Here is a 72,089-nt window from a genome sequence, read left to right on the forward strand (position 1 = left end):
AGACAATCAAGACAGTGCATAAATCCACATGGCTACATCCATGTGGCTTCAGCCTTTTTTTTTTTTAATGGAATACAGTGTATACTTAATAAAAGCTAAACTTATCTCAATGCTTGTTTTAATTTTTTCTAGACATTTCACAGGTTTATGATTCCAATTGAACTCGAAAACTGGTTTAGTTAAAAATACCCCAATCCATTGGGCATATTTTAATTGGATTACATCGACTTTATGGATTAATTTAGGGAGTGCTGATGGCCATGTATTTGTCTTCTTTTATATCCCTTAGTAAAGTATCAGAGCTTTCTCCCCCTTTCTTACTAAGTTACTTGAATCAGATCTTTTCTCCCTTGATATCTTAAAATGATTAGTCTCTGAACATGTAGTCGATCTAATATAGACGCCCCTCCCTGTGACTCTTGATTGCCCATCCGCGTTTGCCCTGTGGGCTGGTTAGGTCTCCCTCATCTTTGTATTCCCAGTACCGGGCAGGGTGCCTTAGACGTTGCAGAGAGGCCACAAATGTCTACTGAGTGAAGAACTAGTTAAATGATAGAGGCATTTAAAGGCAGGACATCTGAGTTTTAGTACCAAGTACTCCATGAAGTGCCCTCTCCTTTCCCTTCTTTTTTTTTTTTAAACAAGTATATAGATTATTTCATTATTATTATGGGGAAATAGATGTATAGATTAAAGCAATTCCTGCCATCATTTATGTTTTCTCTTACAACAGTGATAAACATTGCCTGAGCAGTTACATGCTTGGCATTATGCTAAGAGTTTTGCCCATATTTAATCGCATTCCATTTTTCCCAAAGCCGATGATGGAGGTAGTATTGCTCACTTTTGTAAAAAATAGATTTTAGCTCTTAGAGAAGTTTTAGGTTCACAGCAAATGGAGCAGAAGGTACAGAGAGGTGCCATATACGCTTTACCCCCCCCCCCACTACCCCACATACGCACAGCCTCCCGCACTATCACTGTCCCCTACTAGAGCAGTACATCTGTTACAATGGATGAACCCACATTGACACATTATTATACACTTACATACCTTAACATTTTCATTACTAGCTTCGTGACTTTCAAGAACTGTATAATGTGTCTTGTCTTTCTAGTTATAAAAGGCAAATAATCGTTTGTTTCTGAGGATCTGCTTCTCTTAGTCCCAGAAACTCTAATCCTGCTATGGGCAAGGCTTGGTGTGAGGCTTTTCTAGAATTATCCTAGGAAGCTGGTGGAAGGGCGCCAGGTGGGAGTGGTTGTACTTGAATACTGGGAGGGTGACAGGCAACTGGGAATACCAGGCTCCCAAAATACATTCTTGAAATCAAATAGAAGAGTTGACTCCCATCAAAAGAGAAGAACAAACCAAAGACTGGCCTTTTCTTCCCCTAAAAGAACAAAATGAAGAAAAAAAAGAAAAAAGAAAAAATCATTAAATCGCTGAAGCAATGAGTGCTTTACTGAGAAAACACTGGTGATCATGTTACATTCAAAGGTGATATACTGACCAGAAATTGCATTTCTAGAAATTTGTCCTAAGGAATGAAGTAGAGTTGGGTATAAAGACATACAAATAATACAAACATCTGTAGCATGTTCACAATGTGCCAGCTATTCTGCTACGTAGTTAATGTACTTACTGAGATTGGTGATATAATCCTCATTTTACGAGGGAAACTGAGGCTCAGAGCAGGAGCTTGCCCCAAGACATGAATCTAGGAAGGAAGAGTCTAGATCAACGCAAAATCTGTCTGATGACCTTGCCCATGCCCAGTTTTTTCACAAAGAGCAGTCTTTTGGGGTCCACCTTTGTGTGTGTGTGTCTGTGTGTGTTTCAAAGTAATTTTGTGCCAAGTAACAATATCAGGGAAATCATGGTTTGAATGTCAGTTATATTTCCCCAAAACCAGTTTGAACACATTGCATCTACAATCTTCTCGGAGAGGCCAGCTCTTTGTTTTTTTTTTGTTTTTTTGTTTTTTTAAATATTAATTAATTAATTTATTTATTTTGGCTCTGTTGGGTCTTCATTTCTGTGCGAGGGCTTTCTCTAGTTGCGGCAAGCGGGGGCCACTCCTCATCGCGGTGCACGGGCCTCTCAACTATCGCGGCCTCTCTTGTTGCGGAGCCCAGGCTCCAGACGCGCAGGCTCAGTAGTTGTGGCTCACGGGCCTAGTTGCTCCGCGGCATGTGGGATCCTCCCAGACCAGGGCTCGAACCCGTGTCCCCTGCATTGGCAGGCAGACTCTCAACCACTGCGCCACCAGGGAAGCCCCAGCTCTTTGTTTTATGTATGGTCACCAGCACTTGCTTGAAAGGCTAACACGACAATGGCCTGAAGGCAGGACTGTGAGTGTAGAGTCCAACAGACTTCAAGGTCTGTCATGGATGGCGGGACTAGTGACCAAAGGGAATCTTGACCTGAAATACTTTACTGATGGCATTGGATTCCAGGCTGTGTCCTATTCCTACACTTCTGGCATCCAAGAGCAGTGTGTCTTCTAACTTACTCCTTATCAGTCACTTATAGGAAACATCGCTCATTAGACCAATGAAAAATTTTTTTAATGTCACTTATGTTAATTAACACACCCTCTGGTGTAGATATCAATAAGACTACTTTTTAAGTACCAGATAATCTACTCTAAAAATGTTCATCTTTTTTAGGACATTTCAAGTGCTATTTAACTGTCCCTAGGATGTGGATTCGGGATAATTTGCATTATGCCCTCACGTACAAGCCTACACACAGATGCACACACGCACACACACCCCAAAATGCTTATATTGATGCAACTTAACATAAGTTATCATGCAGACCACAGAACTGCCTCAGCAAATAGGAACTACCATGATTTTCATTCCAGTGTTACTTATAATAATAAAAAATTATTTAAATGTTGACTAAGAATGGCTTGGTTCAAAAAAAAAAATCCTGACACATTCTTGGATTTCTCAATGGCAGCACTTTGATATTTTGGGCTGTAGAATTCTTTATTGTGGGAGATTGTCTTGTGCTTTGTAGGACGTTTAGCAGCACCCCAGCTTCTAACTCACTAGATGCCAGTAGTACTTCATTTCTCCCAGTTGTGCCAATCAAAAATGACATTGCAAAATGTCCACTGGGGGCAAAACTGCACTTTTAAAAAAGTTTCTTTTTTTTAATTGAGGTATAATTAACATATAACATTGTATTCATTTCGGAGGTACGAAATGATTTGATATTTGTATATATTGCAAAATGATCACCACAGTAAGTCTAGTTACAGTTTCTTTCTTGTGATGAGAACTCTTGTATATGTATTTGTGTGTATATATGTATATACACACACACACACGCGCGCACACAATGCAATATTACTCAGTCATAAGAAAGAATGAAATTCTGCCATTTTCAACAACATGGATGGACCTAGACGATATCATGCTACTGATATAAGTCAGACAGAGAAATATAAAGTCTATGTTATCACTTATATGTGGAATTTAAAAAAATAAAACGAATGAATGTAACAAAACAGAAACAGACCCACAGATATAGAGGACAAACTAGTACTTATTAGTGGGGAGTGGGGAGAGGGGAGAGGAGAGGGACAAGAGAGGGGTAGGGCAGCGGTCCCCAACCTTTTTGGCACCAGGGACCAGTTTCGTGGAAGACAATTTTTCCACGGGCTGGGGTGGGAGGATGGTTCAGGTGGTCATGAGAGTGATGGGGAGCGATGGGGAGCGGCAGATGACGCTTCACTCACTCACCGCTCACCTCCTGCTGTGCGGCCCAGTTCCTAACAGGCTGCAGACCACTATTGGTCCGTGGCCTAGGGGTTGGGGACCCCTGGGGTAGGGGACTAGGATGCAAACTACTACACATAAAATAAACAAGCAACAAAGATATTATACAGCACAGGGAGATATAGACGTGATTTTGTAGTGACTTTAAATGGAGTATAATCTATAAAAATGTTGAATCACTACGTTGTACACCTGAAACTAATATAATATTGTACATCAACTGTACTTCAATTAAAAAAAGATCTACTCTCTTAGGAACTTTCAAATATACAATACAATATTATTACTATATTCACCATGCTGTACCTTGACTTCTTTTTTAATAACATTTTCTTCCTAATTATTTGATCACTGAAACCTGTAATGAAGAATCTTCCCCATTATTCTAGCTTAGATGAATATTTACTGCTTCAGCTTAAAGCCTTGAATCACTGAAATAAAACCTTGATGAACTCCTTCTAGAAAAATAAGGTAGCCAGATACCTTGAAACATTTTTTGTTACCTTAGAATTAACTAGAAAACTCAAAAATCCTTGTTGAAGATCTTTTGAAAATACATCAGCCAATTTCCCTCTCCTTGGTGAAGTACGTTAACAGGCAGAGCAGATAAAAACAGCTTTAGTATTCTTTGAAGATGGGGAGTCCTTGAGCCTGTGGAAACTTAGGTTTCTGATCGTGCATGATCAGGACACAATATGGACGTTTAGGAAAGTAAGACATTTCTGACCACTGGGAGATACTTTTACCTTGCTACTTGCCGGTTTGAGGATTATTCAAAGTGGCAAACAAAATCAAAATCCAAACAAGATCCATTATACATAGAATGGATAAACAACAAGGTCCTATTGTATAGCACATCTTGGAATAAACCATAATGGAAAATAATATGAAAAATAATATATATATGTATAACTGAATCACTTTGCTGTACACCAGAAACTAACACAACATTGTAAATCAACTATACTTCAATAAAAAAATAAATAAAAATTGGCAAACACAGTTGGTTTCTGATCATTAATTAAAGCATTTTCTGCATACTGCTTATTTATGTTACTTTCCTGGTTTGGTAGAGAGGAGCCTTCATGATTGGCCTCTGCTTACTCTTCTGGCCTTGACTTTTCTTCACAATTCTTCTAAGTTCCCGACCCTCGTTCAGTCTGCATTAGTTTTCCTCCCTCCTTGCATTTTCCTAGAACCCAGTGAACTGCCATCAGAGATTTCTCACAGTGCTATTGATGGAAACTCACCAACTTCATAAGCTGCCTCTTTCTGGAAGTAGATGGGGTTTTAATGATGAATAGGTATCACTATTGAGCAGTAAACATCACCCAAAGCTCACACTGTTTTTCATGCATTTTTTTGATAAAAAAATGACCATATGATATTTGACTCTAAGCTTCAAGTCAAGTTCCAACTTATGCAACATTCAGTTCTACTTTCCAGTCCCCATTCCAACAACACACTCACCAAGAAGGTATTTCTCAATAAAAAACATCAAACAAATACAGTTTTCACATGTATACTGGGTCCTTGTCCAATATTCTCTTCATCCAAGTCTTCTTCCTTTGGAGTCAGTCTATAAGAAAACAAAAGTTAGGTATACAATTTTAACCAAAGGTGCTTTAAAATAGACAACCACAGATGGAAGAGCTAGACTCAATACTAGCAATTTCATTATAATACATTTGAGCAACCTTAGAATCAATGAGGTGTTCTCAGGTTGGTTTCTGCCTCTAAAACAAACCTGTATCAGCTGCCAGGAAAGTTATGTGGGGTCTGCTATGTGAGAGGCTCAGACCGTCTTTGTCCATCACTTGTTCCCTTCTTTCCTATCCCCCACCCCTTCTTCCTGGCTAGGTGTGAGAAATCTGGAGCCACGCTGGTATGCGTGATGGGAATGGGAAGGTCATTTGGGGATTGAGGAAGGAGAATTAGCTCAGCATACCCAAGTGTACTGAAATGTATATTCTATAGAAATAAAAAAAAAAATCAAATAAAAATGCTCCTCAAGTGTGTGTGCTAGTCCTTTGTTGGAAATTATCTGCTAAAAGATGTTAGGTTAAAATTTAACAAAGTGAATAACTGTTCAATCTATATTCAACCAGCATGCATTTACTAATGCATTTTGCTAGTAAAACAGTTTAAGAATTCAAAAACTTAAGGCAAGTTACTTAACCCATCCTAAGCCTCAGTTTTCCTTTCACTAAAAGGAAAACTTTTGTTTTTTTGTTAAATTATGTTTCACTAAAAGGAACATAATTGCCTGCCTCATAAGGGTTATTGTGAGATTAAATGATATGTAATGCATGTGAAGAGTTTAGCACAGTGCCTGACACAGCAAAAGTTCAATACATGGTAATGATACTGCTGAAAAAGAAGAGAAGCAGCAGCAGGAGGGAGAGTTTGAGCCAGGATGGTGGTAAAAGATCATGGTGGTACCATTAAGAAAAACTGAAAACCCAGAAAGAGGACTTGGTTGATTTAGAATGAGGATGATAAAAGCATATGATAATGATGATCTGGCGTATGAAATGGTAAAAGTAAGTTTTTAAGGTTGCATGTTAGGTGCCCAACACTGCCCTATTAGCCTGGGGAGAGGTTGCAGTGTCTTTTTGTGGACAGCAGGGGGCTCCCAGGTACTGGAAAGCAGCGAGCAAGGCTCCTACTGTTTTCCCCACTTTGCTCAGTTAACTTTCTTATTGCTGGCAAAAGCGAGCTAGCCTCATTTGATGCCATGGTTTAAAAGTTGTGAGATATGGGAACATATGTATATGTATAACTGATTCACTCTGTTATAAAGCAGAAACTAACACACCATTGTAAAGCAATGATACTCCAATAAAGAGGTTAAAAAAAAAAGTTGTGTATTACAAAAAGTTGTGTATTCACCTCCATCTATCAGAACTTTTATGTTTACTTTTCCATTATACCTTCCAGTCCCTTCTCTTTTATGAAACTGCAACAGAAGCAACCCATAGGAATCTTTCCTTCTTAACTCAATATATTTGTGTAAATAGCCATTTTATTATTAATCACACTTGACTTTTAAAGTAAAATTTCATTATTTTCTGAATGTAAAAAGAAAGCATTGTCATTAAGAAAAACATACTGAATGAAAGAAAAATCATTAATTACCTCATTGTGCAAAATATTAATAATGCTCACTGATACCCTACAATCACTGTACTCAAAATTATGTGTTACTGCTTCAATGTGTCTTGGCATGTTTTCTTTCAGTACTTTTTCAATAGGAGGAAATAGTAATAGTAATAATAATAATAATTAAAGTTGGAATCAAGGCAAATAGATGACTTTGAATTTTTTTTAAAAAACAGTTTGTATTCCTAGAATCATAAATGTACAATTTTCTCTACTAGGTATTTGAAATCCACTCAAATCCCATGGAGATGGGGTACATGTCAGTCTTTAGCTTGACATTCATCCATCCTTCCCACAGCATTTATGGAACAGTGGGCTAGATCCCATAAATAAGACAAGGTGTTTGCATCAGAAACTCATGGACTAAAGGAGATAACAAAGAAATAAAGTCTAGCATAAAAAGCACTAAGAGTTGGAGTTATGGACACAGCAGTGGGAACACACAATGGAGAGAGGTTCTATTCCTGCCTAGGGAATTTGGGGAAGACTCACTAGAATTGCTGGCAGGGTAAGAAGGATATTCCATGCATAGGAACTGCACGTGTGAAGTCATGGAGCAGTGAAAGTGTCCGAGAAATATTCAGGAGCAGCAAATATTGTTTGTAGAAAAGTAACAAGGAAAAGAGAAGTGAAATCCAAGTGAGTAAAGAGCACATGTCTATAGATTTCTAATACACTTCTCCCTTCACTGCACTGATCTGCTTCCCACTATAGGGTAATAGAGCTTTGTGTCATTAAGTTACTAATTCTGCAATTTCTAGATGTGGTATTTCTACCAGTGTATTTTTTTAGTTAGTAATTATTTCCTTTCTTCTTCAAAGAATCTCATCTCAGAAGTCACTTTCCTTCCTCTAATTCTGATTTCTTGTTTTTTTTTTTTAAAGATTTTTCCGTAATTAAAAAAAGAGTTCTTTGAAAAGTGGGTATCTGTGTAATCTTTACCCTAAAATAGCAAACAAGCAGCATCCACTCCAGGTACTACTCACTTTTCATCATCTTGGTTCACACCTAGCACTTACTGTCCTAAGCAATGTGAGTGTACCTGTAGTCAAAGAAATTCATAATTCAACCAAGAAGGCAGGTATCTATGAAAACTTGTCTCCAATCATTAGAGTAATTTAAAAGCAAGAGAGATGTTGTTGTTATTGTTTTGTTTTATTAATGGAGTCGTTTCAGGCATGTACATTAATTTCCAGGATTAGTATTTTTTGGAAATTCCTTTGTTCTTCATTGAATGTGGATTTGAAAGGACGGAAGAAAATAAACAGTTAGTAGGGACAATCTAATGCAAAAAAGGCAAGAGTAACAAGAAAAACGTCCACACTAGCATCTGGCACTATTAACACACAGATAAATACTCCAAAATACTCCTTGAATGAATGAATGAATGTTGAATGAATAAATGTTGGTGCTCTGCCCCTCACTTCCACACACATTAAACTCAGTGTGTGTTGGCGCACGTGATTTTAGATGCTAGGCTGTTTCAATATTATATACAGACTAATATAGTCTTGATTGTCCACTTGATAGTCTTGGCGTTTTTTTAGAACAACAAACTGTAAGTTGAAGTACAACTCGTTTCTTCTTATCTTCATGTCCATCTAAAATATTTGGCTCTTTTCCTCTATTATATGCATCATCTTTTCTCAAGTGTTTTTCTATTCTGTGCCTGCCAGAGGCTATCAGCTGTTGTTGTAACTCTGTTAACTTTTCATTTGTGGAGAGATCTCATAAAAAGTAATATTGACGTGTAAATGAACTGTAAGCAACAATGCCTTTCATTTCTTCATTCAAGAGAAAGGAAGTAAAAGAATGTGCAATATAATTCTTTTAGAAATTCTTGTTCTCTTTCTGATCCACTTGATATAGGTCAGGTAGAAGTAGTCTCTTGGCAGAAGAAATGGCCCATTTCTGCCCAATGGAGAAAGCCCATGTGCTCCCAATAAACCTTACTTGGTTCTACTGATCTATGAACATTGCTATAAGTTGCACTTACATACCAGTTGGTTTTTCCTTACTAAAAACATAATGTTATATTCTTAACATTTAATGTTACAGGCATGCCTCAGAGATACTGTGAGTTCAGTTCCAGATCACCACAATAAAGTGAATGTCCCAACAAAGCTAGTCACATGGATTTGTTGGTTTCCCAGTGCATGTAAAAGTTATGTTTACACTGCACTGTAGTCTATTAAGTGTGCAATAGCATTATGTCTGAAAAAAACAGTGTACACACCTTAATTAAAAAATGCTAACTTTCATCTGAGCCTTCAGCGGGTTGTCATCTTTTTGCTGGTGGAGGGTCTTGCCTTGATGCTGATGGCTGCTGACTGATCAGGGTGGTGGTTGCTGAAGGCTGGGGGGGCTGTGATAGTTTCTTAATGCAAGATGCCAATGACGTCTGCCACATCAATTGACTCTTCCTTTCATGAATGATCTCTCTGTAGCATGCAATGCTGTTTGATAGCATTTTACCCACAGTAGAACTTCTTTCAAAATTGGAGTCAATCCTCTCAAACCCTGCCACTGCTTTATTAACTAAGTTTGTTATATTCTAAATCCTTTGTTGTCATTTCAACAGTCTTCACAGCACCCTTCTTCAACAGGAGTAAATTCCATCTCAAGAAACCACTTTTTTACTCGCCCATAAAAAGCAACTCTTCATTCATTAGAGTTTTATCATGAGATTGCAGCAATTCAGTCACATCTTCAGGCTCCACTCCTAATTCTAATTGTCCTGCTATTTCTACCACACCTTCAGGTACTTCTTTCACTGAAGTCTTGAACCCATCAAAGTTATCCATGAGGGATGGAATCAACTTCTTCCAAATTCCTGTTAAAGTTGATACTTTGACCACTTCCCATGAATCATGGATGATCTTAATGGCATCTAGAAAGGTGAATGCTTTCCAGAAGGTTTTCAATTTATTTTTCCTGGATCTATCTGAGGAATCACTATCTAAGTTAGCTACAGACTTATAAAATGTATTTCTTAAACAATAAGACTTGAAAGTCTCCTTGATCCTTGGGCTGCAGAATGAATGTTGAGTTAGCAGGCATGATGACAACACTAATATCATTGTACATCTCTTTCAGAGCCCTTGGATGACCGGGTGTATTGTCAATGAGTAGTAATATATTTTTTTAAATTTTTTATTTTATTTATTTAATTTTTTATACAGCATGTTCTTATTAGTCATCTATTTTATACACATCAGTGTACACATGTCAATCCCAATCTCCCAATTCGTTCCCCCCCCAACACCGATTCCCCCCTTGGCGTCCATACATTTGTTCTCTACATCTGTGTCTCTATTTCTGCCCTGCAAACCGGTTCATCTGTACCATTTTTCTAGGTTCCACATATATGTGTTAATATACGATATTTGATTTTCTCCCTCTGACTTACTTCACTCTGTATGACAGTCTCTAGGTCCATCCATGTCTCTACAAATGACCCCGTTTCGTTCCATTTTATGGCTGAGTAATATTCCATTGTATATATGTGTCACATCTTCTTTATCCATGTGTCTGCTGATGGGCATTTAGGTTGCTTCCATGACCTGGCTATTGTAAATAGAGCTGCAATGAACATTGGGGTGCATGTGTCTTTCTGAATTATGGTTTTCTCTGGGTATATGCCCAGTAGTGGGATTGCTGGGTCATATGGTAATTCTATTTTTAGTTTTTTAAGGAACCTCCATACTGTTCTCCATAGTGGCTGTATCAATATACATTCCCACCAACAGTGCAAGAGGGTTTCCTTTTCTCCACACCCTCTCCAGCATTTGTTGTTTGTAGATTTTCTGATGATGCCCATTCTAACTGGTGTGAGGTGATGCCCATTCTAACTGGTGTGAGGTGATGCCTCATTGTAGTTTTGATTTGCATTTCTCTAATAATTAGTGATGTTGAGCAGCTTTTCATATGTCTCTTGGCCATCTGTATGTCTTCTTTGGAGAAATGTCTATTTAGGTCTTCGGCACATTTTTGGATTGGGTTGTTTGTTTTGTTAATATTGAGCTGCATGAACTGTTTATGTATTTTGGAGATTAATCCTTTGTCCATTGATTCATTTGCAAATATTTTCTCCCATTCTAAGGGTTGTCTTTTCATTTTGTTTATAGTTTCCTTTGCTGTGCAAAAGCTTTTAAGTTTCATTAGGTCCCATTTGTTTAATTTTGTTTTTATTTCCATTATTCTGGGAGGCGGGTCAAAAAAGATCTTGCTGTGATTTATATCAAAGGGTGTTCTTCCTATGTTTTCCTCTAAGAGTTTTATAGTGTCCAGTCTTACATTTAGGTCTCTAATCCATTTTGAGTTTATTTTTGTGTATGGTGTTAGGGAGTGTTCTAATTTCATTCTTTTACATGTAGCTGTCCAGCTTTCCCAGCACCACTTATTGAAGAGACTGTCTTTTCTCCATTGTATATCCTTGTCTCCTTTGTCATAGATTAGTTGACCATAGGTGCGTGGGTTTATCTCTGGGCTTTTTATCCTGTTCCATTGATCTATGTTTCTGTTTTTGTGCCAGTACCATATTGTCTTGATTACTGTAGCTTTGTAGTATAGTCCGAAGTCAGGGAGTCTGATTCCTCCAGCTCTGTTTTTTTCCCTCCATATTGCTTTGGCTATTCGGGGTCCTTTGTGTCTCCATACAAATTTTAAGATTTTTTTGTTCAAGTCTGTAAAAAATGTCATTGGTAATTTGATAGAATAGTAATATTTTGAAAGATATCTTTTTCTTCTTTTCTGAGCAATAGGCCTCAGTAGTGGGCTTAAAATATTCAGTAAACCATGTTGTAAAGAGATGTGCTGTCATCCAGGCTTTGTGATTCTATTTGCAGAGTACAGCCAGAGTAGGAGCATAATTCCTTTTTTGCTTTTTTTATCGTTCTCTGTGCTATACAATAGGACCTTGTTTATCCATTCTCTGTATAATAGCTTACATCTGCTAACCCCAACCTCTCACTCCTTCCCTTCCCCAACTCCCTCTCCCTTGGCAACCACAAGTCTATTCTCTATGTCCATAAGTCTGTTTCTGTTTTGTAGATAGGGTGATCTGTGCCATATTTTAGATTCCACATATAAGTGATATCATATGATTTTTGTCTTTCTGTTTCTGACTTACTTCACTTAGTACGATAATCTCTAGTTGCAACCAGGTTGCTGCAAATGGCCTTATTTTGTTCTTTTTTATGGCTACATAGTATTCCATTGTATATATGTACCACTTCTTCTTTGTCCATTCATATGTTGATGGACATTTAGGTTGTTTCCATGTCTTGGCTATTGTGAATAGTGCTGCTGTGAACATAGGGATGCATGTAACATTTTGAATTAGAGTTTTGTCTGGATATATGCCCAGGAGTGGGATTTCTAGATCATATGGTAATTCTATTTTTAGTTTTCTGAGGAACCTCCATAATGGAAAAAAACAAGGTTGCTATTTCTACCACATCTGCAGGTATTTCCTCCACTGAAGTCTTGAACCCCTCAAAGTCATCCATGAAGGCTGGAATCAACTTCTTCCAAATTCCTATTAATGTTGATGTTTTGACCTCTTCCCACGGATCACAAATGTTCTTAATGGCCTCTAGAGTGGTGAATCCTTTCCAGAAGGTTTTCAATTTACTTTTCCTAGATCCATCAGAGGAATCACTATCTATGGTAGTGTTAGCTTTATGAAATGTAGCTCTTAAATAATAAGACTTGAAAGTCTAAATTACTCCTAGATCTATGGGCTGCAGAATGGATGTTGTATTAGCAGGCATGAAAACAACATTAATCTCATTGTTCATCTCCATCAGAGCTCTTGGGTGACCAGCTGCATTGTCAATGAGCAGTAATATTTTGAAAGCAATCTTTTTTTCTTTTTTTCTAAGCAGTAGTTCTCAAGAGTGGGCTTAAAACATCCAGTAAACCATGTTTACTGGATGTGCTGTCATCCAGGCTTTGTTGTTCCATTTATAGAGAGCACAGGCAGAATAGATTGAGCATAATTCTTAGAGGCCCTAGGGTTTTTGGAATGGTAAATGAACTCCGGCTTCAACTTAAAATCACCAGCTGCATTAGCCCCTAACACAGCCTGGAGCCAAGCATTGACTTCTCCTCTCTAATTACGAAAGTCTTAGATGTCATTTTCTTCCAATATAAGGCTGTTTAATTTACAATGAAAATGTGTTGTTTAGTGTAGCCACCTTCACTAATGATCTTCGCTAGATATTCTATATAACTTGTTGAAGCTTCTACATCAGCACTTGCTGCTTCATGTTGTACTTTTATGTTATGGAGATGGCTTCTTTCCTTATATCTGATGAGCCAACCTCTGCTAGCTTCAAACTTTTTTCTGCAGCTTCCTCACCTCTCTCAGCCTTCTTAGAATTGAAGAGAATTAGGTTCTTGCTCTGGATGAGGCTTTGGCTTAAGAGAACATTGTGGTTGTTTTGATCTTCTATCCAGACAACTAAAACTTTCTCCATGGAAGCAATAAGGCTGTTTTCCTTTCTTATCATTCTATGTTCACTAGAGTAGCACTTTTAATGTCCCTTCAAGAACCTTTCCTTTGAATTCATAACTGGGCTCACTGTTTGGTGCAAGAGGCCTAACTTTTGGTCTGTCTTGGCTTTTGACATGCCTTCCTCACTAAGCTTAACTATTTCTAGCTTTTGATTTAAAGTGAGAGATATGTGACTCTTCCTTTCACTTGAACATTCAGAGGCTACTGTAGGGTTATTAATTAGCATAATTTCAATATTGTGTCTCAAGGAATAGGGAGGCCGGAGGAGAGGGAGAGAGATGGGGGAACAGCCAGTCAACCAAGCAGTCAGAACACACGACAATTAATAAGTTTGCTGTCTTTCATGGGTGTGGTTTATGGCAATCTAAACAATTACAATAGTAACATCAAAGATCACTGATCACAGATCACCATAACAAATATACTGATAATAAAAAGCTTGAAATATTGTGAGAATAACCAAAATGTGACACAGAGACAAGAAGTGAGCAAATGCTGTTGGACAAATGGTGCTGATAGTCTTGTTTGATGCAGGGTTGCCACAAACCTTCAATTTGTAAAAAACGCAGTATCTGTAAAGCTCAATAAAGCACAATAAAATGAGGTATGCCTGCATTTAATTTTAATTTACTGTTATATTAATGATAAGGAATATATATTTTTTGGATAAAATCTTGTGTTTAGGATCTTTATAATTTGATTTTCTCAGTCAGGATGGATTCTATAAAGAGAAAAATAAAAAAATACAAGTTATGTTTCCCTCTCTATTAAGGGCTTTAAAAAGAGAATCTCAGATCTTGAGATTCCCCAAGTCCTTTTGATACATGGTAAAGGAATTTTGAGAATGTTTTTGTGGAGACAAACATACAGAGTATATTTGGTATTGCCTTAAAAAAAATCAACTCATATAAAATTTGCAGGTTCTGTGTTTGAATTAAACAATGGAGATATTACATGCTTGGCACTAATGAAATTGAAAGTTTCTAATTGCTTCTTGTATTTACCAAAAATTCAAAAGGGATGCATTTACATATATTTTCTACCAAGCCCACAGCATTTTGGCTGAGTCTTCCAAGTCAGGTAAATCTCTCCTATTGTTTACATTGGTGTCCATGCGAAACAGGAATGATTCAGTAGAAAAGCAGTCTAGCAGAATATAGCTGCCAAGTTTCTGGATCATACCTATTTAAAATATGTAAATTTAGGACCCATTCTAGAAACAAGAACAAAAAATATAGATTAATGAATAGTTTAAATATTTGTATTTTATGTCCATCTATATATAATACTTAATGAAGCTCCAAAGAGAAATGAAAATCAATGGAATGTCAAAAAAATGAATCAACACAAATGAAAAAAAAACACAACATATCAAAACTTATGGGATGTAGCAAGAGCAGTACTAAGAGGGAATTTAATAGCAACAAATCCCCACATTAAAAAAGAAGATAGACAAATAAACAACCTAAAATTATATCAATACCTCAAGGAACTAGAAAAAAAAAGCAAATTAAGCCCAAATTAAGCAGAAGGAAGGAAACATTAAAGATTAAAGCAAACAAAAAAAAAAAAAAAGAAAGAGAGAGAACAGGAAAAAAATAGAAAAAAATCAGCAAAACTGAGCTGGTTTTTTAAAAAGATAAAGTCAACAAACCTTTAGCTAGACTAAGGAAAAATGAGAGACGACTCAAATAAATAAGTCAGAAATGGAAGAAGAAACATTACAACAAATAACACAGAAATAAAAATATCATAAGTGACTATTATTAACAAATATATGCCAACAAATGACAACCTAGAAGAAATGGTTAAATTCCTAGAAACATACAATCTACCAAAACCGAATCAAGAAGAAATAGAAAGCCTGAACAGACCAACAACAAATATGGAGATTAAAACAGTAATCAAAAGCCTCCCAACAAAGAAAACCCAGGACCAGCTGGCTTTACAGTTGAATTCTATCTAGTGTTTAAAGAATTAATACCAATCCTTTTTAAACTCTTACAAAATACAGAAGAAGAGGGAACACTTCCAAATTCACTTTATGAGGTCGGCATTACCCTGATATCAAAGCCAGACAAAGACACCACAAGAAAAGAAAATTACAGAGCAATACCTCTGATAAACAAGGATGCAAAAAATCCTTAACAAAATATTAGCAAACTGAATTGAATAGCACATTAAAAGGGTCATATACCATGACCAAGTAGATTTAGCCCCGGGATGCAAGGATGGTTCAACATATGCAAATCAATCAATATGATATACCACATTAACAGAATGAAGGATAAAAATCACATGATCATTTCAATAGATGCAGAGAAAGCATTTGATAAAATTTGAAACTCTTCCATGATAAAAGATATCAACAAATCAGGTATAGAAGGAACTCATCTGAATATAATAAAGGCTACATATGTAAAGCCCACAGCTAACAAGATACTCAATGGTGAAAAACTGAAAGCTTTTCCTGTAGGATCTGGAAAAAGGCAAATATGCCCAGTCTTAGCACTTCTATTCAACATCATACTGGAAGTCCTAGCCAGAGAAATTATGCAAGAAAAAGAAAGAAAATAATCCAAGTTAGAAAGGAAGAATTAAAATTATCTTTGTTTGCAGATGACAAAATCTTTTTTTGTTGAAGTACAGTTGATTTACAACATTTCAGGTGTACAGCAAAGTGATTCAGTTACCTATATATTTCTACATTCAGTTATATATACATGTATTCTTTTTCAGATTCTTTTCTATTATAGGTTATTACAAGATATTGAATATAGTTCCCTTTGCTATACAGTAGGTCCTTATTGTTTATCTATTTTATATATAGTAGTGTGTATCTGTTAATCCCAAATTCCTAATTTATCCCTCCTCCACTCCTTTCCCCTTTGGTAACAGTAAGTTTGTTTTCTATTTGAGTCTATTTTTGTTGTGTAAGTTCATTTGTATCATTTTTTAGATTCCACAAATAAGTGATATCATATGATATTTGTCTTCCTCTGTCTTACTTCACTTAGTATGATAATCTCTATGTCCATCCATGTTGCTGTAAATGGCATTCTTTCTTTTTTTTATGGCTAATAGTCCATTGTATATATATGTATACACCATATCTTCTTTACCCATTCCTCTCTCGATGGACATTTAGGTTGCTTCCATGTCTTGGCTGTTGTACATAGTGCTGCTACGAACATTGGGGTGCATGTATATTTTTGAATTAGAGTTTTCGTCTTTTCCAGATATATGCCCAGAAGTGGGATTGCTGGATCATATGGTAGTTCTATTTTTGTTTTTATAAGGAACCTCCATACTGTTTTCCACAGTGGCTGCACGAATCTACATTCCCACCAACAGTGTAGGAGGGTCCCCTTTTCTCCACACCCTCTCCAGCATTTACTGTTTGTAGGCTTTTTGATGATGGACATTTTGACCAGTGTGAGCTGATACCATATTGTAGTTTTTATTTGCATTTCTCTAATAATTAGTGATGTTGAGCATTTTTCATGTGCCTGTTGGCCATCTGTATGCCCTCTTTGGAGAAATGTCTATTTACGTCTTTTGCCCATTTTTTGATTGGATTTTTTTTTTACATTGAGCTACATAAGCTGTATAGTTTGGAAATTAATCCCTTGTCAATATTGTTTGCAAATATTTTCTTCCATTCCATTGGTTGTCTTTTCATTTTGTTTATAGCTTCCTTTGCTGTGCAAAAGCTTTTAAAAGTTTAATTAGGTCGCATTTGTTTATTTTTGCTTTTGTTTCATTATTCTAGGAGATGGATCCAAAAAATATTGCTGCAATTTATGTCAAGGAGGAATCTTTTGGAGGTGATGGATATGTTTATGGCATAGATTGTGGTGATCGTCTCAAGAGTATATGCTTATCTCTAAACTCATCAAGTTGTATACAGCTTTTTGTATGTGAATCACACTTCAATAGAATCTTTTTTTTTTTTTTTTAAATAAAAGAAACAGTTAAAAAAAACCTTACAAGCTTAAAATAACAAGCATTATTATCTTAAAATTTCTGTGTTCAGGAATCTGGTGTAGCTTATCTAGGTCCTCTGCCTCTAGGTTTCTCATGAGGATGCAAGCAAAGTGTTGGACGGGGCCACAGTGTCATCTGAAGGCTTGACTAAGGGAGGATTCTCATTCAGGCTCACTCACATGGTTGTGTCAAGATTCAGTTTCTCATGGGCTACTGGACTGAGGGCTCACTGCTGTCCAGGGGCCTCCCTCTATCCCTTGCTCCATGGCGCTCTCCATAGGTTAACTCATGGCATAGCAGTTGGCTTCCTTCAGAACAGGCAAACAAGCAAGCAAGCAAGCAAGCAAGAGTGAGCAAGATGAAACTCACAGTCTTTCTACACCTAATCTAAGAAGTGACATCCCATTTCAAGGGGCCAGTTTAGAGGTTACCTACCCCCAAATACTAAAAATGTTTCTGGCAATTACTAGCATTTCAATTTAAATCTGTGTCGTCAGTCCCAAAAAGAATGCATCTGTTAACACACTTCTCTGCTTGGGTGTTCTTTGAACAGCGCATTGCACTAAGTTCAACAAACACGCTGACTGACTGGATAATATTTCAATTTTACTGGAAAGTTCAATCTTAAAAGAAGGTAATAATATTCTCCCGCAGATATTGCTTCCTGAGTACTTCCTGGGTACTTACAACTATTCTTAGAATTGAAATTGCCGAAGAAAATAGTTAACTTGTGTATCTTATGTTAAAATATAAATGTATCTATTGGAATGGGTTTCAAAGTTGCTGTTTGGACAAATTTGACATTTATTCTATTTCTCAAAACTCTTGAATGTCACAGTACATAAAAGGCCCTGCAGAAAAGTGCCATAAGTTTTCTAGTTTCTGCATTTTTCTGGTGTCACGTTTAGTTGAATCTTAAAAGAAGGTTGTAACTGAAATGTCTTCAAGATACAAAGCATGAAGACAAACTAGTCAAAACTATATTAAAGTAAACGTATCTCCTTTTATATTTAGTGTGGAAATAAAGCTGTGATGTTCTTCTCAGACTATAAACTGACAGTCTAAAATTATACAGTGTCCTGCATATCTGCTTTTATATATTCTGTCAATAAAAAAGTTACTGTTATCTATATTTCATATATACTCATAATTCATTTAATCTAATGAAAGAGCAAATGTATTTGGACAGTTACTAGAAATTTTCTGTACCTTTCAACAACTAGATTTTTCTTGTTTGAGGAAAGTCAGCTTCTGCACATCTCTGCTCAGAAACGATACAGTAAAATTTCAATTTACCACTCTCAGTCCTCTGGATGCTTACATCTGCATTCTATTTTTAGAAAAAGGAAATAAATCAAAAGGATAATCAGATATCAAGGCTTTCAAAAAAGCAAACACACTAGTCTTTTTGGATTTCTACACTTATTTCTCAATCAAACTACACACCCAAGATAGCCCAGCTTCCTCTCTGCTCCATGATATCTTTATTCTAGGACCCAGGGTGAAGGAACTGCCTGCCCTGGGACATTGCTGGAAAACAGAAGAGGGTAGATTGTGTGATGGCATCTACAGATTTCGCTGGGAAATCACACATGCCCCATCTGCTTACAGTTCATTGGCTTAAGCAAGTCCTACGGCCAAGCCTGAGGTCAGCGGAGTGGAGAAATATAATCTCCCCACTGCCAAGAGGCAGAGAATATTGTGAACAATAATACAACTCACCATACACACTTAGGAGATGTGATTGAAATGATTATACTTGTTCCATATGATCACTGACAATTTTAAATGGTCATCCAACTGATTGGAATGAGCATTGTCCAGCCTGGATTCACTGCTGTTCAGACCTGACTCAGTTTCCCTTGCAATCCTAATACCAATTCTCCTGTATCTTTTAGATACACAGTACTATGATGTCCACTGATGCGATGTTTAGAAACATGTCTCTACAGCAAGAACCCCATCACATCCCTTACGTGAGAGCAGAGATAACATTTATGAAGGGCCTACTTGGTTCAGTGCACTCCTGTGTGCTTTAGTTAATCTACTCAGCAACTAAGTGAGAAGGAAAAGCTTATTTTCATTTTACTTGTGAACAAACTGACCCAGAGAGCTAACACAAAGTCAAATGGCCAGCAACGAGTGAAGCTGGGATTTGAAACCAGCATTTTGACTCCAGAGTTCTGGCAAATTAAGTTAGAAAGACAATGACTACATCTTAGACATTCTACAACCGAAAAGGACTTTTTGCCAACTATTAGCCAGAAAACAGAAGGACCACGCTCCCCACAGACTCTCAAATGATTCAAATCACTAAGCTGTTCACTGAAAAAATTACAAATATTTATTTTAAGGCTTGTAAGGAAAAATCTTCTTTCTCTAAAGCCTAGAGAGATATTTGTTTCTTTTTTGCACAGAACACTCGGGGACATTCTGTTTGCAGTGGGAACACATGGAACCCATTGCTTAAAAGAATAATTGTTCAGAGTGGATGGTTGAAGAGGAAGCGAAGAAGTGGAATTAAAGCTAAGGTTCCCAAGGTACAGCTAAAGAACACATAAAAGAATTGGGATCCAGGTTTCCCAGGGAACAGTGAACAGGCAGGAAAAAAAAAAGTAGAAATGAGTTGCAACAAAGGTAGATATTAACTGATGAATTTAAGCAAAAACATTTAGAGAGATTAGGATTCTGCGTAAGGAATTTCAGACTTTTGTTTTGCTGCTGTTCTGCATGAATTAGGAGTATGACATGTGCATTCAACCTCCTTCTGTTTTTCAAAAGGACTGAGAGAAGGTGTCCTTGCTAAACATAAGGGTGGAAGCAGGATGACACTTAGGCTAGGGAACAAGTGGTTTAGGTAATTGGAATAAAAGAAATACAAAGTTTTAACCTTCTTTAGCTGATTTTTAATGATTCTGCAACTGTATACTGCCTGATACGGTATAAAGGAAAGAGCATAACCCTTGGAGACATACAGGTCTGGAATCAACTCCTCTCTCAGCCATTTCCTTGTCTACTATATGACCTTAAGCAAGTCTCTTACTTTCTTTGAACTTCAGGTTCCCATATGAAAAATAGAACAAAACAAACTTAACACAGGATTTTCGTGAAGATTAAGTCAATTGTATACAATTTATATCTGTATCTATATCTATACTTTTGTCTATATCTATATCTGCATCTATACTTGTGTCCATGTCTATATCTATAGCTATATAGTATTTAAGAGGTGCTCTATGAATGTTAATTGCCTTCTGCCTTGCTGTATTAATCAATTTATTAATGAATTTAACCAGTATTTGTTAAGTGCTTGTCTCATGCCAGCATGGAGGTGATGAAAAGGTGATGAAGACCCAGACGCTGTCCTTAAGAAGCTAAAGAGAGAAACAGACATACAGACCACATGATTCCAGAAATCACATGGTTTCAGAAAGTTAGCTGAGACTGCTGGGTTCAGGCACTGTCAGCTGGCTGGACTTGGGGTTGATGTCATGACCTGTCATTGCATCACGTGCACTTTGCACAAATGCATTGAAGAAATATGCTACAAGGACAGGAGTTATTTTCCTTTTCATTAGCAGATACTGTGCTCTTTCCAAGCAGGCCTGATTTATCATTTTGGAGTCACTCTGGAGAATTTCATAAACTGACATGATATTCCACGTTTGTTTCAGCTGCCTGGCTGGTCTACTCAGCTCCTTCCTCCTTGTCTCTCTCCCCTTCATCCTTCTCTTTGTCCTGATGCCTTCTGTTTCTTTCTCTCTCTTCTTTTCATTCATTTCACAAAGTTTTATGTACTGCCTACTAAATGCCAGATACCATTTTAGGCACTATTTTAGGGATATAGCAGTTAACAAAAGAAAGTACCTGTTCTCATGGAGATTATAATCTATTAGCAGACAACAGAAAATAGATGAGAAAACAAATAAATATACAGTATGACAGTTGGTGTAAGTATTAAGGAATAAAACGAAGGGCAAAAACACAGAGAATGATGGGAGTGAAAGGGTGTATATATGCTAATTTAGATCAAGGGAGGTCTATCTGATGAAGTGACATTTGAGCAGAGACTTGAACACAGTAAGGGAACTAGCCACTCATGTATCTGGGAGAAGAGAATCCTAGGAAAAAGGAATAACAAAGCAAAGGCCCTGAAATGAGAACAGTAAAGAGACCAGGGTGGCAAGATGGAGTAAGCAAAGGAGAGAGAGGAAGGAGATGAGATCAGAGAAATGGAGGGAATGACATTTCGGATGAATTATAAAGGGCTTTGTAGGCTATGGTAGAACATTGGATTTTGTTCTAAGTAAGGTGGGAACACACTGGAGGATCTTGAACGAAGAAATGACATGATCTGCCGCAAGGAGAATAAAATAGGGAAGAAAAAGAGGGCAATTATGGAGTAGGGAGATGTGTTGGAGGCTATGACAATAGTCTAGGGGAAAGGAAGTGGGAAGATTAGGATGATAGGAGTTAGATGCTCTTTGATTCTGGATATACTGCAAGGTAGAGCCTACAGGATATGCTGATGAATTGCATGTAGGGTGAAAGAGGGAGAAGAAAATTGTGGGTGATTCTAAGATTTATGGTTTGGGTAACTGACAGAATAGAATTTCCATTTACTGAATTGGGTGGGGGTACTGAAAAAAGAATATATTAAGGGATGCAGGTAATCAATGTTTAAGAATGAGATATATTAAGTTGAACATCCAAGTAGAGACAGAGTTAGAAGAGAGGTCTGACCTAAAGATAAGATTTTGAGATGTCAGCATTTCATATAGATCATAATAAAAGCCATGGAAAAACAAGAATATACATATATACATATATGTATAACCAAATCACTTTGCTGTACACTTGAAACTAACACAATGTTGTAAATCAACTATACTTCAATAAAAAAGAAATAAAATACTTGCAAATCATAAACCTGATAAAGGGTTAATATTGAAAATATATAAAGAACTCAAACAACTCAGTAACCAAAAATAAAAAGCCACGGAGCAAGACGAAATCACTCTGCAGTGAAGGGGGATAGAGGAGAGAAGTGGTCCAAGGACACAGCCTGAGACGTTCTAAAGTCCTCAAGGATGAGAGGAATCAGTAAACAAGACTGAGAAGGCTGTTTGACAAAAAGCTTTCGGGGATCACTGTCTTTCATTGCCTGGTGTTCAGTGTTTTGAATTCTAAAGTCCTCAAGGATGAGAGGAATCAGTAAACAAGACTGAGAAGGCTGTTTGAAAAAAATTCTTTTAGGGATCACTGTCTTTCATTGCCTGTTGTTCAGTGTTTTGAATTCTAAAGTCCTCAAGGATGAGAGGAATCAGTAAACAAGACTGAGAAGGCTGCTTGAAAAAAATTCTTTCAGGGATCACTGTCTTTCATTGCCTGATGTTCAGTGTTTTGAAGTCAGTTCAATAATATATTTGGTGCTTCTTGGCTGTTTCAGATAGGAGGATAAATCCAGTTCATGTTACTCCATCTTTACAGGTCACAGAAGTCCTGTATTTGTATTTAAAGTATATCTCTTTTAGGAAGAATATATTTGGTTCTTGCTTTTGCTTAATCCAGTTGAACATCTCTGCCTTTTAACTGGAATATTTAGTACATTAAGGCTTAATGTAATTTTTGATATGATCTAATTTAGGCTTACCATTTACCAAATGTTTTTTATTTGCTCTCTCTGTGTTTTAATCTGTATCTCTTTTCCTGCCTCATTTTGGATTAATTTAATGTTTTTAGAAGCACATTTTAGTTTATCTACTGGCTTTAAAAGATAGACTTTATTTTTAGAGCAGTTTTAGGGTCACAGAAAAATTAAGCTGGAAGTACAGAGAGTTCCCATTACCCCCTGCCTCTGCCCAACCACATAACCTCTCCCACTATCAACATCTTGCACCAGAGTGGTACATTTGTTATAATTGATGAACCTATATTGGCATATCATTATCACTCAAAGTCCATAGTTTACATTAGGGTTCATTTTTGGTGTTATACATTCCATGAGTTTTGACAAATGTATGATGACATGTTTCCACCATTTCAGTAACATACAGAATAGTTTTACTGCTCTAAAAATCCTGTGCTCTGGCTATTCATCCCTCCCCACCCCCCAATCCTGGTAACCACTGATCTTTTTACTGTCACCATAGTTTCGCCTTTTCTAGAATGTCATATAATTGGAATTATACAGCATGAACCATTTTCAGATTGGCTTCTCTCAATCAGAAATATGCATTTAAGATTCCTCTATGTTTTTCCATGGCTTGATAGCACATTTGTTTTTAGCTGAATAATATCCAATTGTCTGGATGTACCACAGTTTATGTATCCACCTACTAAAGGACATCTTGGTTGTTTCCAAGTTTTGGCAATTATGAAGAAATCTGCTATAAACATTTGTGTTCAGGTTTTCATGTGGACGTAAGTTTTCAACTCCTTTAGATATAATACCAAGGAGCATGATTGTTATATCAGAAGGTAGGAGTATGTTTAGTTTTGTAAGAAACTGCCAAAGTGTCCTCCAAAGTAGCTATGCCATTTTACATTCCCACCAGCAAAGAATGAGAGTTCCTATTGCTCCACTTCCCTGTTAACATTTGGTGTTGTCAGTGTTTTAAATTTTGGCCACAGAATGGCCAAATAGATATGTGATGATACCTCATTATTGTTTTAATTTGCATTTCCCTACTGACATGTGACGTTGAGCATCTTTTCATATGCTTATTTGTTTTTCATATATGTTGATGGTGTCTGGTGTCCAGGTCATTTGCTCACATTTTAATTGGGTTATTTTCTTATTGTTGAGTTTTAAGAGTAGTTTGTATATTTTGGATAACCGTCCTTTGTTAGATATGTCTTTGGCAAATATTTTCTCCTAGTCTGTGGCTTGTCTTCTCATTTACTTGACAGCGTATTTTGCAGAGCAGAAGTTTTCTGTTCTAATGAAGTTCAAGTTATTATTTCTTTCATGGATCATGCCTTTGGTATTGTATCTAAAATGTCATCAACACACCCAAAGTCATGTAAATTTTCTCTTACATTATCTTCCAGGAGTTGTAGTTATGTATTTTGGTCTATGATCCGTTTTGAATTAATTTTTGTGAAGGGTGTCTGTGTTTAGACTCATTTTTTTTTTTGCATACAGATGTCCAGTCATTCCAACACCACTTGTGTGTATGTCTTTTCTCCATTGTGTTGCCTTTGCTCGTTTGTCAAAGATCAGTTATGTGGGTATATCTCTGGGCTGTTCTGGTCCATTGATCTATATGTCCATTCTTTTGCCAATACATTGCCTTGATTACTGTAGCTTTATAGTAAGCCTTGTAGTCAAGTACTGTCAGTCTTCCCCTTTAATATTATGTTGGTTATTCTGGGCATTTTGCCTCTCTACATAAACTTTAAAATCAGTTTGTGTATATCCACAAAAAACTTGCTGGGATTTTGATTGGCATTGCATTGAACCTATAGGTCAAGTTGGGAAGAACTGATATCTTGACAATACTGAGTCTTCCTATCTATGAACATGGAGTATCTCTCCATTTACTTAGTTAAGTTGTGAGTTCTTTCAGCAGAGTTTTGTAGTTTTCCCCATATGGATATTTTGTCAGATTTATACCTAAGTGTTTTTCTTTTTTGGGTGCTAATGTAAAAGGTAATGTGTGTCTTAAATATCAAATTCCAGGGAATTCCCTGGTGGTCCAGTGGTTAGGACTCTGTGCTCTCACTGCTGAGGGCCTGGGTTCAATCCCTGGTCAGGGAACTAAGATCCCACAAGCCATGCAGTGTGGCCCCCCCAAAAGAATCAAATTCCACTTGCTTATTGCTGGTATATAGGAAAGTGATTAGCTTTTGTATATTCAACTTGTATCCTGCAACCTTGATATAATTGTTTATTAGTACCAGAAGGGTGTTTTTTGTTAATTGTTTCAAATTTTCTACATAGACACTCATTCTAATGGCTTTTTAGCTATACCTCTTTGCACCATTTTTTTTTAGTGATTGCTCTAGGCTTTAAAATACATATACCCTTAATCTTTTACAGTGTACTTAGGGTTAATACCTTACCACTTCATATAAAATGTATAGCTCTATTCATCCTCAAGATTACTTATTCTATAGTTACTATATTATATTGATACATCTAAATTCATCATAAAGCACAGAACACAATGTTATAATTTTTTTCATTAAACAGTCATATGTTTTTTTAAAAAATTAAGAGGACTGTAAGTCATTTATATGTATATATCTAGGTATTTACAATTTCCTATACTCCTCATTCCTTCCTAAAGATTTGAGTTTCCCTCTATTACCATTTTACTTCAGCCTGAGGTGTTTCCTTTAGTATTTATAACAGCATAGGTTGGCTGGTAACAAATTCTTCTAATTTTCTCTTATGTCATAACACGTTTATTTTGCCTTTGAAGGATATTCTTGCTGGATATAGAAATCTATGTTAATTTTTTTCTTCCTGAATCTAAAAATATATTGTTCTAATATCTTCTGGCCTTCATTTTTTTTTTTCTGACAGGAAGTCAGCAGTCATTTGATTCATTGTTTACATGTATGTACCATATTTTTCCTGTGGCAGATTAAAAATCTGTCTGCAAATTTTTTGATACTCCTTACTTCAAAAGGCAGAGCCTAATTCCCCTCCACTTAAATGGGGTCCAGACTTAGATACTTGATTCTAATAAATAGAATGTGGTGATGCCTTGTGACTTCCAAGACTAGATCATAAAAATATGGTTCAGAACACATATAAAGAGCTTCCATCTGGCTGTCTCTCTCTCTCTCTCTCTCTCGCTCTGTCTTGTTCTGAGGTAGGCTGACCACTACATCATGAGGGCACTCAAGCAGTCCTGGTGAAGGGTCCACATGGAGAGAAACTAAGGCTTCCCACCAAACACCAGCACCAATTTGCCAGCTATGTGAATGGTCCACCTTGCAAGCAGACCCTCCAGCTCCAATCACATCCAGCTTCGGATAACATTTGACTACAATGTCATGAAAGTCCCAGATCATAATCTAAGCTGTTCCCAAACTCTTGTCCACAGAAACCGTAAGAAATGATGTTTATTGTTGTTTTAAGCCACTAAATTTTGGGATAATTTGTTATGCAGCAATGGATAACTAATACATTTCCTAACGCAAATGTCTCTGCAAATTATATTCACTCTGATTCACCAATGCTTCCATTCATTTTACTTGTATAAAAGAAAAAAAAATTGTAAAATTCAAGATACACCACAGCTGAAAAAATTGATCTATGGAAAAAAATTAATTTGTGATAAACCCAATCTATTCTAAAACACCATTTTGTCTTACTGGTTTACTTTCAAAGCCTGAGCACTCTGTATAATACTTGGTATATAAATAAGATATTAAATAACTACTGCTGAATGAATGAATGAATGAATTTGTTCTTTCAGGCTTTAAGCTTCTGGAGGACAAAAACTGTGCTTTATTCACCTTTTTATCTCCTTTACATGGGACAGTGCTTAAATGAACATGCACCGTTCACTGTTTGTTGAATTAAATCAAACTTAACTGAAATTCTTGTTGAAGAAAATGATCTGGAAACAGAAGTGAAAAATCACGGGAGAAAACTAATTTTAAATATTTCTGGACTTCCCTGGTGGCGCAGTGGTTAAGAATCCACCTGCCAATGCAGGGGACATGGGTTCGAGCCCTGGTCCGTGAAGCTCCCACATGCCGTGGAGCAACTAAGCCCGTGTGCCACAACTACTGAGCCCACGTGCCACAACTACTGAAACCTGCACACCTAGAGCCCATGCTCCGCAACAGGAGAAGCCACCGCAATGAGAAGCCAATGCACCGCAACTAAGAGTAGCCCCCGCTCGCCGCAACTAGAGAAAGCCCATGCGCAGCAACAAAGACCCAATGCAGCCAAAAATAAATAAATAAATAAATAAATTTATATATATAAAAAATATTTCTACTGCACATTGACTGGTGCTGGTTTTCAAGCCCCACCACCTATCACATACATGCATAAAAACCACAAATTTAAAAAACTTAAATATTTAAATTTATATTCAGTTAGTTCCTAGTAGACCATATGGATTTTCATAATTTCCACCAATAGAACACATCTTCAAATGTTTCTAGAGAATCTTTATGACAAATATACAATGATAGGTATATGACTGTGCTTAGATTGTAAACTATTGTAAGGTGGCAGATTGAACTTGGCAGATTATCAGCAGAATTGGTAACCTGCACTCCTCCTTATCCAGCTGGGCCTTAAGCCATTTCTGTAGAGTTGAATTTTATGAGCACAGGGAATTTGAACATTCAGTCATACAACTGAGCAACTTCTTTTCCTCTTTGGGAGGTAGTGTGTATCCAAGGTGTGTCTCAGTGGTTCAGAGCACAAGCCAGACTTCCTAGGTGCAAATCCCAGGCCCACCATTTACCAGTTTTGTGATCTTTGCCTTACAGCTTAACATCTGCCTTAGTTTCCTCACCTGTAAAATATAGAGACTAATAGTACCTTCCTCACAGCGTTATTGTGAAGATAAAATGGGTTAATATATGAAAAGTGCCTGACACACAGTAAATACTAATCACAATTAACTCTTACTGCCCTCAATGCCAATCACGGACTTGGAACATTGCAGGTGACTTGTAAATCTTTATTAAACGAATGATTAATTCTGGGAGTACTGTATGGGCATCTCTGCCCCCTTTTTGGATGGGGGGCGGGTAGGGATTTGCATTCTATGATCACACAAAGATTTTGATTGTTTATTCCTTTTTAGAAATTCTCCATTAGATCCAAAAGAGGCAGCTGATTCTGTTCATTGATAAAGGATATACAAGTAATACTGGCACCTGATTACACTGAATTGGGAATTAGAAAATAACACACTCTGGAGTAAGAGGAATTTTTATTTTTCATTTTAACCCCTTCATAATGTGAAAGTGGCAGAAAGGTGTCAAGTATAGAAAAGAACACGGAGTTTCAGAATCGAAGTGTCTCCTGCATTGTTGGGCTTGTGGAAAGATCATTCTCTCTAAGTTTCAAACAGGGCCAAGCTTCTCCCACTTGACTGTGAGCAACGCCTGGGATTGGTACGAGGCCTAATCAGACTTCATATCCACAACACCTGTCACAGTGCCTCACAGTCGGTAGAAAGCCAGAGAAAAGTATTTTACAGGGCTGAAATATTAATAACCGAGGCCATCAGGGCCTCAAACTTTCCATGCGTACCTCAACTTCCACCTACCTGGATGGACCCAAGTCTTCCCTTAGAACGACACTCCAAGGAGCAAGAAAAAGGGAGCCAGTTGGAACCTCTTCTCGGCGTTATGGGAACCACTTCCTTCGTCTGTTGCTAAGGGGGAAAGAAGGACAGAGATGAGGCCCGGGGAATGGAGCGCCTCTGCACGGCGGAGCAATAGCCCCGTCCCACTTGGCAGTGGTCCCGCCGGTTCCATGAGTTACCCCGCCCCCAACCTCACCCGCCCTCATCTCGCACTTGGAAACAAACCCTTAGCAATACAAGCCTGGAAGCCTGGAACCCGGCGTCTCCGAGATGTCCCTGGGGGGCTCCAGCCGCCGCAGAGAGGGAACTTCCCGGGGGCCCCACGGCATCCTCGTTGGCGCCGGGCTCAGGCCCTCAACCCTGCCTCCCTCACGAGGCTTTCCCGGAGGCGGCGAGAGCGTGGCCGGCCCCGAGGAGGCCCCAGCCGCCAGCCCGCTGCTGGAAGACCTCAGGAGGCGGCTGGCGCGCGCCTTCCAGCGGGCGGTGCCGCGCGGCGGCTCGAGGCGCTCGCGGGAGGAGGAGGCGGCGGAGGCGGCGCGGGAGGAGCAGAGCCGGGCGCGCGTCGAGAGCGCCCTGGCCGGGCTGCGCGCCGAGCTGGTGAGCGCGCTGGCGGCCGGCTCTCGGGGCCGCCTCTCCTTTGTCCTCTCCCGGGGCCCCGGGCCGCGGGCCGCGCACGTGCCCCACCGAGGACTTGGGAGGCCGAGCGCCGCTTTTCCCAGGGAGAGGGTTTGGCCGTGCAGCGCGGGCGAGCTGGGCACCGGCCGTCGATCTTCCCCGACCGCGCCGATGCTCCTGCCTCCCAGGCAGCATCCAGGAGGGAAGCGGGGGAGGGGAGGGGTCCGGCAGGACCCGAGGTGCTGGCTGGCTGTCGAGGGCTGAGTCTACTAGTGACACACCCAAGACCTCCGTCCCCATCCCTCCCCAACTTGTTCTATATTTTTCTACCACATAGAAAGTTCCCTCTAGGGAACTCATAGTACGTGCATGTTATGGGGCTCGGAGGCGGAAGTTTCAATGAAATGAACTCATGGGATGGATGGAGCGAGTCCATCAGCAACTGTTTCTTTTATTCTGCAAGTTTTATCTTTCCCCTGGGTAAGAATTCAGAAAACAGGAAATGATAATAAGGTATTTTGTAAAATCGTAGCTTTTTAACATTAGCAGGAGGAACTGTAGGTAAATATTTTAGTTACTGTTTTGTGATTGAAACAATTTCCAAGTTAGGTAAAATTTGAAAGGGACAAAATGAATAAGAGCAATTTAAGCTTTAAAACGGTGCTGCCTATGAATATGTGTAGTGGAGATTTGGAAAGTTCTAGTCTTTTGCATTGAATACTAATAAAATGTTAACCACTACTTTAGAACGGATTCAACCATCAGTCAGTTGTCTGATTTAAGAACCTTAACAGTTTATCTTGTTTCTGAGTTTAAGAAGGGCAAGAAGGTAGTAAATTTAATTTTACCTGTGTTAACAATTTGAATTTGACAAGGTGTGTATTAATTCTGACCCAGCCATATCGGAGAAACACATGGTTTTCTTCAGATACCTGAGCAGTGGCTGGGCGAGACCCCTCATTAGTAGAGATGGCCCGGAGGGGTGTGCTGTGGGTCAGGATGCCCACTGGAAGGCCGAGACCGGGCTCATCCCCCTGTGCTGCTGACCTGGGGTGTCACCATCCCTCCCGTACCGCAGTTGATTCATTTAAATCAAGTGAAGAAATCATATTCAGTAAGCTCCGAGGCACTTGAACCTTCACATTCTAACTAGTCGTTCCACTAGTAGGAGTTTTAAGCAAGTGATGTACTGGGGGTGGGGAGGAGGTGGAGAATAAAATTCCAAATAGATGAGGGTTCAAATCCCAGCATTAACATTTACAGGCTCTGCTCTCACTGTTCCTATTACTTTAGGAATGCTAATTAGCAAGTTTGGGTTTCATCTGTAAAATGGAAATAATAAACTCATAGGATCACTGTAAGTATTATATGAGATAATGTCATATAAAGTGCATAGAACATAGACACTACTCAGTGGCTCTTACTGTTTTTTGGTTGTGCCCCCAAAGTGACAGATACATAGGCATGGAAGATCAAGGGTTTTTCTGGAAAGGAGGCAAAGAATGTCACACAAACACAGATGCTGTGTTCCTGAGATATAGATCATGGTCATCATCTTGGCCAACCATTTCACCATTGTGTGTGACCAGTCATGAAGAAGCTAAAGAATGCGGATCCTTAACACCGTCACCACTAGAAGAAGCAGTTTTTGATAATGGGCCATTAGCCAGTTTTCTGTGGGAACTGGCACCCATCCATACATGTATGTCCACACATCATCTGTTAGGGTGGTATTTGTGTAAGGAACAATGATGAACAGGTCCAGTTAATTTAGAGACATGTTGCTATTTATGAAATGTTATTTATGCTATTATTTGTTGTTTGAATGGGTTTTCTTAGTGGCTTGCATTGAATTCCAGGGCCTGTGAGTGAATTCCAGGGGTTCTATATACCTAAAATTGTATGCCAAATTTTGTATGCACATAAAATGCACTTCTTTCCTCAGAGTGGGTTCACAGCTTTCATTAGATTCTCAGTGGGATCCATGAGGAAAGAAAATTAAGGAATCCTTGGTGTTTGACTTTCCTAAACAGGTGTGAATTACACATACTTTTTTTGCTTAGATGGTGAGCCATTATCAATAATTTAACTGCTTGATTCGTGGCATGAAAGTATGGGATGGGTGTTCATCAGTTTCTCCATTTAGTCATTCCTTCACTCAGTCTTTTAGCAAACACACAGAGAACCCACCATGTTGCGTGAGCAGGCAGTGCACCCCTAGCTGGGGATACAGTTAGGGATAGGAACAAACTGTGCTCAAAATCATCAGTCCAGTGTAGGCCGCGTGCTAGGAGAGGCACATGTACAGAACGCTGTGGAAGCACAGATAAGGCGAGACAGAGAAGCCTTCTAAGAAGAGTTGGCATCTGGCTGAGCTCAACAGGAAGTGGGTGGCAAGGGGCAGAGGGGGCAGAAGATGTGGCTCAGTGCGACGTGTTTATTCTGGGACAGGCAAAGTTTCTGACCAGCTGCAGTGGGAGCTGGTGTGGGAAGAGGGCCAGGAAATAAAGCTGGAAGAGTAGGGCAGGTGTGTAGGGCGTCCGTGCCACACTGGAGAACGGAAGCTTCCTGTAGGCAAGGTGCCAGGGCTTCTTGTGCTAGTGGTTGTGTTGTTACTGTCTGTTTGCTGGATGTTCATTTACTTTATTCTTTGCAAATTCTTGCTATCAAAGAAATGGTTCCAGGTGCTGAAGAATGAAGAAAAATATGTCAGAGGAAAACTGAAAGAAATTTTATCCAGTGACTTTATTTTGCAGATTAGGAGGGGACCACCCATAGTTGCTTTTTACCAGCGGAATGTCCTGGTTCACTGTGGGGTGGTTTCTTTTGGTGAGTTGATGAGGGGTTTTCAGCAGAGAGAACAGGGCTCTCATGAACTGCATTAAACAAGACCCTAATTGAAGAAATATGCAAATAGTTGATTACTAGTTTTCAACTATAATGCAAAGATTATGTTGGACTAAGCTTTGTCAGACTGCCTCTTAGGTACATTGCCCAAGAGATCAATCTATTTCTTAATACATGGGTACCTTCACAAACGCCCCTGGAGGGAGGGTATAAATCAGCCTTGCTGTATAACAGATTTCACTCTACAGTGAAAATTGTTAGATTCTATAAGTACACATAAAGGGGTCGTTAAATGTTTTGCTCAACAGGGAGACCATTTAAAATCCTAAAAACTTGAAATGACAAGTAATCAAGTAAATGGGCCCAGGTTCTGAAAGCTCAGGTGGCCCTGAGCAGTTATCCTGGAGCTCAGAAAGCTCATAAAGATAAATGATTTCCTCGCAGATCACATGCCATTGCTTGGAAACAGCCTTCTATGCACAGGAATTTTTCAAATGGACGGCTCTGTGCATGAGCTTTTTTTGTTTTCATTGCAAGGCCATTTCAAAAGCTATTTGTATATCTGGACTTTACCTTGTCATATAAAAAGTCAGTTTTATAGTCAGGCCAAACAGTCAGAACTGGAGAATAAGATAAGAAATACATGTTCTTGATATCTTATTTTCCTTTCCTACAAAGTCCTTATTTTTCCTGTGCAGAGAGCAGTTTCATTTGATCCATAACTCAGGCTAATAAAAATCCTTATTTTTTTCTAACTTTTAGCTGGAAATGCGTTTCCGAAATTGCCAGCTGGCCAGAACTTTGCTGGATTTAAACATGAAAATGCAGCAATTGAAAAAGGAGTATGAACTGGAAGTTGCATCAGAATTGCAAAGCTCAGAAGATAATGTCGTGAATATGGAATGAGGAAATGCACAGAAGAAGATCTGAACCCTAAAAATAACATAGACAACTCCGAAACAATTCTGACAGTAACATTATGGATGCTTTGTGTAAGACTTGAGGGGCAATTTTTAGGCCAAAAACTTCGATGCCATGGGGAAGTGACAGAAAACATCTACAAGAGGGGAGAGAAAATGGTATGTTGTCAAGTTTTAAAGTTATGTATTCATTGTTTTGGCTGGGAAATAGAAGTAAAAAGAATGTACTGAAGAATGCCTTAATGCCAATTTCCAGCATTCTATCTTGTGCCATCTTAACTTTCTGATGTTATCTGAACTTTCAGAATCTGTGTTTGTTTTTGTTCTACTTGTTTATTCTTGGTTTGTCTGTCCAGTTAGCTGTTCAGTAGCCTTTCCTTTCCGTCCCATCCCCTTTTTGGAGAATTACTTCTGCCTAGATTCCAACCATACCCTTCAGATACAGTCTACCATTAAGGGTGTCTCAACTCATTGGATATAGTCACGCAGATCGAGGCAGTTTGATCAACTTGTCCTCAGGAGTTTTTGAACTTGAACTAAGGGAGCAGATGAGTATTAGAAGCTGATGGTAGAAGCTGTGGAACAGAGGGGCTTGGAAGCTGCCGGTGCCCACCATGTGAGAGAATGGAATCTCTAATATAGGAGGTCGAAACAGCACCACTGAGAGCCCAAAAGGGGAGGGAGAGAGCTGCTCTTCCTTGTCTCAGGGGTGCAGCTGCTTAAATCCCCAGCCCTTGCTGTCATTTGGATACATGAAAATCCTCTAATAGCCTCCTAATACAATCTCCTTTTGCCTAAGTCAATTGAGTTGGAGTTTTATGACTTGTACGCAAAAGATTCCCAACTAACACAATTCCTTTGTTAAGCTTTTAGGAGTTAAAATGGTTCATGTTGAATTAGAATATCTACCTCTACCTTAAAAGTGGTTCCTTCTTAATGTAAAAAATAAAGTTCATAAAAAAATAGTTGCGGATCTCAGCGATATTCATAATGGTCATTGTCTGTAAAAATAAATATTAATTTATAAAATGTAAGTCATTTGCATATTTAATTAACAATAAAAATTAGTTCTGGAAGACAAAGAGCAGAATGGACATGGTCTTTCTCTTAAATACAAGTTGTTTTATGTGTATGAGGGTTTGAGGATTATCTGAACCAAGTTTAGTTTGTCCTTAACTTTTTTTGGTCACTCTAAGTGAATTATTTCAGCTCTTTGGTACTTAATTTCTTCCCTCTGTACAACTGAGGTATTACTATGTTCAACTTACAGGACATTGTCAATGAGCTGTCGGCGATATCCTGATATCTAACCCCTGGATTTCTTGAGAAATTCTGCATATAAGCCCTTGGCTTATAAACATACAGACTGGTATCTTAACTTATACTTGTAAAAGAGATTTCCTATAAGTCTCTTCCTCAAAGTTATAGAAATTCTGAGGAAAGAGGCAGTGGAATTCCTGTGATCTTTTCTTTGAAAAAGAGTCTACTCAAATGTTGGAGCAGTCATTCTAAAGTACATTTTACAATTTATTATTTACAAATTCTTGTGCTTCTGTGTTTAGCAAATACTCAAGATGATTCATTTTATAAGCTCAATTCCTTACAGAATACAGAGTAGCTGACATTGGTTAGCATTCATGTGAATAATTCAATTCTACTAAAAATGTGCTCTCTTGGGAATCAAAAGAAAGAAACAAAAAGAGAACTTCTGAAAATGGATGCATTATTTTTCCCTTTTTTTCAGACAAAAAAAAAAGTCCACCGTTTATCGTAAAGTTTTTGTCACCAGTTTTTTGTCCTGTCTTTCAGCGATAAACTTTGGATCACTGTATCTTTTAGGAGTGACAAATGGAGAAACAGAATAAGAAAGTCTTTGTTTGGAAGCCCTCATCAGTGGAGGTGGCCTGTGATATTAGCTGTCAATAGAGAGATACAGTGAGAACTTGATACATGGAACACTACTGCTATTAAATGTTTTTGCTTTGTTTCCCCTCATAAAGTCAATTCTGCTCTCATACCATATCCCTCATCTTCTTTTTTTTAAGTAGAAGCCAGACTGTGGGTTGTTTTTTTTTTTGCGACTGCAATCAGCTGTTTTTGTTAGTTTGCTGGATTCTGGTCCTGTCTGCTGCGCATGGAAAGACAACAGGGACCCTCTTCTAAGGGATGTGGGGATGCACTTCCAATGGCTACACTTCTTCACTTTCCAGAGTGTTTAAATAAGCTAGAGCAACAGTGTGACATTTTAAAGAAATACAAGGTGGAAGGGACCAAACTACTGCCAGCTGGAGGGGAAAATGAGAAAATAATTATAACCTAAATTATGCAACAGGGAAGCAGTAACTGGATAAGTCGAAGAAAGTAAACTGTTCACCCCAGTAGTGGATAGAGAGGACCAAAGAAGAGAAAATGACAGAAACAGTTTAGCGAGGAAAATATGGCATTTAGATTTTTCAAATGACGATTTCTCACAGCTTTAATTATGGGGGGGGCTAATCACGTTAGCAGGGAATGGGCTTTCACTCCATGGTACTCGGTTAGCATCTACCACTGAAGAGGTGCCAAATTAATTATGACAATTAGGAGCTTTGCACAGGTTGTTAGGCTTTACATCCCTTTACAGGTGGCCTGGATGAATCCACGTTTTGTTTGGCTTGCCAAACTACTTCTGCTGTTAACAGGTGCTTCTGGAGCGCCCAGCCGGGGGACGGATCAGAGTCTGATGTGGGTAAACCCGTGATGGCTGAGCCTGCACCAGTGGGATGGGATGCACAAGAATCCCATCTCCCCTGGTCCCTTCCCAGGCGGGGTACGGGGCCCCGCTGCAGCCATCAATTCTGTTTATTTACCGCTGTTATCACTGCTGGAGTCCCTCCCGGCCGTGAGTCTGGCACAAGGCCCTCCGGTGCCAGCTGCTTCCTCTCTTTCATTTTTGCTGCTGCCATCACTGCCATGAGGGTTATGGAAGGATTAGAAATATGGTGAGGTTTCGGGTTGAACCTATGCCACTCTGCCTACCTCTGGGTCTGGCAGCCTCTTGTTTCACCTGGACCAAGGGGGCCATGCATCGTTGCTTCTGGGTCCTGCCTCCAATGAATGCTGGGGCTTACGAGGCTCCACTTCTTCCTTGGGAACCACAGTGCCGCCATCCTTCTCTTCTGGGACCATGAAGGGGGAGACCCTTGGAATGTAATGATAAACCAGCAATGACATGAGCCACCTCTCCTGTGCCCCGTGTTGGGCCAAGAATGTCACATGTATTAGCTTATTTAATCCCATGATGATTTGTATGCACGTAGAACGTGGTTTTGAAGTCATTTGGCCTTCGTATTTAGTCCTGGCTTGGCCACATGCCAGCTTTATAACCTAAAGCAAATTGCTTCAGTCTCTTTAGATTTGTCTAAAGAAGCTAGTCAAAATGGTACCCGTCTTATTTTAAATCTTGAGGAGCCCAAGCTGAAGAACCTCGAAGCAGGTTTGGGAGATGGAGTTTGTGGTGAAGGCTCTTCCACTTTCTGTGTGTTTCTTTTACATCTTCAGTTCTATGTGATCTCACTACCCTTTTGGACTCAGACCTTTCCTGTGCCTGCTTCTTTCTTCATCGCGTCTTTTTGTCTCTCTAACGTTCTGCCACCTGCTCTCTGTTGTGATGTTGACTCTTCTGCTGGTTGATAAATTGATTTACTAAACTTGAGAGGAGGCACCAGGGAGATATGAAATGGCCAACTGCTACTTAACAACCGCTGAATCTGCCTGGCACACAGTGCCATGTGCGTTTAAAACTCGATCATCCCAGCAACACTGTGAGGTTGGAACTATTGCTTTTTCCATTTTATCAAGGAGGAAATGATAATCAAAGGGGCCATGCAAGTGGAGCTGTCAAGATTCTTTGTCCAGAGCTGAGTGTAGTCTGGCTTTTGAGACCCTCCCAAGGTAATCAGGGAGACCCAGACACAAGTGAATAAATTTGATATTATAACAGAAAGTGTAACAGAAGCCTGTATGAAGCACTAGGGATGCTTTCTACAAGGGTCAGACAAAGAAGGCTTCCTTGAGGACCTGCCCCCAGGTTCTTTCTGTTTCACCTGGAAAAAGGCCCTCATTTTGTGCCTCACATTCTACATAGACAAGTTGGGTGATCTGGAAGACATTACTCCACTCTATTTGGGCCTCACTTTACTCATTTGAAAATGAGAGAAAGAGTGGAGTGGCCTCTAAATCATTCCTCTAACTGGGAAACTCTCTTCTACTCCAATCCTGCCTGCTTGTAACTGGACTCTCCATCACTCACCTCTGACTTGCCCAGATGTCCTGACACCTGTGATGGTGCGGTGGGCTGCTGTCTGTTTATCACTGGCCCTTGGCCATGAGTTGTCCTCTCCTGGTCCCAGCCCTGGCCCTGATCGTGGCCCTGGCTGTTGCAGCCTCGATGATGATGAAAAGCAATTCTTGTCACTCTTGGATGCCTCTCTGCTCTTCTCACCCACACCGTGACTGCAGCCAGGGGAAAATGTCACATTTGCACTTCACGAGGAGATAAGCATGGCTCAGACCTTTCATGTGCTAGACTTTTGGATGCAGCCTGGCAGATTGCCTGCTGAGGCGGTCACTGCAGGCTGAGAGCGGTGTAATATGTAGTTAGCAGTGCAGCCTCTGGAGTCCGGCGATGGGGTTGGAATCTTGGCTCCTTCACTGCCTCGCTATGTTATTATCGCTGAAGTTCAGTTTGCTTCTGTGTAAAGTAATATTACAATAATCACACCTACCCACCCCAGGGACTTGTTGTGAAGATCTAATGGATTAATGTATGTTAAGTGTTTAGAATGCTCTCAAGTAGTGTTTAATATTATGACAGCCCACCTAACAAACATTTTGCTCATCCTTCTTGTCTATTGGAAACACCCGATTCCAGGAGAGATTGAGAATGACAGCTTCACTTCTGGGAGCTCAGAATGGCCATAGAATCCAGTTTTGTCCAATAAGACATAAGGGAAGTTTGCTGGGGGTTTTCTGAGAAACGTTTTCTTTTCCTACAAAAGGAGAAAGAGGAGGTAAGCTCTCTTCTTTCTTGCTTAGGAACACTGTCACATGAGGTTGTAAAGCTTGCACCTGCTGCAGCCACCCTGTGACCAAGGTAGGAAACACACGGACACTTTGAGGATGGGAAGACAGAAAGATGAAGAGAAGTAATGTTGCTGCTGATGGCAAAACTGAGCTCCTGAGCCAACCCTGAGACTGCCTACCTATGGCTAGTCTTGTTCTCTAAGGAACAACAGTAATAAAACTCAGTTGTTTAAGCCACTTTTATTTAAGTATTTAGTTCCATGCACCCAACGAAGCATCACTAACTGACACACTTGAACCCCGACAACCTCCTGAGATGAAGGTTCAGGATGATGCATTATCTGATTGCAACTGTGGATATTAGAAACTATAGGCAAAGGACTCCAGAAACATCATTTGGTCACTTAGGACCCATCTAATGCAATAGGAGACCAATCAAAGCATATTGGAGGGAAATGTATCTGAGAGAAACCCCCTCCTGAACCCTGTGGAGACTCTGGAATTCCACAGTAAAGGTTCTGAGTATTAAAAACATTTCCACAGGGCTTCCCTGGTGGCGCAGTGGTTGAGAATCTGCCTACCAATGCAGGGGACACAGGTTCGAGCCCTGGTCTGGGAAGATCCCACATGCCGCGGAGCAACTAGGCCCGTGAGCCACAACTACTGAGCCTGCACGTCTGGCGTCTGTGCTCCACAATGAGAGAGGCTGCGATAGTGAGAGGCCCGTGCATCGCGATGAAGAGTGGCCCCCGCTTGCCACAACTAGAGAAAGTCCTCGTACAGAAACGAAGACCCAACACAGCCAAAAATAAAAAAAATAAAAAATAAATAATAAATTTTAAAAACAAACAAACAAATAAAAACATTTCCACATACTCACACTTGTTAAGAGAAAGACAAAACGTCCAAAACGGAGTCACTTACACTAAGCCCCACGCCACCAAACTGAGACTTAACTTGATTACACTTTTGGCTCTCCCAGAAATGGAATTTTAAACCAGTCAACCAGTAATCACGTGATCAGCACTCGTCAGATAATCTGCCTGATAGACCCCTGCCATCCCCTAAAAGAAAGTGACCTTGCAATAACCAACCCACCTTTTTTGGCCTAGTATAGCTTCCTTGTGCCTACTTCCTTCTGGTTATAAAAGTCTTTCATTTTGTACACCACCTCAGAACCCTTTTCTATCTGCAAGATTGGATGCTGCCTGCTTTGACTCGATGTTTGCTCAAATAAACTTAAAATTTTTAATATACCTTGGTTTCTCTTTTAACACACTCCATCAAGGATATCCAAATGCCTATGGAACCTACTACCTATCTGATTCTGTCACAGAAGCCATTTTATTTTTCAGCAACTGTAAGAAATTAGAATGAAATAATTTCCTAAAGTGTTTCAGGAGTGAACTGGCAGTAAAATACAGTGAAGTGTTCATCAGCTTTTAAATTTTTGTATCAGGGAAGTTTAGGGAACTGTCAAAAAAACAGCCTAAAATAAAGGGAACTGTCAAAAAAACAGCCTAAAATCAAGTCTGTACAAAAATTGCTTCTGAATTGGTATGAAGGATGCTTGTCTCTCTAAACTTCTACAGGATTCAGTTAGGAATTGTCAAGCAAAGAAATTTCTCAAGATTTCTAGGTGAGATTGTCAGGTTACTGAGAGGATGACCAATGTCCTCTCAATCTACTGTGACTTGATGGTTTACTGTTTACCCCCAACCCTACAGCTTACCCAGTGCTTTACAGTTGACAATATACCAGGTGCTGTCATAGCCAATAGCTCATTAAACCCACAATAACCCTCTGGGGTAGGTGATGCTTGAGGCTGTTGAAATTTGAGGGGCAGAAAGAAAGCTGGCCTGCCTGACTTTGGGAACATCACCCTCATCCTGCTTCCCAAGACATCACTCTCCCTAAGTGGCTGGTGTTTCCTCCAGGAGGAAGTGCAGTTTAGAAAGTCAGAAGACCCAGCTGTGGGTGTCAGCTCTGAGCTGAACTTGCTGTGTGATATCTGGTGAGTCTCTGGGCTTCAATTTCCTCATTTATAAAGTAAGGGATTGAACTCAAAATGATCTTTAAGATTCTTTGGGTTAAGCATTATTGTCTCCAACTAATGCTTTTGGAATCACCCTTTGAAACAATGCTGTCATCACTTCTTTAGTATGAATTATTTTAGGTTGTGATATGAAGACACTGACCTTTAGAGCAGCGGTCCCCAACCTTTTTGGCACCAGGGACTGATTTTGTGGAAGACAATTTTTCCATGGACAGGGGTGGGGGTGGGGGTGGGGTGATGGTTCAGGCAGTAATGCTAGTGATGGGGAGTGATGGGGAGTGGCAGATAAAGCTTCGCTTGCTCCCCTGTCACTCACCTCCTGCTGTGCAGCCCAGTTCCTGACAGGCCGTGGACCCGTACTGGTCTGCAGCCTGGGGGTTGGGGACCCCTGCTTCAGACTGTCTAGAGTGAATAATTAAACAACGGAAGGGAATAGAAAAAGAAAAAAAATACTAAGTTTAAATACCTTAGTACCTTATAATTTTGCCTTAAGTTCAATTAGCAGCATGACTCTAACAGTCCAAACATTCTTTGTTTCTCTCTTTCTCCCTCTCTCTGCCCTCTCTCCCCACACTTCCTCCTTCCCTTTTTTTCTTCCCTTTTTTATTCAGCTTTATTGTTGTGCCTCCTGGGTGTCAGGCACTATTCTAGGCATGTGTTGAGCATCAACTTTGAAATGAACATCTTGCAATGAACATGAAAGATGGGGTTCTAGCTCTCATGGTGTTTATGCCCTGGATGGGAGGAGGGGCAGATAAGTCAATAAGATACTCTAGTATAATGTGATCAATGCTGTAGTGGGGGGAAATTCAGAGTGCTAAGGGGGCAAACAGGAGGCACACGAATGACAAAATCAACATCCATTCATGATAAAAACTCTCATCAAAGTGGGTATAGAGGGAACATATCCCAACATAATAAAGGCCATTTATGACAAACCCACAGCTTACATCATACTCAATGGTGAAAAGCTGAAAGATTTTCCTCTAAAATCAGGAACAAGACAAGAAAGCCCACTCTCGCCACTTCTATTTAACATAGTATTGGAAGTCCTAGACACAGCAATCAGATAAGAAAAAGAAATGAAAGGCATCCAAGTTGGAAGGGAACAAGTAAAACTGTCACTATTTGCAGTTGACGTGATACTATGTCAAGAAAACCCCCTAAACTCTCCACCAAAAAACTGTCAAAACTAATATATGAATTCAGTAAAGTTGCAGGATACAGGATTAATGTGCAGAACTCTGTTGCTTTTCTATGCACTAATAATGAACTATCATAAAGAGAAGCAAGTAATAAATCCCATTTAATATCACATCAAAAAGAATAAAATATCTAGGAATAAAATTAACCAAGGAGGTGAAAGACCTATACTCTGAAAACAATAAAACACTGATGAAGGACACTGAAGATGATACAAAGAAATGGAAAGATATCTCATGTTCATGGATTGGAAGAATTAATATTGTAAAATGTCCATACTACCCAAAGCAATCTACAGATTAAATGCAATCCTTATCAAAATACCTATGACATTTTTCACATAAATAGAACAAACCACCCTAAAATTTATATGGAACCACAAAACACCCTGAATAGCCAAAGCAATCTTGAGAAAGAAAACAAAGCTGGAGGTATCATGCCCCCTGACTTCAGACTATACTACAAAGCTATAGTAATCAAATCAGTATGGCACTGGCAAAAAAATAGACACATAGATCAATGGAACAGAAATAAACTCACACACTTACGGTCAATTAACCTATGACAAAGGAGGCAAGACTATACAATGGAGAAAAGATATTCTTCTCAATAAGTGGTTCTGGGAAAACTGGACAGTTAAATGTAAAAGAATGAAATTTGAACATTTTCTCAAACTGAATACAAAAAGAAACTCAAAATGGATTAAAGGCCTAAATGTAAGACCAGAAACAATAACACAGGCAGAACACTCTTTGACATAAATTGTAGCGGTATTTTTTGGATCTGTCTCCCAAGGCGAAGGAAACAAAAGCAAAAATACACAAATGCAGCTTAATTAAACTTAAAAACTTTTGCACTGCAAAGGACACCATCAACAAAATGAAATGGCAGCCTATTGAATGAGAGAAAATATTTGCAATAATGGGTTAATATTCAAAATATATAATTAGCTACACAACTCAATATCAAAAAATAAACAACTTGATTAAAAAACGGGCAGAAGACCTGAAGAGACAGTTTTCCAAGAAGATACACAGATAGCCAACAGGCACATGAAAAGATGCTCCACATTGCTAACCATCAGAGAAACGAAAATCAAAACAACAATGATGGGGCTTCCCTGGTGGCGCAGTGGTTGAGAGTCTGCCTGCCAATGCCGGGGACATGGGTTCGAGCCCTGGTCTAGGTAGATCCCGCATGCCACGGAGCGACTGGGCCCGTGAGCCACAACTACTGAGCCTGCGCGTCTGGAGCCTGTGCTCTGCAACGGGAGAGGCCGCAATAGTGAGAGGCCTGTGCACCGCAATGAAGAGTGGCCCCCGCTCGCCGCAGCTAGAGAAAGCCCTCGCACAGAAACGAAGACCTAACACAGCTAAAAATAAATAAATAAATAAATTTAAAAAACAAAAACAAACAAACAAACAAAAAACAACAATGATATAACACCTCACACATGTCAGAATGGCTATCATCGAAAAGACCAGAAATAAGAAATGTTGGTGAAGACGTGGAGAAAAAGGGACCCTCCTACACTTTTGGTGGGAATGTAAATTGGTGTAGCCACTATGGAAAACAATATGGAGGCATACATAATGGCAGTCCCATTTTCCATTCCTACCAGCAACAGAGTAATTCAGTTTCATCATGCCCTCACCAACTTTGGTATTGTCACTATTTTTTATTTTAGCCATTCTGATAGGTATGTAGTGATATTTCACTGCAGTTCTAATTTGCATTTCCCTAATGGCTAGTGATGTTGAACATCCTCCATGCACTTATTTTCATGTGTACGTTCTTCAGAGAAATGTATGTTCATATGTTTTGCCCATTTTCTAATTGGATTATTTGCTTTCTTCTTAAAAAAAAAAACAACTGTTGAGCTTGGAGGGCTGTTTATATGTTCTACATACAATCTTTGGCCTATATGTAATTTGCAAATGTTTTCTCCAAGTCTACTGCTAATCTTTTCATCTTCATTGCGTCTTTTACAGAGGAAGTTTTTAATCTTGATATAAACCAATTTATCATTTTTTTCTTTTGTGAATCTTACTCTTGGTGTTATCTCTAAAAACTCTTCACCCAGCCTTGGACAATACTTTTTAATTTTTTCTTCTTGGTATTAAAATTTAAAAATAAATGTATGTGGTCAAATATGCTTATCTTTTCATTTATGGTTTGTGTGTTCCACCGGAAAGCCTCTCTACCCCAAAATTATAAAATTATTTGCATGTATTATTTTAGACACAAGTCTTTTTTTTACTAACTTGTCTTCTTTTTTTTTTTTTCACATCTTTATTGGAGTATAAAAGGAAATCCAAAGGAAATAAAAGGAATTCAAATCAGAAAAGAAGAAATAAAGCTGTCACTGTTTGCAGATGACGTGATACTATACATAGAGAATCCTAAAGATGCTACCAGAAAACTACTAGAACTAATCAATGAATTTGGTAAAGTAGCAGGATACAAAATTAATGCACAGAAATCTCTAGCATTCCTATACACTAATGATGAAAAATCTGAAAGTAAAATTAAGAAAACACTCCCATTCACCATTGCAACAAAAAGAATAAAATATCTAGGAATAAACCTACCTAAGGAGACAAAAGACCTGTATGCAGAAAATTATAAGACACTGATGAAAGAAATTAAAGATGATACAAATAGATGGAGAGATATACCATGTTCTTGGATTGGAAGAATCAACATTGTGAAAATGACTACACTACCCAAAGCAATCTACAGATTCAATGCAATCCCTATCAAACTACCACTGGCATTTTTCACAGAACTAGAACAAAAAATTTCACAATTTGTATGGAAACACAAAAGACCCCGAATAGCAAAAGCAATCTTGAAAAAGAAAAACGGAGCTGGAGGAATCAGGCTGCCTGACTTCAGACTATACTACAAAGCTACAGTAATCAAGACAGTATGGTACTGGCACAAAAACAGAAATATAGATCAATGGAACAGGATAGAAAGCCCAGAGATAAACCCACGCACATATGGTCACCTTATGTTTGATAAAGGAGGCAAGCATATACAGTGGAGAAAAGACAGCCTCTTCAATAAGTGGTGCTGGGAAAACTGGACAGGTACATGTAAAAGTATGAAATTAGAACACTCCCTAACACCATACACAAAAATAAACTCAAAATGGATTAAAGACCTAAATGTAAGGCCAGACACTATCAAACTCTTAGAGGAAAACATAGGCAGAACATTCTATGACATAAATCACAGCAAGATCCTTTTTGACCCACCTCCTAGAGAAATGGAAAGAAAACCAAAAATAAACAGTTGGGACCGAATGAAACTTAAAAGCTTTTGCACAGCAGAGGAAACCATAAAGAAGACGAAAAGACAGCCCTCAGAATGGGAGAAAATATTTGCAAATGAAGCAACTGACAAAGGATTAATCTCCAAAATTTACTAACTTGTTTTTAAATTATAGAAGTAACACATATACATTAAAAAGTTCAAAATGTAGAAAGGTAAACTTTGAAGAAAAAGTCACTTTTACTTCCACCTGTCTTACTTCCTGAGGTAGACACTGTCAATTATTTCTTGTGTATCTTTCTAGAATTTCTCTCAGCACACACAGTCACACACACACACACACAAACTCACACACACACCTATTTTTTTTTTAAACCAAAGGGGATCATAATGTATGTATTATTTTGTAACAATGTTTCCCACTTGATATATCTCTCTATAGCAGTAGATAAAGATCATTCTCATTATTTTTAACAGCTGCAGGGACAAACCATAGTTTATAGAACTTTTCTCCTAATAATAAACAATTAGGTTACTTACAGGAGTTTTATTTGCTATGTGAAATGATGCTGTAATAAATTTTCCTGTACATATTATTGTACAGGTAATTATAAAAACTACATTCCTGGATATGGGGTTCTTAAATTACAGAGTATGTGCTTTTATAATTTTGATACTATTGGCAAATTGTCCTTTAAAAATGGAGTATCAGAATATACTCTTGCTAACAATGTATGGAAATGCCAATTTCCCAATATCCTCACCTACTCTGGAATTACAACAATTTTTAATTCTCTATTTGAGAAGTAAGGAATGCTCTCTTGTTTTTCTGAATTCTATTTATTTATTTTCCTTAATTTTTTTTGGCTGTATCAGGTCTTAGTTGTGGCACACAGGATCTTTCACTGAGGCACGCGGGCTTCTCTCTAGTCCTGGCACGTAAGCTCAATAGATGTGGCACGTGGGCCTAGTTACCCCATGGCCGGTGGGATCTTAGTTCCCTGAATGGGGATCGAACCCTGTCCCCTGCATTGGAAGGCGAATTCTTTACCACTGGACCACCAGGGAAGTCCCTTTTTTTTTCTAAATTCTAAATACATTTAAGAGATGGTGAGTTTGTGTGTGTGTGTGTGTGTGTGTGTGTGTGTGTGTCTCAGTATAAGATTGTTAAGAAACACAGCTTTACATTTCACCCTATAAAATTCAAATTCTTTGGAATATGTGCTCACTAAGGTTTTATAAAATAAAAGAAAGGATATGCTTCTAAAGCCAACTGAGGTGAATTTTACGCTCTACTGAGTCAGCAACTTTCTACTTTGCTGTGCTAATGGAGAGGATGGGATTCATCAGAGGTGTCATTACTAGGAAATATCCCGCCCACCACATAACTTTAGAAGTCTTGACTATCACCCAGTAGTTTTCAAGTGAGGGAAGATTTGTCTGTAAACAGAGAAATATCGAATAAATAGTTTTATCTTAGATTTTTTTTATGGTTTAGTCATCCATTCATCCATCCACTCTATTTATTTAACTATTTATTTACCACCTAATTGGCATTGGCCTAGGGCACTGGAGATATAAGGATTGTGTCCACTGACCCACAGTCTGATGTGTGGGTGGAGAGAGAACAAACAGGTCTGCACAGATGTCCGCTAAGAGCCTCCAAAGACTCCTGCACAGGGAGTCAGGCAAAGACAGAGCAGGATATGCTTAAATCCCATACTGATCAGCAGACGAGTAGATAGAAAGGGCAATTCTACCTACTGGAGATTTTGGAAGCTGGATGGAAAACTTAACTAAAATTCAAATTAAGACCCTGATCAAAACACTTAATTTCCATTGATGATCTGCAGGAGGAATCAATCAACAAGTCAGAAGACAGACCTAAAAACAAACACAATTAGCAGCTCATCTGGCAATACCCAAGCCAAGAAATCTGCATGACAAACAATGACCACCTTCTCGGCTATCAGCAAATAACTGCAAGCCTAGGGGAAGGGCAAGGCAGGCACACAGGGGGTTTATAAATAAATAGATGGTATTTAAGTGTATTTTTACTACAACTTATAAGGATGGTCTTTACAAATGAGTATTTTCTATTTTCAAAAAACTGGTTATGATAAAGAAAAAATGTAGACCTGAGAAAAATCAAAGTTTTTTTACTTGATATTCCTCTTACCACCTTTCATTTTCTAAGGAGAGAAGATAAATAAAGCGATATGTCACGCAGTCTTTTACAGGTCTGTATTATCACTGTTTAGTCTTTATATATTAAAACACATCTCTAAGTAAAAGACACAGTATGATACCCCACTGACATTGACATAGGAGAAAAATTCATTGTTAGGGTGAGAAATAGGATAAGTATTGCCTAAGTCTGAAAATCCAATTTCTATTCATGTCATGGAATAGAACTTCTTCTATAGAGTATTTTTCTGAAAGCCTTTTTAATATGAGGAGATGGCTCTGTTAAGAACGGATGATTATAATAAACATCTTCTAGACTGGACTTAGGGAAGTTGAATTCCACACCCTTGAAGTCTCTGTACTCCTCTTTCAAGTCTTGAGTTCCAGCATGAATTTCCACCAGCTGTTTAATTAGCATCTGATCCAGGTATCTCATCACCATCTGCCAAAAAGAAAATATCTATTGCCTGCGAGCTAGGTGAAGTCTGATCTAATACTTTCATTTACTTATTTTTAATTTTTATTTTTTGATGGATGATCTCTTTCTCTTCACTCTTCAACTGAGATATCTGCATTTGGTACTTTACTAGTTGGGACAGAGGTCCATGTTTTCAGACTTATACCCCAGGATGACATTCCTCACCAGTGGGATTTCCTGGTCCCACATCTTATCCCACCAGGTCCCTGCTCTGCTCACTCTTCCTCTGACAAACTCATCTATGTACGTGTGATAAAGGGTGGTCTTGATGGGCAACAGATTGAAGGGGCAATCTGGAGGCAATATCGTAATCCAGAGGAGTTTAGTGTAAGCTTCACTTTGAATGTTGTTACACTGTACTACATAGTCAGCTGACATGGTTAAATGCTATGAAGCTCAAGCCTTCATTCTTCCTTCCATATACTGCCCTGTCCTCCAGGCCCATCTTGCATGAGTAGTGCCGTTCCCTCTCACCACGTCCAGACTCTTTCAGTATGCACCACGAATTCTCTTGCTTTAGGGCCTTCCTCCCAGCTCTTCTCTCTTTGGGAGTGGTGCTTTGGCCCCATACATATAGTTACCTCCTATTCATCTTCCAAAACTTGGCTGAAGAGTCACTGCTCTAGGAAATGTGCTAGAATTTTTGCCTTCTAATCCATGAAGTCCTTTTTAGATGACGTTCCTCTGTGTTTCCTTAGCATCTTATGCATGCTTCTTTCAGAACACTTGTCAAAGACCATGCCTGTAATTTTGTTCATCCAGCACAAAGAAAGCTGGAATTAAAAGTAACCATTCATATTATTTGTAGTTGTTATTGTTATAGTACTATAATCCCCAGCCTCTAATGAAGCCACTGGTATATGCTTGGAAGTTGATAAATATTTGTAGAATGACTGGATTAACTCAGGCTTGCATTGGGAACTATACTTTCCTTCTCTGTAGCTTCTTCTGGATTATCTCAGAGAAAAGTGATCCCCATCTTCCTAATGCCTGTAATACTTTCTCCCATTCATAAAGACTTTTCACTCTGTCCCCCGATTTATGAAAAGTCTCCACATATAACATATAAACTCCTTGAGGGCAGTAATGCTATTCTATGAAACTATGGGCCCTACAGAACCTAACACAAGTCACTGAATGAAGTAGATATTCAAAAAATAATTTCTTTTTCCCTAAGGCATAAAGCTTTACAAGTGATAGAGTGTCACTTCATAATGACAAAAGGTACATTTTGTATAACAGAAATAATTTTAAATTTTCATGCAAATTTTGACACCGCCTCAATGTTTAAGCAAAAGTTAGCAGAAAAAATAGATAAATGCAATATCATACAGTGATAGTTTAACAAATCTTTCTATATTTGATAGACCAAGAATATAAAAAGTCAGCAAGACTATAGAAGGGATTTAATTACATAATTAAAAAATTAGCAAGCATAATTAAGATTTAAGATATATACGTAGTAGAACAATGCACCCCCAACCGGAGAATACACTTTTTTTTTTAAAACATCTTTATTGGAGTATAATTGCTTTACAATGGTGTGTTAGTTTCTGCTTTATAACAAAGTGAATCAGCTATACATATACATATATCCCCATATCTCCTCCCTCTTGCATCTCCCTCCCACCCTCCCTATCCCACCCCTCTAGGTGGTCACAAAGCACCGAGCTGATCTCCCTGTGCTATGTGGCTGCTTCCCACTAGCTATCTATTTTACATTTGGTAGTGTATATATGTCCATGCCACTCTCTCACTTCGTCCCAGCTTCCCCTTCCTCCTCCCCGTGTCCTCAGGTACATTCTCTATGTCTGCGTCTTTATTCCTGTCTTGCCCCTGGTTCTTCAGAACCATTCAAAAAATAATTTTGAATGCATAAAAAATAGATAATAAGCAGGATCACATTTGTTGATTTCTGAAAATTATAGCATATTTTTGCTGAATTACACGTGGAGGAGGGGATGAATAGAGATATTCAGGTAACTCTGAATGTGCTGCACAATTATAGCTCCTCAAGAAAGACCATTGGGTAATGCTAAAACGTTTGCTGAAACACAATGGTAAATTTTTAGACAGTGTTCTTTAGTGCTAGAAACAAAATAAGAAATGATGTTAGGCTTCTTCTTACATATCTATTGCCAGCACAACTGATAATGAAAGAACTCCAAAGCTATACTGGATAAAATTAGAAAAGATTACTTGATTGATTAGTGATGTTTGCCATGAGGATGAGGAGTGCATGCCCCTATATTTACCATCTCAGGACTGTGCCATCTACCTTGTCATTCAATTGGATAGCAAGAATTGAAAACTAATTTCCAATTCCTGAGGTTGAAACCATGGTATTTAAGTTTTTATTCTGTTGGGTTCTGTCATAAGGTATACTATATAGTAGTTTTGGTGTTATAAAACACTAAGTAAAAGATTTTGGATTTGTTTTTATTTGCCCTTTCATGTTTGTTCCTAAAATCTAGATTTTGGAAACATTTGTTGCCCCTGTAAGGAGGTGGAGCCTAATATCTACCATTCCCCTTGAGTTTGGCTTCCAAAGAATAGTGTATGGAAAGGAAAAAAAAAATTTATATATATATATAATTCTACAGTGGAGGAAACTGGCAAACACTCCCTAACCAAGTAATCAAGGTGAACATCCCCAATGATAAGCCATGTTGATACCATGTACTCTCTCTTATGATGATAAGGGCACCTCACCTCTGTGGTATTCCTCCCCAAATCCTGTAACTCCAAGTTTAATTATGAGAAAGCACCAGCCAACCCCAAATTAAGGAGCGTTGCACAAAATATCTGACCAGTACTTCCCCAAACTGTCAAAATCATGCAAAAACAAGGAAAGACTAAGAAACTGTCAGAGCCAAGAGCTGTCTAAGCTGATATGATGTCTAAATGCAATGTGGTATCCTAGAACAGAAAAAGAAAGTTAGGGGAAAACCACTAAAATCAAGTAAGTCTGAAGTTTAGTTAATAGCAATGTACCAGTGTTGGTTTCTTGGTATTGACAAATGTATCATGATAATGGAAGATGTCAATATTAGGGGAAACTAAGTGAGTGGTACACAGGAACTCCTTATTATCTTTGCAACATTTTTGTAGATCTCTAATTATTCTAAAATGAAAAGTTTATTTAACCAACCAACTACACAAAATTTGTTACTGAGGTATATGTATTCTTGTTTGGTGTGTGTGTGTGTGTGTGTGTGTGTGTGTGTGTCTGTGTGTGTGGGCGTGTGTACTAAAACCTTGTTCAAATAACATATGTGAAACCTAGGCTTCAGAATACGATTTTACCTGGGGAGAATTTTGCCAGGGGAATGCTATTGGTAACTTATTTAGTTATTATATTTACCATTTTATTTTTAAGTTACCCTCACTTTACAGTAATGAGACTTTTTCTTCCTCCTTTTCTCTTTATAAATGAAGTACTAGAAGAATAGTCAGCATTTCCCTTATTTTTTCTTGTACTTCCTCTACTTTCAAATACTAATTCTGCTATCTTCTAACAAAAATTTCTCCTTTTGGGGGAGTAGAAGGATGAGCCCTCACTCCTTGCAAGAGCACCAGAATCACAACTAACTGCTGAACAATCATTGACAGGAAGACACTGGAACTCACCAGAAAAGATACCCCACATCCAAAGACAAAGGAGAAGCCACAATGAGACGGTAGGAGGGGCACAATCACAATAAAATCAAATCCCATAACTGCTGGATGGGTGGCTCACAAACTGGAGAACACTTATACCACAGAAGTCCACCCACTGGAGTGAAGGTTCTGAGCCCCACGTCAGGCTTCCCAACCTGGGGGTCTGGAAGTGGGAGAAGGAATTCCAAGAGAATCACACTTTGAAGACTAGTGGGATTTGATTGCAGGACTTTGACAGGACTGGGGAAAACAGAGACTCCACTCTTAGAGGGCACACACAAAGTAGTGTGTGCATCAGGACCCAAGGGAAGGAGCATTGACCCCATAGGAGACTGAACCAGACCTATCTGCTAGTGTTGGAGGGTCTCCTGCAGAGGCAGGGGGTGGCTGTGTCTCACCGTGAGGATAAGGACACTGGCAGCAGAAGTTCTGGGAAGTACTCCTTGGCGTGAGCCCTCCCAGAGTCCGCCATTAGCCCCACCAAAGAGCCCAGGTAGGCTCCAGTGTTGGGTCGCCACAGGCCAAACAACCAACAAGGAGGGAACCCAGCCCCACTCATCAGCAGACAAGTGGATTAAAGTTTTACTGAGCTCTGTCCACCAGAGCAACAGCCAGCTCTACCCAACACCAGTCCCTCCCATCAGGAAACTTGCACAAGCCTCTCAGATAGCCTCATCCACTGGAGGGCAGACAGCAGAAGCAAGAAGAACTACAATCCTGCAGCCTGTGGAATTAAAACCACATTCACAGAAACATAGATGAGATGAAAAGGCAGAGGGCTAAGTACCAGATGAAGGAACAAGACAAAACCCCAGAAAAACAACTAAATAAAGTGGAGATAGGCAACCTTCCAGAAAAAGAATTCAGAATAATGATAGTGAAGATGATTCAGGACCTTGGAAAAAGAATGAGGGAAAGATCAAGAAGATGCAAGAAATGTTTAACAAAGACCTAGAAGAATTAAAGAACAAACAAATAGAGATGACCAATACAATAAGTGAAATGAAAAATACACTAGAAGGAATCAGTAGCAGAATAACGGAGGCAGAAGAACGGATAAGTGACCTGGAAGACAGAATGGTGGAATTCACTGCTGCGGAACAGAATAAAGAAAAAAGAATGAAAAGAAATGAAGACAGCCTAAGAGACCTCTGGGACAACATTAAACACAACAACATTCACATTATAGGGGTCCCAGAAGGAGAAGAGAGAGAGAAAGGACCGAGAAAATATTTCAAGAGCTTATAGTTGAAAACTTCCCTAACATGGGAAAGGAAATAGCCACCCGAGTCCAGGAAGCACAGAGAGTCCCATACAGGATAAACCCAAGGAGAAACACACCGAGACACACAGTAATCAAATTGGCAAAAAATTAAAGACAAAGAAAAATTACTGAAAGCAGCAAGGGGAAAACGACAAATAACATACAAGGGAACTCCCATAAGGTTAACATCTGATTTCTCAGCAGAAACTCTACAAGCCAGAAGGGAGTGGCATGACATATTTAAAGTGATGAAAGGGAAGAACGTACAACCAAGAGTACTCTACCCAGCAAGGATCTCATTCAGATTCGATGGAGAAATCAAAAGCTTTACAGACAAACAAAAGCTAAGAGAATTCAGCACAACCAAACCAGCTCTACAACAAATGCTAAAGGAACTTCTCTAGGAGGGAAACACAAGAGAAGAAAAGGACCTACAAAAACAAATCCCAAAACAATTGAGAAAATGGTAATAGGAACATACATATCGATAATTATCTTAAACGTGAATGGATTAAATGCTCCAACCAAAAGACACAAGCTCTCTGAATGGATACAAAAACAAGACTCATATATATGCTGTCTACAAGAAACCCACTTCAGACCTAGGGACACATACAGACTGAAAGTGAGGGGATGGAAAAAGATATTCCATGCAGATGGAAATCAAAAGAAAGCTGGAGTAGCAATACTCATATCAGATAAAATAGACTTTAAAATAAAGAATGTTACAAGAGACAAGGAAGGACACTACATAATGATCCAGGGATCAATCCAAGAAGAAGATATAACAATTATAAATATATATGCACCCAACATAGGAGCACCTCAATACATAAGGCAACTGCTAACAGCTATAAAAGAGGAAATCGACAGTAACACAGTAATAGTGGGGGATGTTAACACCTCACTTACACCAATGGACAGATCATCCAAACAGAAAATTAATAAGGAAACACAAGCTTTAAATGACACAATGGACCAGAGAGATTTAATTGATATTTATAGGACATTCCATCCAAAAACAGCAGATTACACTTTCTTCTCAAGTGTACATGGAACATTCTCCAGGATAGATCATATCTTGGGTCACAAATCAAGCCTCAGAAAATTTAAGAAAATTGAAATCATATCAAACATCTTTTCTGACCACAACGCTATGAGATTAGAAATCAATTACAGCGAAAAAACTGTAAAAAACACAAACACATGGAGGCTAAACAATACGTTACTAAATAACTAAGAGATCACTGAAGAAATCAAAGAGGAAATCAAAAAATACCTAGAGACAAATGACAATGAAAACACGATGATCCAAAACCTATGGGATGCAGCAAAAGCAGTTCTAAGATGGAAGTTTATAGCAATACAATCCTACCTCAAGAAACAAGAAAAATCTCAAATAAACAACCTAACCTTACACCTAAAGCAATTACAGAAAGAAGAACAAAATAACCCCCAAAGTTAGCAGAAGGAAAGAAATCATAAAGATCAGATCAGAAATAAATGAAAAAGAAATGAAGGAAACAATATCAAAGATCAATAAAACTAAAAGCTGGTTCTTTGAGAAGATAACAAAATTGATAAACCATTAGCCAGACTCATCAAGAAAAACAGGGAGAGGACTCAAATCAATAAATTCAGAAATGAAAAATGAGAAGTTACAACAGACACCGCAGAAATACAAAGCATCCTAAGAGACTACTACAAGCAACTCTATGCCAATAAAATGGACAACCGGGAAGAAATGGACAAATTCTTAGAAAGGTATAACCTTCCAAGACTGAACCAGGAAGAAATAGAAAATATGAACAGACCAACCACAAGTAATGAAATTGAAACTCTAATTTAAAATCTTCCAACAAACAAAGTCCAGGACCAGATGGCTTCACAGGTGAACTCTATGAAACCTTTAGAGAAGAGCTAACACCCATCCTTCTCAAACTCTTCCAAAATATTGCAGAGGGAGGAACACTCCCAAACTCATTCTATGAGGCCACCGTCACCCTGATACCAAAACCAGACAAAGATACTACAAAAAAAGAATATTACAGACCAATATCACTGATGAATATAGATGCAAAAATCCTCAACAAAATACTAGCAAACAGAATCCAACAACACATTAAAAGGATCATACACCACGATCAAGTGGGATTTATCCCAGGGATACAAGGATTCTTCAATATACGCAAATCAATCATGTGATACACCATATTAACAAACTGAAGAAGGAAAAACCATATGATCATTTCAATAGATGCAGAAAAAGCTTTTGACATAATTCAACACCCATTTATGATAAAAACTCTCCAGAAAGTGGGCATAGAGGGAACTGACCTCAACATAATGAAGGGCATATATGACAAACTCACAGCAAACATCATTCTCAATGGTGAAAAACTGAAAGCATTTCCTTTAAGATCAGGAACAAGACAAGGATATCCACTCTCACCACTATTATTCAACATAGTTTTAGAAGTCCTAGCCAGAGCAATCAGAGAAGGAAACGAAATAAAAGGAATACAAATCAGAGAAGAAGAAGTAAAACTATCACTGTTTGCAGATGACATGATACTATACATAGAGAATCCTAAAGATGCCACCTGAAAACTACTAGAGCTAATCAATGAATTTGGTAAAGTTGCAGAACACAAAATGAATGCACAGAAATCTCTTGCATTCCTATACACTAATGATGAAAAATCTGAAAGAGAAATTATGGAAACACTCCCATTTACTATTGCAACAAAAAGAATAAAATACCTAGGAATAAACCTACCTAGGGAGACAAAAGACCTGTATGCAGAAAACTCTAAGACACTGATGAAAGAAATTAAAGATGATACAAACAGATGGAGAGATATACCATGTTCCTGGATTGGAAGAATCAATATTGTGAAAATGACTATACTACCCAAAGCAATCTACAGATTCAATGCAATCCCTATCAAACTACCAATGGCATTTTTCACAGAACTAGAACAAAAAATTTCACAATTTGTATGGAAACACAAAAGACCCCGAATAGCCAAAGTGGTCTTGAGGGAAAAAAATGGAGCTGGAGGAATCAGACTCCCTGACTTCAGACTATATTACAAAGCTACAGTAATCAAGACAATATGGTACTGGCACAAAAGCAGTAATATAGATCAATGGAACAGGATAGAAAGCCCAGAGATAAACCCACACACCTATGGTCAACTAATCTATGACAAAGGAGGCAAGGATATACAATGGAGAAAAGACAGTCTCTTCAATAAATGGTGCTGGGAAAACTGGACAGGTTCATGTAAAAGAATGAAATTGGAACACTCCCTAACACCATACAGAAAAATAAACTAAAAATGGATTAGAGACCTAAATGTAAGACCGGACACTATGAAACTATTAGAGGAAAGCATAGGAAGAACACTCTTTGACATAAATCACAGCAAGATCTTTTCTGATCCACCTCCTAGAGTAATGGAAATAAAAACAAAAATAAAGAAATGGGACCTAATGAAACTTAAAAGCTTTTGCACAGCAAAGGAAACTACAAACAAGACGAAAATACAACCCTCAGAATGGGAGAAAATATTTGCAAACGAATCAACAGACAAAGGATTAATCTCCAGAATACATAAACAGCTCATGCAGCTCAATATTAAAAAAACAAACAACCCAATCCAAAAATGGGCAGAAGACCTAAATAGACATTTCTCCAAAGAAGATATACAGATGGCCAAGAAGCACATGAAAAGCTGCTCTACATCACTAATTATTAGAGAAATGCAAATCAAAACTACAATGACGTATCACCTCACACCAGTTAGAATGGGCATCATCAGAAAATCTACAAACAACAAATGCTGGAGAGGGTGTGGAGAAAAGGGAACCCTCTTGCACTGTTGGTGGGAATGTAAATTGATACAGCCACTATGGAGAGTGGTATGGAGGTTCCTTAAAAAACTAAAAATAGAATTACCATATGACCCAGCAATCCCACTACTGCGCATATACCCAGAGAAAACCACAATTCAAAAAGACACATGCACCCCAATGTTCATTGCAGCACTATTTACAATAGCCAGGACATGGAAGCAACTCAAATGCCCATCGACAGATGAATGGATAAAGAAAATGTGGTACATATATACAATGGAATATTACTGAGCCATATAAGGAATGAAATTGGGTCATTTGTAGAGACGTGGATGGACCTAGAGACTGTCATACACAGTGAAGTCAGTCAGAAAGAGAAAAACAAATATCGTATATTAACACATATATGTGGAACCTAGAAAAATGGTACAGATGAACCAGTTTGCAGGTCAGAAATTGAGATACAGAAGTAGAGAACAAACGTATGGACACCAAGGGGGGAAAGTGGCGGGGGGTGATGGTGGTGGGATGAACTGGGAGATTGGGGTAGACATATATACACTCTTATGTATAAAATGGGTAACTAATGAGAAACTGCTGTATAAAAAAATAAATTAAATAAAATTCAAAAAAAAATTTCTCCTTTTTGGATGTTTACCTGCATTTTTATATGTTTTTCTGAACTGCTTTACTTTCTATTTTCTTCCAATTTACTTGCAAAACTCAGACACACTTTTATCACTCATGGCATCAGATGTGAATCTTAATCTTTAAGCAAAATAAAAGATTTGGTGGGACAACAGATATGTAAATTCAGCCCTTTTATCCTTTATTTTCCTCCTGATATTAGTTGGTACAGATTCATAATATTGGAATTTAAATTACTTTCCCTGACTAGAAAATATATTCCCTCTGACTTGTAGCCTCAGAAATCATGCAAGGGTCTGCTGCTGATATGGAAAAAGGAGAACACAAGGGCCACATTTGATGATGCTTATCAAAGTCTGTTTAATTCCACAGTAAGTGTCCTGTGGCCATTAAGACTGGCAGTGCAGGGTCTACAGCCTAGAATAACATCCTGCTCTTCAACAGCTATAAAATTAATTCAAAATTTATGGTTCTGGCAAGTACTTCTGGCTTTTAATATGTTAGTTATTAACTAAGAATATTTCACTGGGGAGATTTATTTGCCTAAAATGTACTGAAATTACTTGCATCAATGAACTATATTATAGGTGAAACTCGGTATAAATTATGTAGGAGGGGATTCAAAAATAACAAGACAACAAAGATTAGAAAAACCAGTCACGCCATCTCTTCCCTTGATTTGATTTTAGTTTATTTTAACTTCCAGGCCAGAACTAGAAAATGGTTCTTTTAGACAGTCAAAATGAAAATGCAAGCGAGGGATTTTTGCATTGACAGTAACTTGTATCAGACTAACTCTTCTGCTGAGAATAACTACGTAAGTTGAGTTAAAGCACAAAACAAAGGAAAAAGCAGATGTTTGAAAGTATTAGAAATCAACTAAGATGACCAGAAGAAATATGGGGCCATGATTCAACAGGGAATGAACACACATTATGAGCCCTAAGTTTATCATGGTCTTATCCTCTCATAAGAGCATTTGCTTGTACTTAATATGAGCTTTAGAAGCTAAGAAAAAGTGGTGTCCTAGAACTTGTGGCAGTCTCATGGGTAGGGAAGACAAAAATTGGAGAACAAGCCTACCAAGGCAGTCACAAAAATGTGAGCCCCAAAATATGTATGCAGTCTCCCCGTGAGGCATCTACTAGTTATAAAAGGATGCATGCACGGGGCAAGATGCTCAGAAACTAAAAGAGAGGCAGCTAAGAGGCTAATACCTAAGGAGAAGAGACATCTCTTATCTGGTATTGGACTCAGCCTATTGTTATAAATGCATATAAGAGGTGGATAAAATATGTAAAATAACTATTTGCAGCCATTGGAGAGCAACCAACATAGGGCTTTAATCCTTGAGAGAAGGAAAGCATAAGAGGTAATCCCCATATTCCTGATGCTTTCTCCCTGACAGTAGTTTCCAATTTACAGAGCAAGAACATGGAGCCTGAATAGAGAATTGTGGTCTTGCTAAGTAAAAAAAGACAGAGATTGAAATTTTAGACTGCCAAGGTGACTGCGATTTGGGAACATGGTTCCAGAGTAAAGGCAGCCAAGTTGTTAGGGGGAAAGCTCCCCAAATCTGAGTAAATAAACCCCTTGTATCTTTGGGTTGATGCTAAACTACAGGCACAGGGTACAACTCTGAGATGCTTAGCCAAGAATACTTGTTGTGAGGCTGACAGCCAAGCAAAGACTTTCAGAAGCTGTACAGTGCTATGGAGACAGAGTTTGGAGTCAAAACCGAGACAGAGTGGAGAGACCTTAGGAGCACCTTGGAACTTCAGTTTAGATAGCAGGAAGGTCAAATTTTAGAGTAAAGACAATGCCCTAAGAGTATGGGCAAAACTAAAACCTAAGACCCACACTGATGAAGCCTAAAACTAAGCTTGATAAGATCTAGATGATTTGCTTGTCATTTAACCGTCTACCCCCCAAAAACTTAATACTCTTGAGAGGAAGAGAACATCATTCAAAGTATCTACAATGTCTAAAAAATTACTGACATGCAAAAAAGCATGAAGAGTGATCAATAATCAAGAGAAAAGACAGAACTAGAACCAGAAATAATCCAGATGTTGTAGTTAGCATTTGAACATATCAAATGACTATAAATATTATGTTAAAAATAGAAGAAAAGATGGAAAATGCATGACAATATGGAGACTATAAACAAATAATCAGAATCTATAAAAAAAGGAATCAAATTGACATTCTAGGACTGCAAAACATGATATCTGAAATTGAGAACTCATTGAATGAATTTAAAAGCAGAATGTGCAGCAACATGGATGGACCTAGGGATTATCGTATTAAGTGAAGCAAGTCAGAAAGAGACAAAATACCATATGATATCACTTATATGTGGAATCTAAAATATGCACAAATGAACTTATCTACAAAACAGAAACAGACTCACAGACATAGAAAAGAGACTTGTGGTTGCCAAGGGGGAGGGGTGGGGTGGGGAAGGGATGGATTGGGAGTTTGGGATTAGCAGATGCAAACTATTATATAGAGAATGAATAAACAACAAGGTCCCACTGTATAGCACAAGGAACTAAATTCAACATCTTGTGATAAACGATAACGGAAAAGAATATGAAAAATAATGTATATACATGTATAACTGAATCACTTTGCTGTACAGCAGAAGTTAACACAAAATTGTAAATCAACTATACTTCAACAAAATAAAATTTTTTAAAAAGCAGAGTGGACAGAACTCAAAGACATGTTAACAGATACTGCCCAATTTAAAAGACAGTATGTAAAAAAAGAATAAAACATAAAATTAATGAGAATATAATCAAAAAGTTTACATAACTGTACTAATAGTCCCCAAAAGAGGAGAGAGAGAAAATAGAACAGAAACAATACTTGAAGAAATAATGACCAAGAATTTCCCAAATCTGATAAAAAGACTATCCCATTAATTTAAGAAGTGGAGTGAATACCAAGCAGAACAAATATAAAAAAAACCACACCTGGCAAACTATAGTCAAGATGTTAAAATCCAAAAACAAAGAGAAGATATTAAAAGCAATCAGAGAGAAAAAATAGATTACAATTAATAGCTAAATTCCTAATGAAAATAACAGAAGACAGAAAACAATCAAATAACATTTGTAAAGTACTGGAAAAATCACCTACAATGCCATACGTGGGGAAATATTTCTGAAAAAATGAAAGCAAAATAAACATATTTTTAGGCAAAGTGAAACTGAAAACCTCATTAGTAGCAGACTCACACTGCAAGAAACATTATGAGAATTCTTGCTGAAGGAAAATGATCCCAGATGAAAGCACAAAAGTGCAGAAAGGAATAAAGTATATCATAAAAGGTAAAATGTGAGTATAAATGAATGTTGACTGTTTAAAACAATAAAACAATAAAGTCTTCGGCAACTCATAACATCAATAAAAGTAAAATATGTGACAACAATAGCACAAAGGACATGAGAACAGAAAAATGGAGATAGTCTCTTTACATTTCTTGTGTTGTTTGGGCAGTGGTAAAGGTAACAATTTAAAGTATATTATAATAGAATAAGAAAGTATACTGTAATTTTAGTGTTAAACTATAAGAATGCTACTAGAAGGTATAATAAAATAGCTAATAGATGAGACAATAGAATATATAAAAGACTTGATTAATACACAGAATGCAGAAAGGAGAATGCTATAAGAATGCTACTATAAGAATGCTATAAGAATGCTACTAGAAGGTATAATAAAATAGCTAATAGATGAGACAATAGAATATGTAAAAGACTTGATTAATACACAGAATGCAGAAAGGAGAACTAAAGGAACAAAGAACGGATGGAACAGAGAAAAAATAACAATATGATAGACATAAATTCAACTGTATCAGTAACTACATTAAATGTATATGGACTAAGACACACCAATTAAAAGCCAAAAATTGTCAGATTTGAGTAACAAAAAGAAAGAAAAAGACAAACTACATGTAGTTTACAAGAACCACATATAAAATCAAGACATAGATTGTGTTTAAAAGCATGGAAAAACATATACTACACTAAGCAGAAGAAAGGTATTATGTCTACATTTATATCACTCAAAGTGGACTTTAAGGCAGAGAAATGTAAGAAATAATGAAAGATATTTGATAATAATAGAGGGTTGACTCAACAGGAAGATGTAATAATGTTAAATGTGAATGCACCTAATAACACAGCTTCAAAATATATGAAGTTAAAAATTAACCAAATGAAAAAGAGTTTTAACTAAATAATGATGCAAACTCAATATATAAAAACTAGTAGTATGTAGCTAAAGCAGTGATGAAGAGAAATGAATAGCTTTAAATGTACATAGTATAAAAGAAGAAACATAAAACCAATAATCTATTATCCAACTTGAGAAATTAGAAAAGAATAAATTAAATGCAAATAAGTATAGACTATAATAAAAATAAGAGCAGAAATCAATGTACTAGAAAAAAGGCACACAACTGAGAATATCAATAAAGTAAAAATTTAATCAGAAAATCTTATTAAATTAATAATTGAGACTGATAAGAAAAAACTAAATAGCAAAAATAAGAAGGGACATTAGTAGAGAACCTATAGATAATACCAAGATAATAAGAGGATATTGTGTAAAATGTAATACCAATACATTTAAAATTTAGAGTTAATGGAAAAAATCTCTTGAAAAACACAATGTGCCAAAACTGATAGAAGAAATAGAAAATCTTAACAGTCCCACATCTGTTAAATAAATTGAATCTGTAATTAAAAATCTTCCTCAAACAAAAAAACAAAAATCCTCCAGGCCCAGATAGCTTCACTAGTGAATTCTTCAGAACTTTTAAAGAAGAAATAAAACTAACCTTACAGAAATTATTCAAGAGAACGTAAAATAGAGGGAATATAGAGCAGCTAGACCTCTCATATACTGCTTGTGGGAGTGTAAATTGATGCAATTGTTTTGGAAAACTATTTTGCACTATCTACCAAGTCAGAACTATGCAGCCCCCATTACCATTTTATAGGGACGCTTGACCTAAGCAAATGTTGCAAAGTGACAGATGCTTACTTTGTTTGACTTACACAGTATGCATTAAAAAAAAAAATGGAAGTGGAAACCCATCAAGATGATGTAGTCAACTGATGTTTTGATGTACCCAAACATATAGCAATGAGAGATAAAATGTAAAAATAGAAAGCTTAGCAGGCATAGCTAGGTTCAAAAACAATGCAAACATCTTTAAGAACTAGCAATGGAATAGACACACGAACAGGTGGTAGGGCTAGAGTGAAGATGCACTGTGCCCTCAACTGGCAGTGATGGCCAGGAGTTTTGTTTCTTCAGGGGACTGAGGGTCTTCTACATGGGAGAAGATGTCCCTCCAACACCATTTTTGTAAAGTGGGAAAAAATACTGTAGATTACTGTCTGGGTCAAAGAACTTAGAAACAGCCTTGTGACTGGGCGCTGAATGAAACCATCCAATGGCTTGGTAACTGTGTCTTTGTTCTCCTCCATAGAATCATAGGGTCTGTGACTTGCAGTGGGTTGAATAGACACCCCCCAACCCTGCAAAAATCCATGGCCATCCAGAACCTCAGAATGTGACCTTATTTGGAAATAAGGTCTTTGCAGATGTAATTAGTTAAGAATCTGGACACTAAATCATCCTGCATTTAGGGTGGTCCCTCCCTAAACCCAATGACCGAGATGTCCTTATAAAATGAGCAGCACACATAGAGACAAACTGGGGAGAAGGCCACGTGAAGACAGAGGCAGAGATTGGAGTGATGCAGCTACTGCAAGCCAAGGAATGCCAGTAGCCACCAGAAGCTGGGAAGAGGCAAGGAAGGATTCTCTCCTAAACTCTTCAGAAGGAGCATGGACTTGCTGACACCTTGATTTCAGGCTTTTGGCCTCCAGAACTATGAGAGTGTAAATTTCTGTTGTTTGAGGGCACCAAGCTTGTGGTAATTTATTATGGCAGGCTTAGGAAATGAATATATACCCCAAACCTCCAAACCTTAAAAGACCCGGTTCTGGACTGGGGGGTGGGTGTGCGGGGGGCATATTGAGGCAACTGTAGAGGGAGGCACGTGGGGGGCATGTGGAGAGATGCGCGCAGGAAGCAAGAGCAGGGGGTACAGACGGAAGGTGAGTGAGAGCGTGTTCACAGGCAGATGTCAGAGAACCGAAGCCCAAACCCAAACCCAAACCCAAAAGGCTTCCTTTCAAAATGCGCCTGCAAGCCCAAATTCATACACACATGAAGAAAACTAGCTTTAAGAAAAACAGCAACAGAATCAACTATGGAGACATCAATGTACTCCAGATGCAATGAATTCTAGAGCTGTGTCTGACAAAGACATTACTTATTTATCTTGTTAACATATGAGGTTTTCCACATTTACACCATAAATTCTGGGATAGTTTATATTGATCTAGACTTTAAAATAATTATGTTTAGGATGCTTAAAGAGACAAACTAAGGTTTCATAGCCACGCAAAGGAAAAGAAATGATGAAACAAGCTTCCATTTAAAGCTGCTTGAACATGTTGCTGTATTTTAAGTGTCTGCCTCAGACCCAAGGAGTGTTAGCTTTATTCTTGTGTTACAGATAGCACTTGGCATTTCTTGAACTTAGCACTAGCCTTAGAGACAGGAGTGGGGCCGATGAGGTAGGGGTGGGTAGCGTGAGGGAAACTGGCACAAATTAATTACCCTGATCCAGGGGTCTGGTCCTGGGCTCCGGCACCTATTCATATTTTGTGTAAAGATTTCTAGCCAGCCCATGCTTACGGTGGGCCCCGACCCCTGACAGTCCAGGTCAGGCTTATAGAAATTCTGACCAGGTTTGTTATAAGGACCAAAGGAGCTAATGCAGGCCCTACGCCTTTGTCAACCCTGAAGAACTATAGAAGTATATGCATTGTAAACTTAAAGTGAAGAGCAAGTATTTTATCTCCTTCAATGCACTTGGCTTTGTGCCTGGATCTAGGCATTTGGTGACCTGAAAAATGAAACTGATTGTGATGTAGTATATTAATCCAAATTCTTTGGCTATATCTATATGACACTCTCATGTTAAAATAGAAAATGGAAAAATGGAATAAAAAGCCACCATATTTTGGAAAGTAAAAAAGTCTAGTGGTTATTATGAAAAGTGGATGTTGGTTGGGTAGTCTATGCCAGGAATTGTTCTAAATGGTTTAAAAAGTAGAATGGACTTTGGAGTCTGATGGCCTGGATTCAAATATTGACTCCTCACACAGTGTCTGTGTGAACTTTGGATAAGTTATTTAATCTCTCTAGGCTTCATTTATTTCATATAAAATGGAGATGATAATGGATACATCGTAAGAATTATATGTGATAATATATAGTGTTTAGTCTCTACCTTTCAATTATATGAGCTAATAAATTTCCTTTATTGTTTGTTCTGAGTGGAGTTTTTCTCTTAATTGCAATTGAAAGCATCCTGATCCAAGTATTATTAATGCAACATGACATATAACTGACTCATTCTAAAATGATGATAATTATTGGCAAAATATTATTTCAGATTAATATTGTTGGAAAAATATTCAGGTGACTAAGTTTTCCTTTTTCATGTGAGCATTTAAATTTAATAATAAGGTCATATTTCTGAAATAATAAAATTGAGCTTGAGCCACATTGATTGGGAGTTGAAGAAGAATGAAAATCAAACTGTAAAGGTCAGATTTATCCAAACTCCATTGCCATAGAAACAATAATATTATATCAGCCACTATTTATCAGTCACCTACTGTATTCCAGGAACCCTGCTAAGTGCTTTGCTTATATTTTCTTTCATTCTTTCTTAGATTTAACGTGAGAAAACAGAAGCTTAGAGAGTGGTTTCAGGGCCTAATACCTAAAATAGTACCCAGCACATGCCAAGCTCTCAATAAATCACTGTGGCATGCTAATTAACTGCTCAAGTACATGTAAAGCCAGGGTGCAGACCCGTCTTCTTTCAAAGTCTTTGCTCCTGTCACTGTACTACGTTGCTTTCATGCATCAACAGTTCTGTCCTGCTATTAGTAAAAGTGTGTCCATTGGTCTAATTTACTGGATTGGTATCTAAGGCAAGTATGTGTCAATTGAGAAAGTTTAGCTTCATCAGGGTCAATTCTTAATTGACACATTTACCTCCTTTTCAGAAGCTAGACTCTTAGATCATCGCCAAGAGCAAGATAAGATATATAAACTCCAGGTTGCTAAGCTCAAGTAGTTTGTAGCCCTCAAAGGAATTCTTTGTTACAAATTACATGTCTTAAATTGACATTCACACCTTGCCCCAAGGACTTTAACATCTTTATTGGAGTATAATTGCTTTACAATGTTGTGTTAGTTTCTGCTGTATAACAAAGTGAATCAGCTATATATATACATATCCCCATATCTCTTCCCTCTTGCGTCTCCCTCCCACCCTCCCTATCCCACCCCTCTAGGAGGTCACAGAGCACCGAGCTGATCTCCCTGTGCTATACAGCTGCTTCCCACTAGCTAGCTATTTTACATTTGGTAGTGTATATATGTCAATGCTACTCTCTCACTTCGTCCCAGCTTACTCTTCCCCCTCTCCGTTTCCTCAAAAGAGCTGAAAACTTGTATTCCAGACCGAAGACTGGTTATTCCAAATAAAGTTTTGGAATTCTTACCCAACTTTGAAATGACTATAAAAATATAATTCTTCTTTCAATTTTTCTTAAAATAAAAAAAAATTGTCTAGAATAAAAATATTCAATTTATAATGTTTTAGTAAATGTTGGTATTGATATATTCTATTTTTTAGCATCCATTAATTGTGAGATTACAATATTTTGAAATATATTATCATGCTCAGATTAATCAACTTCGAACTCATACAGTAAATTATGGTCAAAAGTGTTCTGTGTCTATGGAGAGTGGCCTTATTTTTGTCAAGAAAAAAAAAAAAGAGAAATGGCATATATCAAATCTTGTTGAATTTTATAGCCTTTGATACTTTATGCTGTAGCTTTTGCTGCTCAGTGTAAAATTCAAGGTCCAGGTTGTCTACAGTAAATGAAAAACCCAGGCCCTCTGAGGTCACAGGGGTTAATGTGGTCTTTAAAACTTCCCATTAGGTCAATCAATAAACTATATTGGTCAGTCAATAAACTGGTATTGTCAGCATGTATGTAATAAGAACTACTGTTTGTTAAGTGCTTCCTAAGTGGTAGATGAAGTGAGAAAGGTAGGATAATGAAATGGAATATGCATATTTGTTGAAGCTTGAAGACTAGCTTATTAAATGTGTTGTCTTAAGTTATTGAACTATTCAGTTTCCTCGGCTTTACAGTGGAGAACAATCATAACCACATTGTAGGTTGTAGTGAGGATTAGAAATACTGTATTGCATACTTTGTGTATGGTAAGGTTTCAATAAATGTCATCATTAGATTTGAAAGGCAAACTTATTTGCCTAAAGTCACTTAGCTAGGAGTGGCAGAGCCAGGACTCAAACTCTGATGTAAAGTCTACTAAGATATCCTTTGTATTCAGCCAATTTTCTTACGTATGACAGAGAAAACCGGCACGGTGGATTTGGGGCAGCGGAAACCCATTCCTGGGCATGGACATTCAGGGCTTCATGGAAGGGATGATGTTTGATCTGGGTCTTAAAGGATGCGTAGGATTTTGATAAATGAAATCAATCAGCACTTTATCCTTCAGGCTCTTTAGAATTTCATTAGCATACAAAGTGATGACAAATGGGTTTCCCTATTAATTTATTTACAATAATTCACTGGCAGAGTGCTGGTATCGATTAGTGGACCAGAAGGAAAATTTATGGCATCTCTGCCTTTGCTTACTCTTCTCTACAAGTTTTTTTCCCCTCTTGTTAATCTTTGAGCCTTAGAAGAATGCCTCCATTAAAGCCAAAATTTCAGATGTTGTATGTTAAAATACCCACTTTATCCAATATGACTTTACACAGATGTGTCTGAAGAGACAACTATATATTTTGTTTAGGTCAAAGACGTGGTGGGAGATATTGATAATTAAAACTGACGTGTGATCTGAGCTCTAGCCAAACTCAGCAGCATAGCATTGTCAAATCCCTGTTTACATACCTCCCATCCTGGGTTTACACAGCTGTATCCAGTTCAGTGGGATATTCATGGTCACAATAGCCCTTTAAATTGCCTCTTCAATCGTCACACATACTCATTTCTTTGTTCTTCAAGAGATTTCCTCATGACATTCCCATCACAGCTAAAGGATATGTGATTTAAAATGTCAAAAAGGTATTGTAGGATAAACCTAACTAGACAAGGAGCTAGGAGATACATTTTGAATGGATCTTTTCCAGTCCTCTTCAAAATAGTTCCATTATAATGCCCAGTCTTTGAAGAAAGTCCTGGAAAATATATACTAAGCTGAGCACATATGACTCTTGGTAGAAAGTAATTCCTCTCGGGATCCTTGATTTCTCTGACATGAGACATCAAATGTAAAAGAGCTTTTGACAGCATCCACAAATATGTCTCCATCTCAGTGGACAGAAACTCCTTCTTTTCCAAGGAAAACTGGTGCCAGAAAAGGAGCTCTAAAAGAAAATCCGGGCTTCCTTGGTGGCGCAGTGGTTAAGAATCCGCCTGCCAATGCAGGGGACACGGGTTCGAGCCCTGGTCCAGGAAGATCCCACATGCCACGGAGCAACTAAGCCCGTGCGCCACAACTACTGAGCCTGCGCTCTAGAGCCCGCGAGCCACAACTTCTGAGCCCACATGCCACAACTATTGAAGCCCGTGCGCCTAGAGCCGGTGCTCCGCAACAAGAGAAGCCACCACAATGAGAAGCCCGCGCACCGCAACGAAGAGTAGCCCCTGCTTGCCGCAACTAGAGAAAGCCTGTGCGCAGCAACAAAGACCCAGTGCAGCCAAAAATAAATAAATAAAATAAATAAATTTATTTAAAAAATAAATAAATAAATAAAATAAAAGCAAATCCACTTCACAAGGTACCAATATTTGATGGTGAATAATCAATCATCAAAAGGTTTGATTGAAATGTTATTTTTAAACAGAGATCAAAAATTATGTGAAAAAGGGAGTTTTCTCTTACATCTAATACAGTGAAGGTTATGAATCTCTGTACTAATTAAAACAAGAATGTTGACTGCTTTTCATTTTCTTTTTGCTGTAATCTTTCTGGGTAAACTATATAATAGCACCAAATACCATCTTTCTCTGAACATTTGACTTCAACAAGTTGTTGATTTTAGTATTTTTTTCAGCCAAACTAATGTATTTTCCTTCTAAACAGCCATGTGTTCACCTGGCAGATGGGCAAAATCTCATGGTAAGTCATTTTCAATGGCTTTCTTCAAATACAGGGTCATAATGTGAGAATTAAAGAGATAACAATAAGGGTTTTACATACCTTATCTCATTTGACCCTCACAGCAGCCTTACTGGATAGATCTCCATTTTACCCTTACTAAAACTGAGGTGCAGAGAGATTAAGTAACTTGTGCAAGGCCATGCACTAGAAAATACTAGAACTGGGACTTGAATCAAAGACTATCTGGTTCCAAAACCCATGTTCTTAACCTTATGCTGTTTTCCCAGTACATCATAATACTTTTGAGCTCCACGTCTAACATTCCAAGATGAGAAAAGGTTAGTACTAGAATTGTGGTTAATGAATAGATACCTTAGTATAAATCTGAGGGGACTTGGATCAACTTTGTCTAAGCCCAGTGATACAAACGCAGCCCTGTTATACTTGGAGAACTAAAATTGTTGTACCTGGGAGTACATTTCCTACTTCAAACTCCTAAGAGTTGTTGGTATTGCAGGGAGAAGCACTGTGGACAATCTATAGCAGTAGATAATCCCAAAGAGATCCTGTTTTATTTGGGAATCAATCTGTAGCCTCACATAGAGAACTACATATATGGTATGTTCAGGTGACTCCCCTCTCTGCTTGTCTCCAAAAGTCCTGTTCAGAGCCACCTAACTCGATCTGAGTGTGGGCTGAGGAAACTGTTGGTCAGACTGATGTACCAAACAGCTAAGAAACTACAGTCCAGGGCTTCCCTGGTGGCGCAGTGGTTGAGAATCTGCCTGCCAATGCAGGGGACGCGGGTTCGAGCCCTGGTCTGGGAAGATCCCACATGCCGCGGAGCAACTAGGCCCCTGAGCCACAATTGCTGAGCCTGCGCGTCTGGAGCCTGTGCTCCGCAACAAGAGAGGCTGCGACAGTGAGAGCCCCGCGCACCGCGATGAAGAGTGGCCCCCGCTTGCCGCAACTAGAGAAAGCCCTCGCACAGAAACGAAGACCCAACACAGCCAAAAATAAATTAATTAATTAAAAAAAAAATTTAATGCTCCACTTAAGGTTATAAAAAAAAAAAAAAAGAAACTACAGTCCAGAGTGGACGTTCTCTAGCACCAAATGTTTTAATGAGTTTACATATGCTCTTGGCTTTGTTTGTAGAGGAGGTGGGCCTTCTACTTCATGGGGACTATTCATCTATTTGTTGCGAAGGAGCCCTTTATCCCGGGGCCCCTTCAGGTTCATGTCATGCTCTGTGTAGTACCATGTTACCTTAGGTCCCACGGCCTAGTGCAGTGATGATCATGAGGCTAAGCACTTGTGTTTTAGTTCCTTTTTCCTCTTCATTCTTCACTTTTCTACCCTAATGACATGATCTTCTCCCCTGATGAGTCCGGTGTTTTTAGAGGATCGTGCTGTTCCGTTGGGCAGGCCCACACATGGAACCCACGTCTGGTACCTTCTAGGTATGTGATATTGGACAATCTATCTACTTTTCTAAAACTCAGTTTCCTTACCAATAAAGGAGGGATAATACAGGACTAATATAGGGTTAAATGAGGACCAAATGAGGTTGTACCTGTAAAGTGTCTTGAACAAATAATTGTTCTACCAGTGCTGGTTTCCTACCCCATCTCTCTACCCAACAACTTAGTCATCAAAACCACCTGCTTTCAAAAGTTGTTGGCAAACTCAGTCATACTTATACTGAACTGCAGTGGACTGAAAAGGTTTAAGGCTTGCTATTGCCTTGGCCACCTTTGACTGATACTAGAGAAAGAATTTCTAATGGTGGAATTGCAAATATCCTCAAGTCAATGAGGGGATGTATTTGGGAGAGCATGGGGGCCTTTCTGCAATTCCAGAAACTGTAACATGGGTGCCAGTCTTTCCTATTGAAAAACTTTGAGAGAGAAGGAAAAAATATTACCATTTTCTAGAAGGACTAGATGAAGTTAAGGCATCCTTCAAGGATGGACAAAGTGGTCTTTGTTTCTTGTCTTTCTTACTGTGGTTTCTGTTGTAACTCAGTTTGAAGTTGAGGATTGGCAACTTTGTGTCTATTTGACACACCACAGGACTCAATGAATACTAACAAATTCCCAGTGACCTAGGAGTGCAGGACTCCATGGTTACTCCTCAAGGAAACAATTTGTATCTAAACCGTTTCTGACGTGCAGGCGAGCTCCATGTTGTAAAACTCCATAAAGGAGAAACTGCTAAATGCAGGCTGTTCATCAAACAGTTTAATTTGCCAGGAAGACAGGAAAGAGTAAACCAATATGACGAAGGTCTTCTGCTCAGCTTTGTAATAGAGAACATAAAATATTGTAATAGAGGACATGAAAAATTGTTGACTAGGTCCACAATTCACATAAAATTATGCTTTTTGAGTACGTCATGGGAATATTTTTTGTTCCCTGTTTGGAAACTGCTCATTTTCAAAACTTCATGATTCATTTCACAATATCTCTTTGGAGTTAAGCAGGCAAAGTCAACAAACTTGATTTGAAGAGGTAGTTTATGATAAAGCTCAGGCTTTGAGCTTGTTTGAAACAGAACCTGAAATGGAGTTTTGTGCATGTGAGTTTTGCCACGGGTACACTTGGGAAGAACACATGTAAGGAAGTGGGGGAAGTAAAATTGGGCAGAAGCTAAAGTTTAACTGAGACGCAGTTGTAACCGAGGCATCTAACAATCCCATGGGAAGTTCTCTGCAGTCTCCCAAATTGAGGCGAGGTGATTGGGTCTTGGTACCTTTTATCAAGGGGGCACAACCTTGGATGAAGCACCTCCCTTTCTTGAGGGAGCTCCCTTTCTGAAGGGAGATTTGGGGAGAGGACAGTTACGAGTCCCCAGCAGCCAACACTTTGGTTAATGTCCAGAGTGTCCTGCACAGGAGTCATATGTACTGACCTGGGTTTTCAAATACGGCAGCGCCATGGTTTAGTAGTTATGTGAATTTGGGCAAGTCATTTAGATCTCTGAGACTCTCTCACAGAATTCTGAAGGTTCAGTGAGGTTTATTGCTTACGTAAACTGCCTGGCATACAGGTGGTGCTCATAAATGTTGCTATCATTAGTTCATGGAGCTCTATGAAAATTATTAATTGAGCCCTTTGTCTTGAGCTCTGTACTCATATATCTGATCACTGACTGACTTCTGATATCTGGTTGTGCCACAGTTTCTTCAAACTCCACTCTCGTATACTCAACTCTTTGTCTACTCCATCCTCAGGCTACGGTCTAAGAGAATGTGGGTAATTCATACGGAGAAATAGCTATGAGAACAGGAGCAAGAAAGAGAGCCAGAGAGAGTGAGAGCCAAAAGTTTTGATGATCTGGAGACCCTGAAGCCAGATTCTCTCCTGGACTTTTCAGTGACAGGAACCAGTTCTCTTTCTGATTCAACAAGTTTCTTTTCTTTTTTTTTCTTACTTGCAATGTTTTTATTTTTTATGCAAATAATTAAATATTTTTTCTGCGAGATTAAAAAGAAATGAAAGTTTTATGAAGGCTTGCTGTTTTATTTCCTTCTGTGATTAAACGAGTTTTAATTGGGTTTCTGTCACTTGAGATCAAGAGTCTTGACCAGTGTCTCATGTTTCAGATTCTGTCCTCCTTGCCTGAATGAAACTAATCTTTTTAGTCTGCCCTCTTATTGGGAAGTTCCTTCAAGTGCCAAGCAGCTCAGTATTTCTGAGACCCCCGAGGTAAACTTCCTAAGAAGTAGATAGCTTTCAAATGAAACACTTCCACCCTGCTCTACATTCCAAGCCTGGGACAGAGAAAAGCCTGAAGAGCTGACAGCAGAAGTCACTCCTTGCCAGCCTCAGGGCTTCAGACTTGTTGATTCAGAGTCTGGGGTGGGCTCTGTGTAGCTCTGGGATGGACTGTGGATAACTTCGCTCTATCCTTGGGCAC

At 38.5% G+C, this 72,089-nt stretch overlaps 1 protein-coding gene across 1 annotated transcript; it reads left to right on the forward strand.

Annotated features, from left to right (window-relative positions):
• Positions 1-29,028: 29,028 nt before the first annotated feature.
• Positions 29,029-39,685, forward strand: AARD (alanine and arginine rich domain containing protein; the record flags this gene model as incomplete). The annotated part of the gene is made up of 2 exons (XM_082433320.1): positions 29,029-29,355; positions 32,983-39,685. The coding sequence occupies 2 exons, from the start codon at positions 29,029-29,031 to the stop codon at positions 33,124-33,126; spliced, it is 471 nt and encodes a 156-aa protein (XP_082289446.1). The 3' UTR covers positions 33,127-39,685.
• Positions 39,686-72,089: the final 32,404 nt, after the last annotated feature.

Source organism: Balaenoptera physalus, assembly GCF_965194825.1.
Source record: "Balaenoptera physalus genome assembly, chromosome: 17".
Lineage (NCBI taxonomy): Eukaryota > Metazoa > Chordata > Mammalia > Artiodactyla > Balaenopteridae > Balaenoptera > Balaenoptera physalus.